Genomic DNA, 71546 nt, shown 5'->3' with positions numbered 1-71546 from the left:
TATAGTGTATAATAAGGAGTTTTTGGTATATCTAACTGTATGTTTATTATTTTTGTAGAAATTTTTTTCGGCTGCATTGACCTTAAGGAATAAATTAAGCCTAGCCACTAAAATTGCGTCGACGCTTACACCTCTACAAAGAAAATTGTTTGAGGATACTTGCTTCGGGCCATGGCTGAAAATGCAACATACGGGTGGAGATGCTATGTTGACACATTTGTTTCTTCGTACCATGATTAACGATATACCCGAGGGGATATAACGTGGTGATGAGGAGATATGGTTTCATTTTCCTCCGGTATATACTTGTTTTGGGTGGGAGGAGTTTTGCTTAATCATTGGTCTACACTTCAGACACGATGATGTAGGTCGGTACACTAGTCATATCGCCCGCCCTTCATGGTTATCTCGGGTTTTTCCTGAGCTGGCAAAGTCGAAGCCGAGTTTACACGTCGACGACTTGAAGAGATTATTTGATAAAGATGGTTTTACTCGGATGGATGACCTTGATGTTGTCCGAGTATGCCATTTATTACTTGGAAGAAGTTGTCGTTTGTCTTTGAGGACCGAAAAAGTTTGCGAGGCGATGGTTCTAAATACACTTTGACAGGCTTTACTTGGGCCTTTAAGGTAAGAATTTCTATATAATGTTTCCAAAATTATAATTAATTATTTAACAATTACTAATGTTTGTGTATTATATTGTTTGTAGATTTGGATATTTGAGGCTTTCCTCAGCATGCGGACATATGCGATAAAAAGATCAAATGATATTCTTAGGGCTATTACCTGGAAGAGGATCCACATGTTGGATTGGGAAGAGTTACTCCCATATACAACGATGAATGATGTAAGTTAACACACAAATAATACCATATATAAACAAGTTATTACTAGTACAAGTTTAACTTTGTTTGAGCTTTTATATTGTTAGGAGGCCAACTATCCATTACAGAGGCTGACACCCACAGAGGCTGAGCTTGCCACTGATTGGTGGCAAGCTAGTAAGCAGTTTTTTGATGGGACGGATGATGAGCACCCCCTACTTCGAGAGCCATCACCTGATCGGGCCGATTCTACAGCTCGACACCCAGAGCCATCACCTGATCGAGCCTCTTCTCCACCTCCACCATCACCTATTCCATCACATCATCGAGCCTCTTCTCCACCATCACCTCATGATAGGCGACCGACAAAGAGGCCACGACATTTATCTCCCTGTTCTCAACCTCCACAGGATGAGTTAGGGGAATTACGTGATGAGGTCGGTGCTTTGCGTCATGAGGTCAGTACTTTACGTGAAGATAATGGTGCATGGCGTGATGAGGTTCAATCTTTACGTGGTGAGGTGGATTTTTTATGCGATGATAATGGTGTGCTATGCGGTGAGGTATCTATTTTACGTGATGAGGTTGCCGCTCTACGCGAGATTATTTTATTGTTGCAGAATGAGGTTCATACTCTACGCAATGAGGTAAATTTGTTTAATTCTATACTAAAAATACAAATAACCTTTTTTTGACATTATTTATTTATTTATTTACTGATTTATGTATTAATTTATTTTCAGCGGCCTGATAAGTTAGATGCTTTACGTCGGGTTTTTCTTGTACGACAGTGTTCACGCATCAGACGTCATGCACGTGCCATTACGTCTCTGTTCACCCCACTAGTGCCAAGACTCCTTAAGAATAAGCCCGATGCACCTATCATCATTCAAGAGGCCCTTCTCATCATCGAAGAAGCCCCTCTCGTCGTTCAAGAGGCCCCTGTCATCGTTCAAGAGGTCCTGCCCGCCGTTCAAGAGCCCGATTCACATGGCGTCATATATCGACATATTGATAAACCCCCTCCCGTACCTGATATGATGGATACGAGTTGGCTTTCGTATGTGTTACCGGCCAGTACCATTCCTCAGCAGGAGAGGGAAACACTACCGGAAACAATTACGGATAATACCCTTTGGGCTAAGACCGTAGTTGATTTTTATCTACATGAGCGGAGCAATGGGTGTTATTCTGACCTATGCCAAATCGACGATGCTATTCATTTGTTTCTTGAACGGTCTTGGTGGGATATTTTATTAGGGGTTGAAGATAAGGGGTGGTAAGTCTTATATTCTTCTTATATTGCATTTTGATTAATTTTTTTTAAATTATTAATAAATTCACTAATATTTTTTTTTTTTATAAAACAGCATATTGATGCATGGGTCTCACGTCTTCTAATAATAAGGAAATTGAGGAAAATAAATACTCAATGGACTATTATGTCGACGTCTTTTCATGTAGCTCACTTGAAGGATCAGAGAGATGCTTCATATACGTTGGGTAATGGAAAAGCTAAACTTTATCCTACGTGGTGGGAGGTCGATAAGGTTAGTATTTATTTTTTTTGAATATTTTAAAGGTTTTCATAATTTTATTTGATGTGTGCAATTATTTATAATTGCAGGTGTTTATCCCTGTTTTGGAACGTCGTCATTGGCTTCTCGTCGAGCTTCAGCTCCCATCCCTGAAGACAATGGTATATGACAACATGTTGAATTACATACCATTATCTATTTGAGAGATATTATTACAAAGGGATGGAGCGATCATTTGGCTAAATACTTGGATGCGATTGATTATTGGATAAATTCTGGAAACAAGAAGCCAAAGAAGTTCAAAATTACAATGATCAGAGATGAGACTGCGCCACAACAAACGCAGGGAGCCAGAGGGGATTGTGGTCCTCTCGTATGCTTGTGCTTGGAACGTTTGACGACAGAAAGTAAACAGTATCTAGCTCCCACAGATAGAGATAGAGGTGCAGTAGGCTTGTGGTTTCGGTATTATATGGTCAGATCGATATATACGAGACGCTGCCTACATGCATCTGCGTGCTGAAAGTGTGCATAAACAATTGGTAAGTTTGAGCAAGTGTTAACATATATACTCTTTAATTGGTTTGAAAATATTTGGTTAAGTACCTAGAATTCAGTAATTTGCTGTTTGTTGGTTTTAGATGTGTACAAAGTGTTGTTCGAGCAAATGTTTGGTTTCTGCAGGTTAATCCTGAAGTGAGCTGCGTGAAATTGATGTATTTGTGCATAAATAATAGTCTGGGGTACACTTTTTTTGCTTTGTTTAATTGAATTTTACATTAAAAGTTGATTTGTTTAATTGATGAGGAAATAAGATTTATTTTTTGATTAATTGATTTGTAAAAGTTGATTTGTTTAATTTGATGTGTAAATAAGAATTATTTTTTTGCTTGTTTAATTGATTTGTAAAAGTTGATTTGTTGTTTCTAAAAAATTCAATCTGCATTATGTTTGAAGGCAAAAAAGACCTGTTAAAGGAACAAATTTGCAACGCGAAATAAGCGTTACGATAGTCAAATTCGCAACGCGATTTTCGGTTTGCGAATTTGACTTTCGCGTTGACCGCAACATACAACACATTCTAAGCTATAAATACAAGCTAAGAACACTTGAAGAAGCAAGAGAACAACTATCCAAGCAATCAAACACAAGAGAAAATCCCAACATTATAACAACTGAACAGATCATAGCAATATTAAAACTCAAGTTGTAGATTTTGATTTCCTTTTGCTTGGTACCATATGAGATTTGGATTTTGATTTCCTTTTGCTTGGCACCATATGGGCTTTGGATTTTGATGAACATCGAAAGCATTTCGGACTTATGATTTGGGTGGTACTCGGAAGCATTTCAAACTTATTATTTTTGTTATTATTACAAGTTGTAGCCCTCAATTATCGGGATATTTAGTTGCCATTTGTTGCTTTTCTCGTATACCACCCATATCATACGCCCGAAATGTTTCTGACGCTTTAAAGTTGACCAAAAATTACGATGGTCGGGATTTCCCTTGCGTTTAAAGTTGAAAAAAACAATGGAAATTAGGAATAATCAATGATAACATGCATATTGGCTTGGGCTAATATTTATAGTGGAGCCGAAATTTATATTGAAATTCAAACTTAAATTGAAATTTAAATTCAAACTCCAATTACATATGAAATGAATTTGAAATGCAGTGTTAAATTGAACATGGAAATTGCATAATTGATTCATATTGTTCAAGTAACATGCTTTATGAACCATCAAGCTAAAAGATAATATTGATTGAGTTTAGAGTTGAGTTGTGAGTTGATGGGGTTGTCACACTTGTCATATGGTTGGAATAAAGTACTCACATGGAAGAGATAGATTGTTTTGTTATACACAACCCATCTCATCTGAATGAAAATATACATACAATATAATCAAACCAAAACATACATACATAACAAATTTATACATAACAATGTTCAAATAATGTACCCACAAAAACGAAATTAATCTGATGAAAAATGGTTATTTCTAACGAAGTCCAGAATATTATTTTCCAAATAATGTACCCATAACAATGTTAAAATAATTCAATGATTATTGGAAATATATGATGAAGGTTATTTAGTAATTATTAAAGGAAATTAAGGGTATTATGGTCTTTTTCCTTTAAAAGATATTTTTTTACCTTTTATAAGAGTGGAAAAAAACGTGGGAAGAGAGTTATCTGGAGGCTTTCTTCTTCTTGCTTTCTCTTCTTCACGTGGGGCTTAGCTACAATAGGTAAGTTTAATTTCAGTTGGTTAATTCTTGAGTTTTAAGCTTAGTTTTGGTTCTTTGGGTATTAAATAAGCTTAAGGAAAGCTTATATGAGATTTAAACAATAAAATAAAGGAATTAAGAAAGAATTTGTAATATGAGTTTTAAGATGAAATTTTGATATGGTATGGTTATTGAAGTTTTATGGATGAATTTGACTTGTCATCAATCTAATTAAGAAGTATGAAGTGTTAGAATTGGAATTATAACACATTGAAAATTTAGTGTGATTCTTGAATGCCATGTAAATGATGGAATTTTGGGTTTAAAGAAGTGATTATGGAATAGAAATGAGTTTAAATATGTGTATGGAAGTTAGGAATATTAAAGGAAGTAAAATATGAAGGTTTAAGCTAAAATGAAGTGAATTTCGAGCTCAAAAATGTGATTTCTGGGCAAGGGGAATCGGTACCCATTCAAGGGGAACCGATACCCCCTCAAGCGAACCAGAATTTACAGAATGTCAAGGGGGAACCGATACCCCCACAGGAGGGAACCGATTCCCCCTAAAGGAAAAATGTGAATATTGGTGTAATAAGTTTGTTTAAGTTGCTAGTATCCAATTAAAAGGTGTAGGTATCTAATGATTGCCTCAAAATGTACATTTATGTAGATTCTGCGCGTAAAGCAATTCCAGAACATTTGACAAGTAAGATCGATCAAGGGAAAGATAAGAGATTGGAATTGACTAGTGAGACCAAGGTGAGTGCATACTAGTGATATGTAGTGTTTAATGGGAATAAGACTTGCGATGAGTCTATTTCCTAGAGTAATATGCATGAAGTCATGGACATGATTATGTGTTGTTATAATTATATGTGATTATCTGTATTATATTGATTGTATGTATGCATGACTAAAGATAATGATATGCTTTGTATATGTTATGTGATTATGAATAGGTAGAAAGGAAACAAATGATGATATAAGAATCTATTATAAGATATATGATATGAAAATATGATAGTGAGCTATGTGAAAGAACTATGAGATATATGAGTTATATAGAAAATATATGCGAACAAGATATGACATCTATGTTTATATGAAACAATGCAAGGTGATATGAGCTATGTGAGATATGAATATAAAATCATATGAGAAGTGAAAAGAATTACATGAAAATAGACTAAGTGATTACATGCAACATATGATATTATATATATATTTACACATACATATGGTATGTGACAGAAGAGAAGGAACATGTGATTATGAGATCAACGATTACACGTACATGTGATACGTGACTGAAAAGAAAAGATATTTGTTTATAAGAGAAAGAATATGAATAAGTAAGGTGAACTGTTATAAATGATAATGCCCATGTTATGTGATATGAGAGTTAGGGGTATAGTTGGCATGCCAAGGGTCGAGGGTTTACCTATGTTCTTCGGGACATATGGACTGTTTACCTATGTTCTTCGGGACATATGGACTGTTTACCTATGTTCTTCGGGACATATGGACTGATTACCTAGGTTCTTCGGAATCTATGGACTGGTCCTTCGGGACATTGATCGAGCTGTGGTGACAGCATATGTGTGCACAACCTCAATGTACTCACATACCTTAAGTTCTCACTAGTGTACATGGGCTAATAAAGTGATTAAACAAGCATATTGAATGTGATATGTATACGATGGGTTTATAAATGGTTATCAAAGATAAGTGGTTTGAAATGTGTTACATGAACCATATGATGTTATGTGTATTTCTTAATGATAATGATGGTATATGTTTATGTTTATGTATGCTTTATGTTATATGAAATATTATATGTTTTATATGCCTCACTAAGTCATCGACTTAGCGTGTGATTGTTTCACACGTAGGGTACAGAAGTAAGAAGAGAAGAGAAGAAGAGTAATACAGGTCAGCATCTCCCTTACAAGATTTCAGATCAGAAAATAGATGAGTTAAATGATTTTTGTTATTTTGAATATAGTTGGCATGTACTAATTGATTGAGTTAAATATGCTCTGATCGATTTTGGTTATTGTGGTCAAATTACGTAACTAAACTGCTTTTACTCTAAGGAAAGTTTTAAATTTTCTTTGAATTTTGTCAAGAGTCAAAGTTTGAAAAGTCAATGTGACACCTCAGACTCGTATCTGGGTCGGGTACGGGTTGAGGGTGTTACATTTAATGGTATCAAAGCTAAGGTTTAGTCGATTCTCGGCATAAACCGAAGTCCAAAGTGTCATAAAATGTGTACATGCCAACATAGAGTGAAAAAAATTTCTGATCTGATAGTGTAAGGAGTATGTTGTCTTGCTAATAGAATAAGAATAGTTTAATACAGTAGAAATCCGATCGTGATAATTTCGAAGTAAGTGAAAGGTGATATTACTGACTGTGATAGCTATTCACATGCCCTGGCCAGGCAGGATGAAGAGCGGACACCTCAGGAAATGCCTAGTAAGATCAAAAGTTGATTTCAGAAAGCTGAAATCATATCTGAATAATGATAGGAAGTTTTCATTGTTTTGAATCGGAAACACTATATAGAGTAGTTTTGTTATTATGTGGATAAGATAGAATATGGTGAACAAGTGTCACTATAAGATTGTTAAAAAGATCTAAGGATATGGTTAGAATTTGTGGAAAGTTCGAGAATAAATGCATCAATGACAAGCATATAAGATATATACAGTCAGAGTTGATGAGTTTGAAATAAAGGAATAGTACTGTGTACTAATAAGAATGTGGATAGAATAAGGGTTTATATTTTGGATGGAAAGAGTTAGCGTTCACTAACCAGATTATGTGATGGAAAATGTATAGAATTTAATATTTTTAGATGTTGTCATGATAAGACAACAAAATATGAAATGGATCTGGATACAATTGTATATTTGGATCATAGTACTGTGGTATAGTAAAGGGAATAAGGATTTGTATATTTGAGTAAAGCTGAGGATTGATAAGAAGAGTTTAGGAATGGGTATATCGATGATCAGTTTATAAGACAAAGTAAGTCAGAATGTTCAGTTGAACAACGGAAATTATAGGATGTATGAGAATGGAGGTGAAATTGACAAGTTAAGTAAACGAATTTTGAGATAATTTCGATTGGAAAGGATGTATGTGATTGGTTGATTAGGGTTGTGTTCTAGATTGGACAGATGTTATTGATTAACTATCAGAGTAAAAGTGATAGAGTTATAAGATTGGAATAAAAGGTAAAGTTGAGTTAATCAATTATGATGTGAATCTAAATATAGTTGGGTATTCTGATCAGATAACTATGATGTAGAAAAGAAGATAAGTATTTGCATGGAATTTTAAGAGATGAAAATACAAGTATAAGAAATAGGTTATCAAAGTTATGAGGATGCAATGAAGATTGGTATATAACGATGAATATAGGTGATAAGACAAGAGTATGTGAACATGAAAGGAAATATATTATTTGTGTATAAGGAATAAATAAAGGAAGAATGGAATAAAGAAATGAAATGGGGTTGAGTTAAAGGATCAGATACGATAAAGGTTATATGGAAGTGTAGGTGATAATTTTGGATATACAAGTGAGCAAAGAGTGATTGGTGAGGTGAAAATATTTTATAGAGTGTATGTTGAATCATATTTAAAGAAGATTTAAGGTCGTGTTCTTGGTTAAATGATGATGGAAAATGAATTTGGTTATTATTATAAGGTAATTAGAGATGGATTTATGATGTTGATTGATGAAAATGAATTGAAGTTGCTGGTTGTTGTTTAAGTGATAAGTGACATGATATGAATGTATAAAGGAAAAAGGTAATTGAAAAGTTAAAGGATTAAAAAGTACGTTTCCTGATGATGACAAGAAAGAGTAAGTAAATGAAGTAACATGAGAACATTAGAAGATATGTTTTATCAAAATGTTCAGTGAAAATTCGAGGGCGAATTTTCTTAAAAAGGAGGGGAGATTTGTAACATCCGCAATACCGGGTTAGTGACTAAATTGAAAAGTTTCAAAATTTGGTGACAAAAGTAGAAGAATGAAATAATTAAATGATTATTGGAAATATATGATGAAGGTTATTTAGTAATTATTAAAGGAAATTAAGGGTATTATGGTCTTTTTCATTTAAAAGATATTTTTTTCCTTTTATAAGAGTGGAAAAAAACGTGGGAAGAGAGCTATCTGGAAGCTTTCTTCTTCTTGCTTTCTCTTCTTCACGTGGGGCTTAGCTACAATAGGTAAATTTAATTTTAGTTGGTTAATTCTTGAGTTTTAAGCTTAGTTTTGATTCTTTGGGTATTAAATAAGCTTAAGGAAAGCTTATATGAGATTTAAACAATAAGATAAAGGAATTTGTAATATGAGTTTTAAGATAAAATTTTGATATGGTATGGTTATTGAAGTTTTATGGGTGAATTTGACTTGTCACCAATCTAATTAAGAAGTATGAAGTGTTAGAATTGGAATTAGAACACATTGAAAATTTAGTGTGATTCTTGAATGCCATGTAAATGATGGAATTTTGGGTTTAAAGAAGTGATTATGGAATAGAAATGAGTTTAAATATGTGTATGAAAGTTAGGAATATTAAAGGAAGTAAAATATGAAGGTTTAAGCTGAAATAAAGTGAATTTCGAGCTCAAAAATGTGATTTCTGGGCAAGGAGAATCGGTACCCATTCAAGGGGAACCGATACCCCCTCAAGCGAACCAGAATTTACATAATGTCAAAGGGGAACCGATACCCCCACAGGAGGGAATCGATTCCCCCCTAAAGGAAAAATGTGAATATTGGTGTAATAAGTTTGTTTAAGTTGCTAGTATCCAATTACAAGGTGTAGGTATCTAATGATTGCCTCAAAATGTACATTTATGTAGATTCTGCGCGTAAAGCAATTCCGGAACATTTGACAAGTTAGATCGATCAAGGGAAAGATAAGAGATTGGAATTGACTAGTGAGACCAAGGTGAGTGCATACTAGTGATATGTAGTGTTTAATGAAAATAAGACTTGCGATGAGTCTATTTCCTAGAGTAATATGCATGAAGTCATGGACATGATTATGTGTTGTTATAATTATATGTGATTATCTGTATTACATTGATTGTATGTATGCATGACTAAAGATAATGATATGCTTTGTATATGTTATGTGATTATGAATAGGTAGAAAGGAAACAAATGATGATATAAGAATCTATTATAAGATATATGATATGAAAATATGATAGTGAGCTATGTGAAAGAACTATGAGATATATGAGTTATATAGAAAATATATGCGTACAAGATATGACATCTATGTTTATATGAAACAATGCAAGGTGATATGAGCTATGTGAGATATGAATATAAAATCATATGAGAAGTGAAAAGAATTACATGAAAATAGACTAGTGATTACATGCAACATATGATATTAGATATATGTTTACACATACATGTTGTATGTGACAGAAGAGAAGGAACATGTGATTATGAGATCAACGATTACAAGTACATGTGATACGTGACTGAAAAGAAAAGATATGTGTTTATAAGAGAAAGAATATGAATAAGTAAGGTGAACTGTTATAAATGATAATGCCCATGTTATGTGATATGAGAGCTAGGGGTATAGTTGGCATGCCAAGGGTCGAGGGTTTACCTATGTTCTTCGGGACATATGGACTGTTTACCTATGTTCTTCGGGACATATGAACTGTTTACCTATGATCTTCGGGACATATGGACTGATTACCTAGGTTCTTCGGAATCTATGGACTGGTCATTCGGGACATTGATCGAGCTGTGGTGACAGCATATGTGTGCACAACCTCAATGTACTCACATATCTTAAGTTCTCACTAGTGTACATGGGCTAATAAAGTGATTAAACAAGCATACTGAATGTGTTTGAAATGTGTTACATGAACCATATGATGTTATGTGTGTTTCTTAATGATAATGATGGTATATGTTTATGTATGCTTTATGTTATATGAAATATTATATGTTTTATATGCCTCACTAAGTCATCGACTTAGCGTGTGATTGTTTCACACGTAGGGTACAGAAGCAAGAAGAGAAGAGAAGAAGAGTAATACAGGTCAGCATCTCCCTTACAAGATTTCAGATCAGAAAATAGATGAGTTAAATGATTTTTGTTATTTTGAATATAGTTGGCATGTACTAATTGATTGAGTTAAATATGCTCTGATCGATTTTGGTTATTGTGGTCAAATTACGTAACTAAACTGCTTTTACTCTAAGGAAAGTTTTAAATTTTCTTTGAATTTTGTCAAGAGTCAAAGTTTGAAAAGTCAATGTGACACCTCGGACTCGTATCCGGGTCGGGTACGGGTTGGGGTGTTACATGTATTTGTGCATAAATAACAGTCTGGGGTACACTTTTTTTGCTTTGTTTAATTGAATTTTACATTGAAAGTTGATTTGTTTAATTGATGAGGAAATAAGATTTATTTTTTGATTAATTGATTTGTAAAAGTTGATTTGTAAAAGTTGATTTGTAAAAGTTGATTTGTTTAATTTGATGTGTAAATAAGAATTATTTTTTTGCTTGTTTAATTGATTTGTAAAAGTTGATTTGTTGTTTCTAAAAAATTCAATCTGCATTATGTTTGAAGGCAAAAAAGACATGTTGAAGGTACAAATTCGCAACGCGAAATAAACGTTGCGATAGTCAAATTCGCAACGCGAAATCCAAATTCGCAACGCGATTTTCGGTTTGCGAATTTGACTTTCGCGTTGACCGCAACATACAACACATTCTAAGCTATAAATACAAGCTAAGAACACTTGAAGAAGCAAGAGAACAACTATCCAAGCAATCAAACACAAGAGAAAATCCCAACATTATAACAACTGAACAGATCATAGCAATGTTTAAACTCAAGTTGTAGATTTTGATTTCCTTTTGCTTAGTACCATATGAGATTTGGAATTTGATTTCCTTTTGCTTGGCACCATATGGGCTTTGGATTTTGATGAACATCGAAAGCATTTCGGACTTATGATTTGGGTGGTACTCGGAAGCATTTCAAACTTATTATTTTTGTTATTAGTACAAGTTGTAGCCCTCAATTATTGGGATATTTAGTTGCCATTTGTTGCTTTTATCGTATACCACCCAGATCATACGCCCGAAATGTTTCTGACGCTTTAAAGTTGACCAAAAATTACGATGGTCGGGATTTCCCTTCTGTTTAAAGTTGAAAAAAAAATAATGGAAATTAGGAATAATCAATGATAACATGCATATTGGCTTGGGCTAATATTTATAGTGGAACAGAAATTTATATTGAAATTCAAACTCAAACTGAAATTTAAATTCAAACTCCAATTACATATGAAATGAATTTGAAATGCAGTGTTAAATTGAACATGGAAATTGCATAATTGATTCATATTGTTCAAGTAACATGCTTTATGAACCATCAAGCTAAAAGACAATATTGATTGAGTTCAGAGTTGAGTTGTGAGTTGATGGGGTTGTCACACTTGTCACATGGTTGGAATAAAGTACTCACATGGAAGAGATAGATTGTTTTGTTATACACAACCCATCTCATCTGAATGAAAATATACATACAATATAATCAAACCAAAACATACATACATAACAAATTTATACATAACAATGTTCAAATAATGTACCCACAAAAACGAAATTAATCTGATGAAAAATTGTTATTTCTAAGGAAGTCCGGAATATTATTTTCCAAATAATGTACCCATAACAATGTTCAAATAATGTACAACATGAAATTTAAATTCGCAACGCGAAATAAGCATTGCGATAGTCAAATTCCCAATGCCAAAGTCAAATTCGCAACGCAAAAGCCAAATTCGCAACGCGATTTTCTGTTTGCGAATTTGACTATCGCAACGCTTATTTCGCGTTGCGAATTTGAATTTCGCGTTGATCGCAACATACAACATCATACAACATCAAACACATTCCAATCTATAAATACAAGCTAAGGACACTTGAAGAAGCAAGAGAACAATTATCCAAGCAATCAAACACAAGAGAAAATCCCAACATGATAACAACTGAATATATCATAGCAATGTTCAAACTCAAGTTACTAATGAATGTCTAACTGAAAATGTATGCATTCACACATAAAATACACATAATACAACGTTTGCATTTAAAAATCACCTAAGTTAATAAGTCCCAAAAGGTGAAGCCGGTTGTGATTGGAATTTTGATTTTGATTGCGATTTTGATTTCCTTTTGCTTAGCACCACATGAGCTTTGGATTTTGATGAGGATCCATTTTTTTGGTAGAGGATAAGATGATTGTGATGGCACTGGTGATCCACAGGTCAACCTTGTATGACCACTTTCCTTACATCGACTACATGTCGATATCCTCTTCTCTTCACCCTTAGACGGTATACGATCGTGATTTTTTGGTCGGCCAGGTAGCCTGCTGTCCATGATTGGTGTCAAAACTGTTTGTAAGTCATCTGATATGTCCCACTCAGAAGGATTTGGACATGGGTAGACAATCTCGGTATAAGTCTGTCGATATACTTCTGTAGTGTAGCAATCCATAGCGTATGCGCTTGATTCATCTTGGTTTAGATGAAGAGCAACTTTTATAACATGACCACGCGGATAACCAGATGTTTGCCATTTCTTACAACTACACGTCTTTGCATTTAGATCGACAAGTTCATTTAAGTTATTATCCAATACTTCAAACAAATTGTTTGAACATGGTTCAACTCTCCATGACGTTGACTTCACAACACGTTTCGTTATCTTTTTTTCAGTCTATGGTGTAACACGACGTTCCAATGTTCCTGTAAATTTAAATAAATAATACTTAGTAAAATATATGATAAGTTACGAATTTAAATAAATAATACCTGCATGGTTTCTTTTCTTGTAGTACCACTGTTGAATAAAGGCTCGACAAAACTCCATTAACATAGTAATGGGTAATTTCTGGGAATGAAGACTTAGAGCGTTGATTGATTCTGCACTATTAGACGTCATGAAACCATATCTTGCTCCAAGTTGATGTACTCTTGACCATCTTTAAACCCGACATCTTCTGGTGTTTGAGCACATTGAGGCAAAACACGTCTTAAACAATTTATATGCTTATTAAAATCTACTTCCCGATAAGCTTTTACAGCATTCCAGTATGTCCATTTGTGATTTTTTATACCAGCAGACCTTGATTTTAGATTTCTGTACAAATGAACACCACAAAGTCCATAAAAAGCATCTGGGAAACACCTTCTAACAGCGTTGTCAATTGAGTTTTCCCAATCGGATATGATTGTCAGATTGCTAATAGGACCTATTCAATCCCTAAGATGCCCCATAAATCATGTTCATGAATCAGAGGTTTCAGATTTGCCAACCCCGTAAGCTATTGGCAGTATCCCATTGTTAGCATCCATGGCTACTGCTAATAAGTTTACTCCAAGGTATCGACCTTTCAAATGTGCTCCGTCAACTATAATAACTGGGCACATGCAAGTATCTACAAAATCATATACACAAGAAATATAATCATTTAAATGTGAAATGCATGCAACTAACAAAAATGAGTCAACAAAATTATAATTATTTACTAACTGCAGTACCAATGGCGATAAACAAAAACTCAAAGCGTCCATCTCTATTTGTTTTGATATGAGTTACCAACTCAGGATTTTTTAGCTTTAAATTGTGACAATAAGCTGACAGTTGGGCAAACGATGCTTTTGGCGACCCCCTCAACAATTCCAAGGCATAACATTTGTCTCTTCAAGTTTGAGAATATGAGATACTAATCTTGAACCGAGCATTCATGTCAGTCATAATTTCATGTCCCCGATATACCCTTCTATTCAAAAAAATTAACTCAGCCAGAAAACCACCCAACACCTTTTTGTTTGCCTGTCTATGGTGAGGAAAAACTTGGGTTCTTGAACATGTATGTTTATCGATAAAAGTCCTAACTTGAAACATTTCACAATCTTTTATCCTCTTTGCAATCATACGCCACGTACAGTTTTTGTCAATCATACACCATGTTTCGAAACGATCTTTGCTTGATTTGTTAACTTTTAGTTGATAGCCATCTTCCACACATTTCGTATAAAAAGCTATCTTCAAGTCTTCCTTTGTATCAAAACAATCATCTTTCTTAATATGAATAACTTTTGTGTAACAATCAACTGCTATCTTTACCAATTCTTTTTCCGGTATCTGAAGTAATTCTGGCATATTCCAGTTATACTCCCGTGTCATTTTCTTCTTTTTCCTTTCTTCGGGAACTTCTTCTTCTTCTTCTTCTTCTTTTTATTCTTCAGGGTTATATGAATTACAGAATGGATGTTCAATATGTTTATTCACAGTCGTAACTTCCTCCTCATTATCATCAACAACATCTTCCTCGGCAGCGGCTGTTTCATCATCAAAATTCGAGTATTGACTAATATTAAAATCATTATATTCAGTGTCTGTTTCTTCTTCCATCACATCATCAAAATCTGAGTATTCCCCAAGATCAAAGTCCGGGTATTGACCAAGATCAAATTTCGAATACTGACTAGTACTCACAATTTTTTCTGTTGGCTCATAATCGTCTAACTGGTCAAAACGAAAACCGAAATTTGGTGCTGAAAGTTTATTGAGATTTGGATTAGGAAAATGATGTGGGTTTTGAGATTGTGTTTGATATTGTGTTTGGTATTGGAAATGTGGTGAAACAAAATTTGTTTGGTGATGAAATTGTGGTGGAACCATTAAATTTTGTGTTGAAGAACTTAGTTGATTACTACCCGCTACTGACCCAACTTCACTACTTCTAGGTTCAACAACATACAATGTAACATCATCTTCTTGCGAAACACTAATGTAAGCAATGAATTGTTCAACATCTTCATTGTCGGTTAACAAATAAACTTTACATTTTCTCTGATAAGATAGCCTAAATCCACTTAGAGGCTCTAAATTCAATTTCTTTACAACACGTAACATTAGAGTTTCATAAGTTAACTTTTTTAATGACAGTTTTAGTTGAAGATTCATGGGTAAAGACACATATTGTAAAACACCATGAACATTCTCCCTTGACCCTCCAAAACACAAATCTATCCAAACATGATCAACATTAGATGATTTCATTGTATAAATTGTAAATTAATTTACTAAACAAACGAGCTATAAACTAGATATCATCACTAACTTAGAGAAAAACATACCTTTATTAAGTTGATAGTTGATAATTTGGGAGAGAAATCATTGAAAAATTATATATAAATAAAATTATGTAAAAAAAAATTAGAGATGGGGAAGGATGTCGTTGGATATAGGAACGGATATCGTCGGAGAGAGTGATAGATGGAGATGAAATGAATTGTAATTTAGGGATTTAGGTTATAAGTTGCTGCTGCTGCGTTGTTATATACCCAAAACATTTGTGTTGCGAAACTAAAACCTGTTGCGAATTTGAAATTCAATTGCGAATTTGAAATTCCGCGTTGCGAATTTGACTTTGTGTTGCTAATTTTGACTATCGCATTGCGAATTTGACTTCTGTATTGCGATTTACATATTATGTGTTGCGATTTACATATTCTCGTTACGAAATTGGAAAATGGGTTGCGAAATTAGAGTTTGCGTTGCGAATTTGTTGGTCATTTTGGCAAATCCAAAAAAAGTTGGTTAAATTCGTATATTATAAGACATTTTTGGTCACTGAGGTTATTTTCTCTTTAAAGTATATTGTTCGTTTTCACAAAATAATATTTTTCACCGTTTAAATTTTTGAACAAACACTTAAAGCCTTTCAAATTTAAGAATGCCCCCAAAAACACCATAATGGTAGATTTTGTGATTGAATTAGTGAGTTTTAAAAAGATTTCAAAAATATATATATAAATCGATAAAGTGATAAAAGACGACGAGACTAATACATCGATATTTAAGATGACCGTAAAAGATGTCAAAAGATATTGATTTGAAATAACTAAAATTAGGTTAAAAAAATCATACACTTGATAACAATTGTCTTAAAAAACAAAATTCTACGTCAATACCAAACTGTCATATCATATGATTATTAATAAGTTACCGACTCAATATTCACATCAAAGTCATAACTAAAATTAAAACATGTTAAAGTTAATGTTGAAACCAATACAAACCTTAAATTTAAATGACATTTGAAGAAGTTCGTGAATGTTCTAATTTAAATTAGAACAAAATAGAGGTGTCAATAATCTAAAAGTTATCAGTTGACACGTTTACTCTCCTTTAAACTGTGGGTTCAATATTTATCAGAAACAAAATTCTATTTCTTCCTTTTGTAAAAAGAAGAAAAAGAAAAAATAGAGGTGGAGCATTGTTAGGTCAAAATGGAATTTATATATTGAGTTGATGATTGTTGGGATGAGAAATCAGATGGGCGGGTCCTTTTGTTTAAAAAAGACAGCCTATAAGAAAACAAGGAAGAACTTGGTTCACGAGATCCCAAACAAGAGTCCCCCAAGACCACTCAGCAAACCAGATCAAAATATGGGGTCCTTTTTTTTAATTGTAATTGATTTTTCGAAAAATATTTTCTTATTTTTTAATGTTTGATAGATAGAAAACAAATAATTAATGTAATTCATTTTTCTAGTCAACAAAATTTATTTTGCATTTTCTAAAAAATGACTTCCGGATTTTTTATAAGTTGTTTTTTGAATTTTACACTTCAAAACAACATAAATACTGAAAATAATATTATTTTATGTATTTAATACTAATATAATGTTTTTAGTTTAATAAATAATTAATATTATTATTTAAATAAATTAGTATTTTAATAAAATAATATTTTCTAAAATTAGTATTTTTGGTTGTCTGTGTGAGTTGTTTTTAGTGTTGGATTGGGGATTGTGGTAGGTCGTGGGTTTGGCCTGAATGTTGTTAGAATTTATGTGTAATATGTTTCTCACCACCCCAAGACATACTCTTTTTCCTCCAAGCAGGGTTGGGAAGGTTTTTTTAATGAGGTCTTTGAGGTGGTATACTTTGTTATTCTTAATACAAAGTAACCTCTTTTTAAAAAAATATTAAATAAGTTGTTTTGATATTTTAAAAATAATTTTATTGATTTTTTAATAATTAAGGAATATTATTTATTGTATTTGATATTTATAATAAATAATTTTTAAATAATTTACCAACAAATGGTAAATAGTTTATACTGTATCAACCAAGCACCGTAAAATAATTTCCAGATATTACTTTTAAGAAAATCTGATTCATTTTATGAAACTTATTTTTTGAAATCTGTTTTCCGTGATATAAACGGATACTAGCAAACAGAAAGATCATCGGCTCTATTAGCCCATCATTCAGCCATCTCATTTCCCTCCAAATAATGCAAATCTTGGACCACTTAATACATAGAACCTTATTAACAAAATAATGTTCCACAACTTCCAAGTTAATGAAACAATAGAATAAGTGATTCTATCACAAAACTACAACCTATAAAATTTCCTTAACTGATATATTGAAGGCTATATCAATTGCTCTTTGCTCCAAGAATAAACGTTTGTTTCTATTGGAGAAAACAAGGAGATGAAAAGGTTTGAAGTTGCTCTAAGCTCTTGAGTTGCTGCTAGATTTATAGTTCAATCACATGTTTCAAAATCAAAGTATAGGTTCAAAGAATACAAACATAAAAATTCTAAGTAAATACTTATAAAAGGCTAAATTCCATTTTTTTTAAATTAACCATGGCTGTTTCTTCATGTAGGATGCTACCAATTCTGTTAACGAAATGCCTCTTATTTTTCCACAAATTAGTTTCCTTTTCTTCCTCAAGGAATTCTTTCTATCTGGTTTAAGGATAGACTATATTTTAAGGGGGTTTCCCAAAGGTGAGGGTTGTCCAATTCCCATTTTGGCTTTTGACTTATCAATGATGCACCTGCCCAACTTTGACCCACCCAAAGTCGGGTTCTATGCTAATTTGGAAAATAAAGAGGGCAGATGGTGCAGACTGAAATTACTTGGTTCTATAGGAACATTTGACGTTAAAATAAGACTGAAGAGAGAAACGATTGAAAGGAGAACGACTTTGAGTAGGACAAATCTGGTGAGTTGAACAGGAAGGCATTTATTAAAAAAATAATTTATCATCAATGTCATGTGGTCTGTCCCACTAGTCTCTAGGACCAGAGATCCTAGCATGAGGTCTCTCCCACTGTTAGTAGCAATAAGCTAGGGTCGCTTGTTTCTTGTGGAATACCGAATCCAAGCTACCTGAGAAACATCCTCATGATGTCAGTGTTGCAACCTCAACAAGGATTGGTAAGAAAAAGTAAGGCTGGCCTATTCTAGACTCGAAGCACTCCATTCTAGAATCATGGAACAACCTAAAGGTCTTGCTTGAAGGATAGAAAACCATCATTTTTAAAAAGAAAATAATTTCAGTGACCGAAAATTCTTTATAATATATGATTTTGACTAAATTTTTTTTGATTTGTCAAAATGACCAACAAAATCACAATGCGATCTCTAAATCGCAACGTGATCTCCAGTATCGCAAATCAGTTTCCAGATTCGCAACGCGATTTTCCAAATTCGCGTTGCGATTTTGTACAATCGCAATGCGAATATGTAAATCGCAACGCGATTCTGACTATCGCAACGCGATTCTGACTGTCGCAATACTGAATTTCAAATTCGCAACAGGTTTTAGTTTCGCAACACAAATGTTTTGGGTATATAACTACGAAACATGTTCCATGCATTTAGGTCCTCTACCAATAATATTAGGTCCTTAGGAATAGGTTGTTTGGCCTCTCTGCCTAAAAAGCTGGCATGCAAAAGTACTAAAAGGCATACTCGGACAACATCGACGTCATCCATCCGAGTAAAATCATCTTTCTTATTCAATAATCTCGTCAAGTCATCGACGTGTAAATTCGGCTTCTCCATTGACAACTCAGGAAAAACCCGGGATAACCATGATGTGCGGGTAATATGACTAGTGTATCGACCTATATCATCGTATCCGAAGCGTAGACCAGTGATTAAGCAAAACTCCTTCCGCCCAAAACAAGTATACGCCGGTGGAAAATGAAACTATATCTCTTCATTACCACGTTTTATACTCTCGGGTAGATCGCTAGTCATGGTCTGAAGCTACAAATGGGTCAACATAGCATCTCCACCCGGATGTTGTACTTTCAGCCATGGCCCGAAGCAAGTATCCTCAAACAATGTTCTTTGTACAGGTGAAAGCTTCGACGCAATTGTAGTGACTAAGCTTATTTTATTCCTTAAGGTCAATTGAGCCGAAAAAAAGTTCTACAAAAACAATAAACATACCAAGTTAGATTAAAAACTACACTGTGAAGATATACCAAAAACAATAAAAGTAGTAGTAGTTTATTCTTCAAACTTAAATTTGCAACACTGTGAATTTCGTATTTGTCTTTGTTTTTTTGTTGAAGTAATGCAATTCATTCAAGTTTCAATTTGCAGAAGAATAATAATTTTTGAAACTTAAAATCGTAACACGAAAATGACTATTGCAACGCGAATTTGACTATCGCAACGAGATAATCACAACGCGAAATGAAAATCGCAACACGAAAATGACTATCGCAATGCGAATTTGACTATCGTTGCGATTTTCATTTCGCGTTACGATCCTCGGTTTCAAATAGTCATTGTCTAAAATTGAAACTTGAATGAATTGCATTACTTCAACCAAAAGATAAAACAAAGACAAATACTAACTTTACAGGGTTAAAGACTAAATAGTTTAGCAGTATTGGAAACAATCGAATGAATTTAATAAGCAATCTAAGTGAAATGATTAATCTATTATTGCAATTACCAGTAAACTTATCATCAATTTCAATATGAAAAACCTAATAATAATAATAATGCAAAATTTTCAAAATAAAAATAATTAAAAAAACTAACCCTCGGTGGTTGATTTTCCATTTCTGATCGTGAATGATTGTGAGGGTGGCTCTGAGAGATGGAGATAGACGGATTTCGCCGGAGATGGGGACGGATGTCGCCGTAGAGAGTGAGAATGGAGATGAGACTGAGTTGTGATTTAGGATTTTAGGTTAAGAGTTGCGATTACGGGATGTATTAATATTCGTGTTTGGAATTTGAAAATAAAATACGCGTTGCAATACTAATGGCGCTTTGAAAATCGCATTGCGATTTTGTATTATCGCGTTGCGATAGTCAGAATCGCGTTGCGATTATGTATTATCGCGTTGCGATAGTCAGAATCGCGTTGCGATTTACATATTCGCAACGCGAATTTAGAAAATCGCAATGCGATAGTCAAAATCGCGTTGCGAATCTGGAAACTGATTTGTGATACTAGAGATTGCGTTGCGATTTAGAGATCGCATTGCGATTTTGTTGGTCATTTTGGCAAATCGAAAAAAAATTGGTCAAAATCGTATATTATAAGGAATTTTCGGTCACTGAGGTTATTTTCTCTTTTTAAAAACCTCATAATCCCCAACCCTCTTGAACTCAAGGCTAGAGTATAGGGATTCCTTTCTCAATGGCTTTTCCATCTTCACTCCATCATTAAGAATATATCACTGTGCATCTTTTTCTTCGTTTTAGCTGCTTTTTGAGCAAAGCATTCAAGAGAATAGTCTTTTCTTGTCAAACATGATCCTCGAATTACATCTTCTATTAGAAAATCTTGTATTTATTAATGGAACTTATGCAAAATGTTACTTAAAGTCCTATTAGATAAAACATGGGGGGGGGGGGTGAAGGTCACAATTGAGCTATCTGAGGGTTCCTGAAACTAAAATGTGACCAATATTTGCCTTTTCAATCTAGTGAAACTTATGTAAAATGACATTAGAAACAAAAGAGATTTACAATGATCTGTGACGACAGAGTACCTTAAGCCAAAATCCCTGAGCGACCGTTTTTAGGAGATCAATAGATTTTCTTGCAGTGGCATGCCACCAGCAATCTTGCAATGAATTTTACAACAAAATTTTCTCAATAACCAATTAATGGATAAAAGAACGTCATTCCTTTCGCCATACCTCCCAACATCATAACATATGCGAACTAGTTTTGAAGAATGAGTACATGGAAGAAAAGTGCCCAATAATTCCATGTTCTATAAGGTCAACTGAATTGTTCTGGTTGAACTAGACAAGCCCACTGTCACAGCTTTGTAGTATTGAAAGAATCTACTACATAGGTCTATAACACCAAGAATTTTCTTTCACCAGACATCATGGCGAAAAGCAAATACATAAACGGCAGAATTCTACAAGAAAGTTAAGTTGCCTACTCCCATTATCATTTAAAGCATAATTCATGTATATCTTCATATATAGTTTCCAAGATAGGATTATCCGATTTCAGAGGAACATAAAAGATGCATCTCCAAAATAGCACTAAATTGTTACAAATTGTGCAACCTTACTGACCTGGCAACTAGTCTCCCATAAGTATCAATCTCTATCAGTATCAGAAGAGTCACTCAAATCAGAATCCAATACTTCTTGGTCCACAGCATCATCTAGAGGCTGTTTCCAGTCACCACAAATCTATCTCATCAATTCATCATCACTCTCATCATGCTTCCCTGTCAACTTCCTCTTTAGAATCCCTTCGAAAATTGAAGGTATAGCCTCGACATCTCCATCGAAGAACTTCTGTATCCGCATCTTTAGCTCTGCAAGAACACCATCTAGAAAATATTACTACTCTAAAATACCTGGTGAATTAAACAGAGACTTAAGTTTGAACATTGGGTTACCTTCCGTACTAACGTCGTCGTCGTCGCCGCCGCCGCCGCCATCAGTGGAGTAGAACCTGGGTTGAGAGCGAATCAAAGCGGCGAGGGAGAAGCACGAGGGCTGCTTGGGAAGTGGGAGGAAAGTATTGGGTTTATCAGAAGATTGAAAAAAATCTGCAACCAAGAAATGACATGTTTCTGAGCAGAGCTAATTTCATTGCTTATTCTTCGAGGGTTTAGCAGAAGATTGAAAAAATCTGCAACCAAGAAATGACATGTTTGAATACTTAAAGGAATTGGACTTTATGTAATGGTTTAGCTGGGAAATTTTCGTACTACATGGTATATATTCATTATTCAATGAAATAATAATCGGACCGGTGATTAAACCGGTTGAGTCACTCATTTTTCGTGTAATGAATTGAACCGGTTAACCACTAATAGGACACATGGTACTATTAGGTGGCGTTTGGTTCGTTAGAATGTTTTTGAGGGAATTGAAATCTGTGAAAGAATTGGAATTTGAAGGATTTGGAATCTGAATCTGAAATATGTTTGGTTAGCAGGAAATTGAATTGGAATCCAATTCCATATTTTGTTTGGTTCGCAGACATGTCAGATGAATTTGATTTCAGTAATATAAAATGACAGAATTACCCTTCTTATTTTTTTTGCTTAATTTTAGTTTGTTTTATAACTTACATGTAGCAATATATTATAAAATATTAAAATTTCATTTTATTGATTGATTATTCATTTTAATAAATTATAAAAATCATATTAATAAACATCATAAGTTAAAATCATCTTAATTAGGGATGGATTTGGGTCGGGTTGGGTCGGATTTTTGGTTTACCCGACCCGAGAACAAGGGAACCTCCACCCGAGACCCGACCCGACCCAACCAATATAAAGTTTCACCCGACCTGACCCGAATATAAGAATTAGAAACCCGACCCGAAATAATAAAAAAATTATTTTTATTCAATAAAAACAATGATTTAATTGAAAAATTATATATAGAGGGGTATTATTGTAATTATTCCTAAATATATAAGGTAAAATTATATTATTTTTTCCGGGTCGGGTCGGGTATTTTTCACCTTAAACCCGAACCCGACCCGAATATCACACTTAAAAAAACCCAACCCGACAAGAATATCAAACTTAAAAAACCCAACCCGATCCCGATTTTTTTAAAAAAAAAACCCTACCCGACCCGAATATAAAACTTTAAAAAATCCGACCCGATCTTGAATTTTTAAAAAAAATCTGACCCGAATACCAAAAGATTGATGAGGGTAGTATGATCAAATTTCACATTCCCTCCTCCAAAGGATTTCAATTCCATCATGTTATGGATGAAATTTACTTTCCATCCCTTGATGGAATTGGATTCCAATTCCCTCTTTGAAAACTTGAACTAAACATGGGAAAGTGGTGGAATTGGATTCTAGTTCCCCCTAATTCCAAGGGATTCCAGCGAACCAAACACCACCTTAGTAGTTTGCTTGTGGAATGCAAGAAATAATTTTTCTATCTAGGATATATATAAAAGCACAAGTTGAAAGAATTTTGTTCAGTTGTCATTCAGTACCAAGGTTTCGTCCTTATTAATCTGGACCGATCTAGATCATACACCTGATTTTGATGATTAAATCTCCTAGCGAAAAAAAAAGAATGTATAGCAAGTTTGGATAGCAAAAAATAATTATAGCATGTTTGAAAAATTAACACCTTTAGAAAAGTAAGATATCATAATTTTTGAAATAAAAGGAATGATATTTTTGAAATAATTTTTTCTTTCAAGAGCATTTTTGTCTAAATTGATAGAGAATGATAAATTCTTAAGTGACGGGTGGGATTGATATTCCCTATAAAACAACTATAAAATTTTACTATTGAGAATGATTTATTACTCATACTCACTAATGGGAATCTTTGCAATTCAAACATGAGTATTAAATTCTATAAAAAAAAAAATTTCCTCCGGTAATCATCTTTTCTACTATCTAAACAACTCTTAGGGTGTGTTTGATTCACGGAATGTAAGTTTATTTCTGGGAATAAAATTAAAATGGAATATAATATTACTCTGAGAATGTTGTATTACCTTGTTTGGTTTGTTTAGCAGTAAGGTAAGATTGTAGTGTTTGATTAAATGAATATAAGATTACTTAGATGCATGTTTTAACAAATTATCCTTGTGATTTATGTTTTTTTTCTTCAAAAAGTTAAACTTTAATACTAAATTAATTTTTTTAATGAAAATATATAAAAATATTTTAATTGTTACACTACCCAAGTTTAAAGAAAAAAAAATACATTAAACATATAATTAATATACCAAACTTAAATTTTTAAATAATTTTCTTAAAAATCATATTTATTTATATAAAACATAATATAATAAAAAAATAATATTATGGTATCAAATGGACAAATATATTATTTTTCAATGTGTAAGTCTACTTATTAATAACTCAAAAATTAAATATTATTTTAAATAATTACATTTTTATAATAACATTTTCACCTCATAAAATAATAAAATGATTAATATACAAATATTAAAATGTGAAATAATTTTAACTACTCAAATTTATTAATATTTTACTAAATTAAACTCTTTGTATATTATTATTATTATTAAGTTTATAATTTTAAGTAAAACATGAATAACAAAAATTGAGAATGATCAATATGAAAAAAATCATTATTTTAGGTGTATTTGTGTCCAAAGTGGTAGAAATTGTTCCTTACCTATGAATTTGAAGGTAATGACATTCCCACTATTTTAACAAAAAAATGCTACTATTGGTAATGGGTTATTACATGGTAATGATATTTTTCGTAAACCAAATGTGGGAATACAATTCTAAAAAATATTATTTCCCCTGGTAATAATATTTTCCGTGAACATTAACATAAAAAGAATGCTTTTAATTTAGTAACCATTGTTAAATAAATTTGGCATTTTGGTCACCCAAATATTAAACCTTCGATAGCTAACGTTTTTGTCACCCAACTATTATGCATTAATGTTTTGATCATTTAAATATTTTTTTGATATTTTTAGCCTCTAAACCATAGATTCAAAATATTGATGTGATCTTTAACCAAATAAGAACCTATTTTAACCCGTCAAAGTAAACCTCTTTTTGATTGTTTTTAACCTCTCATCAGCAACCCTTGTTTGTTGCGTTGTTTCGCTGCTATTCCAATCTTTTGTAGACAATCGTCAATATAAAACCTTGTAAACGCAACCGATTCCATCTTTTCGGAGCATGGTAGAGTGACTAAAATTCTTGGTGATAGGGAGGGGTCAGCATTCGATCGAGTCGAGTTGAGTTAAATTTTCAAGTTTTTATTTTAATTTAATTATAAATATTTACAAGACTATGACATTATTTGATTTCAGTTTAAATGATATTTTATAACCATAAACAATACATATATATATTTTTTTGTATTTTCTTCATATGTGATTTACATACACCATACAAAATTGAGAGACTCAAATCAAACTTCAACTCAAACTTGAAAATCAATCTACTAATTATTAAAAATTTCAAGTTATTCAAGTTGTGATTTACAACTCGAAGTTAATTCGAGTCGAGTTTTTCAAGTCAAAAGAATTAGTTTTTCAAGTTAAATCGAGTTTTACACACCGTGGTGGTAGGTTTAAACTTAGAAACGCAAATTGTGAACACCCTTAGATTGGTACGTCTTTGAGACATGTTAGGAAAAATCAATGAATGTATCACTCATACATCAATTTAAAACTGTTAGATCAATTACCTACGCGTACTCAGTAGCGGTAAAGTACAAACTAACAAGTAAAGACAATATTGAATAAATCTAAGTGTAATTTTTTCTACACAGTTCTGAATTATTATCATATTGTTTCAAGATATACTTCAGTCCAACACTTGGTTTTTAAGCTCTAGTACCTCTTATTATAAATTAGTATCACATTTGCTCAATTTTAATCTTAGCAAGATTCATATTAAGTTAGCTACACAACAACATGTAATGTATATATATTATCTTTTATAGTAATAATATTTAGGGTGAACTATGTCAATAGTTTCATTTATTTTTGATCTGACTGAATTTAATCACCGATTTTTTAGTTAAATACACATTATCTCTTACATTACCCGTTTGGTTTAAATCTTTTGACTGTTAACTTCCGTTAATTTTTAACAAAAATGTTGGCAACTAAAAAACTCAGGTGAATCCAAAAAACACGTGTCGTCTTCTTCTTCAAGTGCTGCAGATTATGTTCGTCCCCATGCGTTGACACTCGACAAATGAAAGTTTGTCTGCTGGTGCTGATGTTGTTGGAACATCCCATCACATTTTTTCTTATTATTACCAATAATAATACTCATTCCATCTTCTCCACTCACTTTTTATGTCGCTTCTCCCACCGTTTTCTATCGGCCGATAGTCGTCCCTACTCGTTCTTTAAGAACAACCCAATCGTCGTTCCATACCAAACTCCTCATCCTCGTTACTGTTTCTCTTGTCTCGCTTCTTTCGTTGCTGTTGGGAATGAGTTCTTGTTGAAATTCCTCAAACGCCGTAAACCCACAGCGACGAACGGAGGGACCGATGAAGAAATGGGAAGAGATTTAAGCGTCGAAGAAGGTAAATTGTTTGTAAAGAGGTTTAAATGGGTCGAGATTAAGGATTCGACTAAAGATTTCTCGCGTTTAATCGGACAAGAAGGGTTCAACAATGTCTACTTGGTTAATTTAATGGGTTCCACCTGGGAGCAGTCAAGATCCATGTCGGAAATGATCGGTTAAATCAAGTCTTCAAACAAGAAATGGATATTCTAACCCTATTCAATCCAGACAACTTCTCCTTCTTGGTACTCTCTCTCCATCTTTTTCTTTTCTTTTTCTTTTCTCACTCTGGGTTTCTTTAAAAACCCTTGCTTGTTTCAGTTTCAGGTACAAGATTGATGTAAAGCTTCGATGGTGCTGAAAGAAACATATCTTTTTTCAGTACGTTTGATGAAGAAGACAACGGAGATGACGATACAGACGAGCATTTACTTCGGTCCAAGAAGAAGATTCAGCTTATCGTCGAGCAAGTTCAGTTTCTCGAGAAAAGCTTCGAGGTCGGAAACAAGCTTGAACCGGAAAGGGAAATACAGCTGGCCAAAGACCTCGGCGGCTCAACTTGCAATCAAGGCAGGTTGCTATATGGTTTCAGAACCCCTATGCTCGATGGAAGACCAAGCACAAGCAAATAAAGAAAGGCTACGGCAGTTTGCAAGCCAACTATAATAACCTCAAGGCTGAATATTGTCTGACATTAAAAATCTGCAACAAAGAAGAAGAAGAAGACAACATGATTTTTTTTTAGTTGTTAATTACCACGTAACACTTGCAGTTAATCCATTAACAGTCGAGAGACTAGAATCAAACAGATAACTTAAGAGACTAAACGCACTAATTAAAAAAACTAATGATCAAAATCGATAACACCAAAAACAAAAAAGACTGTTAACATAGTTTACCCTAATATTTATTCATGTTATAAGTCATCATATGCAGGGATCATCGAGATTATGTCAACATCAAAATACATTATGCATCAACATAAACATTATTGAACCATATTTAACAACATATATTTTTAAATTTTATAAATAGAGAACCCACAGCAAACTTAATTGCTTCTTTAAACTTTGATCTTAATTGTCCGTCGTTGAATAGTGATACTTCCAAACTATGTCGTTTTCTTCATCATGCGTATTAGATTTTCTTCTCTCTTTCGTGTAGAGTCGTATTGTATAGGTATTATTGCTTTTGAGGACCATGCGTTCCTTAACTGCACCGCCCATGCATCTCATCCCATCGTATCTATTTTCTATTTGTTTTTAATATTGTAATAAATAATAATAAATAAATTAAATTTTAAAATTGAGATAAATTACATTTTATTTAAAGATGTTCATTTTTCGGTTTTAACCTATTAATCGATCAAATTAAGTTAGTTTGGTTAGTTCGATCGGCCACCGAATTAACCGATTAATGTTTTTTCAATATTTGATTAACGGTTCGGTTTGAAATCATTAATTAACAGAATTATTCGAATTAGTAGAAATTATTAAATATATTATATATTAAATACATATTTTAAGCCCAAACTCATTAAGAATTAAGACTCAATTAACTTTTAATCACACTATACTCGTTAAATTATTAATACCTTATTAAATTTTAACCCAAATACAAAAATACTTCGATTATACTCAAATTAATCTAATTAAAAATATATAAAAAAATTCGGTTAATTTGATTAACCGTCCGAAATAACATAACTTTATTCGGTTCGGTTAATATTTAAAAAAATTGATTTAGTTAACGCTTAAAGAAAAAAATTGATTAATTTGATTTGTAACACCCATTCCCCGTATACACCCCCTGTACACGAGTCATAGATGTCACGTGACTTTTAGAACATTACTGTACTTGAAAACCAGTAAAATATTTTTTTATAAAATGATTTAATATTATAATATTTAAAATGTCCGTTCATTAACTACTAATATATAAATAGCATTTTGAAACCCATCACATAGTAGCTTAAGTTCGAATATAATATAATGCTACAAACCAAATATTGTATGTCCTAACAGAGCATCATATAATATCTAAGTACATACCAACTAGTAATATCAAAATAAATATCTAGAGATGTCATACTGTTACTGAAGAGGCAATCCTTGACATATGATATCAGTTGCACTCCTCACGATCGTACGCTATTACCTACGCGTGAAAATCATCACACACTAAGTATTCACTTAGTGAGGCATAATATAATAAATGAGACATATTAAAACATAAGTATTTCATAAAAGATCAAAATACGAGTTTAATCGTATAAAATATATTAACGCATAAAACTGACTTGATAGGCCAATTTTTCATCAAATAACCCGCGAAACAGTATTTTGTCTTCCTAGCATACATATCAATCAATATATTCCAATATATTCATTCACAACCCAATGTATGACAAATGAGAATGCAAGGTACACAATAAGCACCTAAGTGTTGCAATAACGTATAGGTATTGTGGTACACAACAACACTTGTAACACCCATCTCCCGTATATCTTTCTGTACACGAGATATAGATATCACATCACTTTTAAAACAATTCCTCCTTTGAAAACCTATAAAATTTTGTTTCTTTTTATAAAACATTTTAATTAAAACTAATATAAAATATGCATTAAATTTAATTACATAACAAAAAGTATCATTCAAATGTTTTTCAGAGCATTTTTACTAAATATATTATATGCCAACTAAATACATAAAAAAGTAGACATGTATGTCATATTGTTACTGACGAGGCGACCCTTGCTTCGATGTCCGATAATCTCATTACTTCGCTTGCAGTAAAACTATGCGTGAAATTAACACATGTTAAGAAATTTCTTAGTGAGGCATAAGTAATCATAAGAAAAATTCTAAACACAATTTATATCATTACAATTCTAATTTCCAGTGATTCTTTTAATTCATTAAACACTCTATAGTTTACATCGATAGTGTTAATACCGTCATTTATCACCCATTACTATAATATATGTGGATTGCATACACATTACCAATACAAAAATTCACTTCCTTATTATGAATTTCTTATGTTTGCACATATAGTTCCCATACGAAAATTCATACACTTAGTATGAATTTCTTAATTTTGCACACATAGTGCCCCATACGGAAATTCATACACTTAGTATGAATTTCTTAATTTTGCACACATAGGGTTGTCCACTGTTTGTGAGTACTATAAATAGGTGTGGATATGTGTGCAAGTATACACAATCGAACAAGTAATACAATGATAAGTGAGTATCGTCTCCTCAGGGATTGGGGGAAATCAAATAAGTTTGTCATGACACTTTACTTTGTCACCTAAGTAAAGTTAGTGATGGTATATACAAATGATAATGTTGTGGCAAAATGAAATGACTGATATGGAAATGGAACGATGGCAATATGGTAGCAAATGGATATGTCGTGGCAGAATGGATTGTGCTAAGTGCAAACAATTAAAAATGTCAAGGCAAAATTAAATGTAAATATACGATTTGATTAATAGGACTTTGTTTTTCTCATACGATAAGCTGCTATGGGAATGAGTGATGGGAGTCACTAAGAAAAATCTAAGCCTACTTCTCAGAGTAGTCTTCCTTCTATGCCTTGTCTGCCCGACAGAGTCTACTAAGGTGCCCTATGCTATCTCTAGTAAGGAACTCGACAGATTTTCTCATAGTAGTCTTCCTTCTATGCCTTGTCTGCCCGACAGAGTCTACTAAGGTGCCCTATGCTATCTCTAGTAAGGAACTCGACAGATTGAAGATGCCCTGGCAAAACCGGTTGGTGTAAACCCCTGCAGTGATCCTATTAGTCCAGATAATAGGATATGTCTCGACAATACCTTTTTGCGGCAGCATTAACATCTAACCTATTGTTCATGCACAACTCCTTTTAGTCGAATGAAATCCTAGCCTTATCTCTAAGGTGGATTAGACCTAGTTACTACCTAAAACCCCTTGTTTATGTAGTTCCTCCCTAGTTTCTCACGAACACTAAGGATATGTTATCTCGGTATTCTCTCGAACCCAAAGAATCTCTAAAGGAATGGCTACTCTCGTAGCTCCTACAACCTTATGGCACTAAGTTTCATAAACAAAACATATTATAGCATAGAAAAATAATTATTCATTGAAATAAAACTTAAACATCCAAAATGAAATTCCACCAAATAGGATTAGTTCATGGTGGGGTTCGAAATAAACAAGCACAAAACAAGTTTTATCCGTTCCTTACAACCCAAGATAAAATATGAAAGCAAAGAACTAAGGGAAGGAGGAAAAGCCTTCGACGTGCACTATCGGAGCTTCCATCAGCCACCACGAATTGCCCCCAACGAACTAGCTCCTCTCGGATGCTTAGGATGCCACTCCCTCAGGCTTGTCAATGAGAAATACCACGACAAGTAGGATTGACGGAGAAAGGTGAGACATTCTCTCTCTAACTTTTAAGCTCAAAATGACGTGAAACCAAAGTCTTCTTCATTGTGGCTTCATCCTCTATTTATAGGGGAAAATTAACCCTAGGACTTGGTGTTGACTTTCCTAGGATACCCTAAACCATGGTTAAATTACGGATTGGGTAAAGCTGGATATGATCCAGCCTGGGTTACTGGTTGAGTACTCGACATGATCCCGCTGTAGAAGCCCAAGGAAAAACATGATCTGCAGAGCAGGCGGCATGGTCAACAGGATTGACTGTAGCAGCGCCGATCCCTCCAGGCGGATCTTCGAGGCAGATTTCTCGAGTAAAGATCTCTGAAAGTAGGGGACAGTTGGCTTCAAAAATATATTCTTTCACTTTGTTCGCTCTCGAAATGCCAGTCTAACTTGGCATTTTCATTTTGCTCAGCAGTCTCCTTATGTCACGACATTTTCTTTCTTCTTTTCCTTGCTCTCAATTCCTCCACATCATCAGACAATCACATTTTCCATAAGGCAGTACTGCTTTAAAAATAAAATGTCGCGGCAAACCAAATTCCACCACATGCAACTACATGCTTCTAAATGTATCTACATGGTCCTAAATGAGCTTTTAGACATTCAATAACTTAAGTGAAAAGGTCCCAAAATGTGACCTTTTTACGGAGTTATCACACCCCTAAACTTAAGCTATTGCTTGTCCTCAAGTAATGGATAATAATAAGAAAAATAAAAATACCATGACAAGTTCAGAAGCATAATAGTTTTGTGGGATAAAATTTCAGCCCTCAGCACATATGGCTTCAACAAGCTAGACTAGGTCGAGAAATCTAGTACTATCCCCTAGAACAAGATTCTTTGTGTGAGTGTATGCGTGTTTGTATCCAGTCAATGCTTAACAAACGTAAAAAAATTTAAGCAAGCTTTGTTAATTTGCCATGACATTTACAAATTTTTACTCCCACATTGCTTTCTTTTCTTTAATTCTGCTACGAGGGGAGTCATCTCATCACTTTACCATCCTACACTCTAGGTGAAAGGGAGCATACCTTCCACCCTCGAGCTAGTCAGGTAGAGTCATCTCGTAACTACTTTTTTTTTCACTCATATGCCATAGCATAGCGGAGTGTCCCTCTACAGATATGCCTAGACATTTATTCATGACTTATCTTCATTCATTCATTTTTTTATGTGGGGTTTTCATCATTCAAAGTTTTATGCCACGACATTTAGGATTTCTCATATAAAAAATTTCTAAGTTTCTCAAGCATGGAAAACATACAATCGTGTATTCAAGGGTTCCAAAGAAGTAAGTCCTAGAGTTGGTTTTATCATTCTCAAACAGTCATGTACATTCTATCCTAGCCATCAAGAATTCATCATCATCGGGCATCCTTAAGTAATTCCAGAAAAATATTCAAACATTTACTAATGTCATGGCATATTTAATTTACTAATACTATCATGCAATGATGCGAGAACCTTATTTCCCCCAAACTTGAGAGAAGCATTGTCCCCAATGCTTACTAAAACTAAAGAAAATAAAACTACATGCTATGAATGCAATGCAAGGTACCTTGACTTTTTGCGGGTGGTGGTGCAGCGGTCGCGCGACGAGTGCACTTTCTCAGTTTGGCGGGACTAGAATGTTCGGAGTCAGAAGCTGGTGTAGCCGGAGGACTACTGGGACCTTCTAGGACGGTTGAGAGTTGGGGCTTCTTGCGCTTAGATGTCTTCTTCAGGTGGCGTCAACTCCTACGCAAAGGAGCTTGTCGTGGCATCTCGGATTGTGTCGCATCCGTTCACTCGGTGGGCTGCGGTACTTCGGGGTGCTCTTCTTCCATTGGTGTGCCAGGTTGCGACCTGTCAAGATGTTCCGCTGCCAGGGGTTCAACAAATTGCGGTGATTCAGGAACATGCGCGAGTTAGAGGTTGGCTTCTCGATCTGCTGCTGGCGATACAACATGGAATGGTTCCGGGTCAGCAGGCTCTGCTTCTATGGCGGGCTGAGTAACTTCTTCACTAACTGATATGTGAGCATCTTCAGTGGTAGGATAAGGGGAATTTGCAGATGCCTCGGTATTCTTATTCGGTGGTACGAGTGTTTCAGGGAAGATAGGAATGGTGAAATTCGTATGCGGGAGAAACTCCAAGAAGGCGTTAGTGAGAAACCCATCTTGGAGCTTGGCGTAGGCGAAGTATATCATTATTTTGTCGGACAGCTGCCCGACTTGCTCTGGAGTACGCTGAATGGCCTGTTCCAAGGCATCTGGTTTTGCCCTGGCATGAGGAGTTGCTACAGCGTGAGATGTGGTCATCTCATTTTCCTTTCATTTGGCTTCATTCAAACCCAATAACATAGGGATTTTTACCTTGGTAATTCCAGCAATACTCGGTAAAATCTCGTCAAACTGTTCTTTAGGCACCTTCTTTTTATGGCATAAAGCCGTGAAGAGATTTGGAAATACCAAGGCACTTGCAGGTCGCTTCAGGCATAAATGAGTTTGCTCCACAATGATTTTCCCTACATCAATGGATCTCTCAAATATGATTGAGTGCAATAGAAGCATCCGCTGGCAGGAAACAGTGGTGTTGTGGGAAGTGGGTAGAAGCTTGTTCTTCATAAAGTGGTTCCACAACTTTACTTGAGGTAGCAACTGCTCTCAGTCCACTGTCCTGCGGCTAAGTTGTTGGCCATTCCATTGGGTGTTGGGAAGACAGATGTTTTCTAGAATGCCTTGGTATGCTTTATTATCTGCTTCTTACGCGAAAGTGGTATGACGATCTTCAACAACCTGCAATTTAAAGTAACAATTAATAGCAGTGGAAGTAAATCGAATAGAAATACCACAAACCATAACGACATCCTGGTTCGACTAGGTGATGTTTGAGTAAAACTCCTTCACTAACGACGAATTAACATTGGCGGGGTGTTTGGAAAATTTCTGCCACTTGTGCTTGTTAACAATATCGAGCATGCCACTCCTTAAATCGGCCTCCTCTTCATCGGAGAAGAAAAACCCCAACTTAAAAAATACCCATCAATTTTTAATGTTTTGGAACCGATCTCAAGTGGCGTCATCCACGAAGCATGGCGGAGATGCAGTAGCAGAGGTGGACGGACGGGATCGCACCATGGTGAAAACGGAAAACAAAGAAAGAGTGAGAAAGCTTGAAGCTTTGGTGGCTATGGAGGTTGTCGGTGTAAAAGGAGGGAGGAAGAAGATGAAAGAAAGAAAAGTCAAAAAGTAAAGTGAAAAGAGAAAGGAAACAAAAACAAAAGAAAGATTTTATGGGGGAAGTAATTAAGTAGGCGTGGGGTATAGGCGGAAAAGGGACAAAAGTAAAGTAAAAAATTAAACCCTAATTCAAAAGTAAAAAGATGAAAAAAGTAAAAAAAAAATCCCTCCTTTTTCTTTCCTAGTTTGCCGCCCAAATTTCATTAGCTTCCAACGTACGCCTCACGTGCTTGCTACGTGTATAACTCTTGCAACAAAACAAAACAATTAATTAAAAAGAAGATATACTAAAATAATGGCAAAGTAAAATTATTTATGCACATGAGTAATTTGAAAATGTCACGGCATCCTTAAGATGCTGGGCCAGTATGGACGTCATGCAAGAGAAGCGCAGACTTGTCACTCAATGGTGGGACTCCTTGGTAAGTCTTCAGGCGCTGGCCATTGACTTTAAAGATGGACCCATCGTTCATGTTCTTGATATCAACAGCGCCATACGGGTGAACATGGTAGACTTCGAATGGTCCCGACCATCGTGACTTTAGTTTTCCAGGGAAGAGTTTGAGCCTAGAGTTAAACAGAAGCACTTTCTGGCCTACATGAAAATGCCATGGAAAAAATATTTTGTCATGCCACTTCTTGGTTTTTTCTTTATAGAGCTTGGCATTTTCATATGCTTGTGCTTGAAACTCTTCCATTTCGTTCAAATCGAGTAACCGTTTCTCCCCAGCTAGTTGCGCGTCGAATTTCAGCTTCTTGATTGCCCATTATGCCTTATGTTCTAGCTCCACGGACAGTGGCAAGCTTTTCCATATACCATCTTGAAGGGTGATATTCCCAGAGGTGTTTTGAATGTCGTCCGATAAGCCCAGAATGCTTCATCCAGTTTTGGGGACCAGTCTTTCCTTCTAGGGTTCACCACCTTCTCAAGGATCTGCTTGATTTCATGATTGGACACTTCAGCTTGCCCATTTGTTTGTGGGTGATATGCCGTGGCAATTTTATGTTACACTTCATATTTTTGTAATGCCTTGAAAATTAGCTTGTTATCAAAGTGGGTGCACTCGTCACTAATAATGGCCCTTGGTATTCCAAATTAAGTAAAGATGTCCTTGTGAAGGAACTTGAGCACCATCTTAGAGTCACTCCTTGATGTGGCAATCGTTTTAACCTACTTAGATACGTAGTCCACCGCAAGCAAGATGTATAAGTCTCCAAAAGAATATGGGAATGGTCGCATGAAAACAATGCCCTAAACATCAAAGAGCTCTATCTCCAAAATATTTTGCAATGGCATTTCGTGTCGTCTGGAAATGTTTCCAGTGCGCTGGCATCTATCGCATGCTTTGTAAAACTCGTGGGCATCTTTAAACAATGATGGCCAATAGAAGCCTAATTGGAGGACCTTTACAGCAGTCCTCACACCTCCAAAATGCCCTCCATAGGGTGCTGTGTGGCAATAGTGTAAGATGTGTCGTTGCTCCTCTTCGGGAACACACCGTCAAATCATTTAATTGGCGCATTGTTTAAACAAGTACGGCTCATCCCAAAAATAGAACTTGGCATCATGATAGAACTTCTTCTTACCCTGGCTGTTCAATTCATAAGGAAAAACACCACTAACAAGAAAATTAACAAGGTCAGCGTACCACGAAATTGCTGTGGCATATAAAATTTTCTCATCAGGGAATTCTTCTTTAATATAAAAAATGTCATGGCATTCTGAAATGTTTTCTAGCCTAGATAAATGATCTACAAACTGGTTCTCAGTACCTTTCCTGTCAATTACCTCTAAGTCAAACTCTTGCAGTAGTAATATCCACCTAATAAGTCTTGGTTTGACATCTTTCTTGTTCACTAAATATTTTATTGCTGAGTGATCGGTGTGAACTATGACTTTGGTGCCTATCAAGTATGGCCTAAACTTGTCAAATACAAATACCACGGTAAGTAATTCTTTCTCAGTAGTAGTACAGTTCAATTGTGCCTCATTTAAGGTACGACTAGCATAATATATAACATGAAACATTTTACCTCTACGTTGCCCAAGCACAGCCCCCACAGTAAAATCACTTGCATCACACATTATTTCGAATGGTGTCGTCCAATATGGGGGAACTACGATCGGTGCAGAGATAAGTCTTTGCTTAAGCTCTTTGAATGTGCCATGGCATTTATGATCAAACATGAACGGCTGGTTCTATTGTAGCAAGGTGCACAATGGCTTGGATATTTTGGAGAAGTCCTTGATGAATCGTCTATAAAATCCAGCATGTCCAAGGAAACTCCGAATATCCTTGAAAGAATTTGGTGGGGGTAGCTTCTCGATCACCTCGATCTTGGATTTGTCTACCTTAATGCCCTTTGCGGAAATTTTATGGCCTAGAACAATGCTTTCGGTCACCATGAAGTGACATTTTTCCTAGTTCAGCATGAGACCGGCCTCCTCGCATCGCTTCAGTACCTTTGCCAAATTGCCGAGGCATTTTTGGAAGTCATCACCGGAAACAGAAAAATCATCCATAAATATTTCCAGAAAATCCTCAACAATGTCCGAAAATATGTCTTGCATGTAGCGCTGAAAAGTTGCTGGGACATTACAGAGTCCAAAAGGCATTCTTTGAAAAGCATAAGTGCCATAGGGGCACATGAATGTTGTCTTCTCTTGGTCCTCTAGTGCGATGGTAATTTGATTATACCCCGAGTATCCATCCAAGAAACAATAAAATACCTTGCCAGTAAGTCGATCCAGCATTTGATCGATGAACGAAAAAGGGAAATGATCATTCTTGGTGGCCTTGTTGAGCTTGCGGTAGTCCATGCAGATTCGCCACCCAGTGACTGTGCGTGTAGGTAATAACTCGTTGTCTTGACTTGTCACCACGGTCGTGCCTCCCTTTTTAGTCACGTATTGGATGGGACTTCCTAAGAACTATCAGAAATAGGGTAAATCACTCCAGCGTCAAGCCATTTGAGAATCTCTTTCATCATGACTTGTTTCATGATTGGGTTTAATCTTTGTTGTGGCTTTATGGATTTTCCATGACATTCCTCTAGTAGGATTTTGTGTATGCAGATTGTTGGACTTATTCCCTTCAGATCTGCCATTGTTATCCTAACACTCTCTTATGCTTTGACAAAACACTTAACAAACTAGATTCTTGGTTAGGAGTAAGGGCAGAGGAAATAATCACAGGCAAAGTTTCATTACTACCCAGATAAGCATATTTAAGATGTTGTGGAAAATTCTTAAGTTCTAAGGTAGGAGCATGTTGTAATGAGGGATTGGGAGGAACAAACTCTTCAAAATTCAAAGGTTAAAATACGTACCTGGGCTAGCTTTGAGGAAGCTAGCCTTCTGCTCCTCGGTAGAAAAATCATTAGGCTCTCTAGCCTTTAAGTCTTCGAATAGCCCCTCATCAGGTCCCAGCTGAATGAAATTGTCCTGGAAAAATTGATCTGCTTCTTTCGTGATTACTGTATCCACTTCTAAAATGCTTTGGCATTCTTCAGAATCATCCATGTACTTGAGAGATCGGAAGACATTCACAGTGACATGTTGATCATCCACTCTCATGGTTAGCTTGCCCCTTTCGCAGTCGATGAGAATACGACCGGTAGCTAGGAAGGGCCTCCCCAAAATGATGGGTGCTGTGGCATCCACCTCACAGTCCAGAATCAGAAAATCGACTGGAAAAATGAATTTTTTAACCCGCACGATGACATCTTCAATTCTCCTTTCAGGACTCACATGTGAACGATCAGCTAATTGCAAGATGACAGATATGGGTCTCGCATTTCCTAACCCAAGCTTCACGAAAATTGACTTAGGCATCAAGTTCACGCTCGAGCCAAGGTCAAATAGTGCCTTCCCATCAAATTTGTCTCCTATCGAACATGGGATGATAAAACTGCCTGGATCATGTCTCTTCAGTGGCAGCTTGCTTAAAGAAGAGCAAAATTCTTTTGTAGTGGCAATTGTCTCGTATTGCTCAACCTTTCTCTTCTTGGTAACAATTTCCTTGAGAAACTTAGCATTTGTTCCACAGCCTCCAAAAAAGGAACATTGATTTGAAGTTGACTCAGAATGTCAACAAATATCTTGAAATAAATATCTTCGTTATGCTTCTTCAGTCTTTGCGGAAAAGGAGGTAAGGGTCTGACTTCCTGTTTTGACGGGGTGTGAACTGAAGTTGCTTTGGCATTTTTGTTTGCCCCTTCAGTTGCTTTACTTGATGAACCCTCAGCTTTGTCCTCTGGTGCTTCTTCCAGTACTTCTTGATCAACTTTCACGGTCACAGGGGGTGAATCATCCTTCAGTCTTTCCCCAAACTTGTCTTCAACATTAATTTGTGTACTACTTCGGAGAGTTAGCACACTGCATTGCTCTTTACCATGAGGTTTGGTGACTTCAGTGTCAATGGGAAGATGTCTTGGTCTTCGTTCTTGTAATGTCGTGACAATTTGACCAAGTTAACTCTCCAACGCCCTTAGCGATGAAATGTCAAGGCAAAATGAAATGTAAATATACGATTTGATTAATAGGACTTTGTTTTTCTCACACGACAAGCTGCTAAGGGAATGAGTGATGGGAGTCACTAAGGAAAATATAAGCCTACTTCTCAGAGTGGTCTTTCTTCTATGCCTTGTCTGCCCGACAGAGTCTACTAAGGTGCCCTATGCTATCTCTAGTAAGGGACTCGACAGATTGAAGATGTCCTGGCAAAACCGGTTGGCGTAAACCCCTGCAATGATCCTATTGGTCTAGATAACATGATATGTCTCGGTAATACCTTTTTGCGGCAGCATTAACATCTAATATATAGTTCATGCACAACCCTTTTTAGTCGAATAAAATCCTAGCCTTATCTCTAAGGTTGATTAGACCTAGTTACTACCTAGAACCCCTTGTTTATATAGTTCTTCCCTAGTTTCTCTCAAATACTAAGGATATGTTATCTCGGTATTCTCTCGAACCCAAAGAATCATGGTTTTAATCATATATAACCTTTCCTTAAGCTTACAAGAACCAACCAGAATCAAAAGAAAACATTAGCTAGATGAAGCTTACCTTAAGCTATGGAGGAACACACTCAACCACGGGAAGAAGAACAAGAGTAAACTAACTTAGAATAGGTTTTCACTTTCCCCTTTTTTCTTAAATCCCAAATTTTAAATGGGTTTTAAATTCATTTCACTTAGAAAGACCAAAATGCCCTTTCATTAATATATCTATTACAATTTGGTCTTCCTTAAGTCATTTCTTTTACTTTACCATTTACTCAATTTAGTCCTCAAAATTTAATTCCTTTCAAATTAGTCACTGACCTACTATTTGGGATATTATAATTCTCCCCCATAAGAAAATTCGTCCTCGAATTTAAAGAAGTACCTGAAACGAAGAGGTGTGGAAATTGCTTCCTCATATCATCCTCTATTTCCCAAGTAGCTTCTCCTACCTTATGATTTTGCCAAAGCCCTTTCGGAATCATTTTGTTACATAATTTCTTGGTTTCCTTAGCCAAGATCTGCACTGGTTCCTCCTCATAAGTTAAATCTGGTCGGATCTCTATTTCTTTAGGAGTGATACTATGGGATGGATCTGATTTGTACCTCCTAAGCATCGATACGTGAAAAACATTGTGGATCTTGTCAATGTCCGGAGGCAAATCTAAGTGATAAGCTACGGGTCCAACCCTTTTTAATATCTCATACGGTCCAATGAATCTCGGACTCATCTTTTCTTTTCGTCCAAAACGTAATACCTTTTTCCAAGGCGATACTTTCAAAAATACTTTGTCTCTCTCTCTTGATATTCTATTTCTTTTCTTTTCAAATCCGTATAGGACTTCTAGCATTCTGAGGCTATGTTTAGATTGCTCTGGATAATTTTCACTTTATCCTCCATATCTTTCATCAAATATGGGCCAACCAGGTCTCGATCTTTTAGCTCAAACCAATTTAATGGTGTTATGCATTTTCTCCCATACAAAGCTTCATACGAGGCCACCTTAATACTTGATTGATAACTATTATTATACGTAAATTACACTAAAGGAAAATACCTTTCCCATGATCCTTTAAATTCAATCACACATGCCCTTAACATATCCTCTAATATATGTATAACTCATTCTAACTGTCTATCTGTCTGTGGATGAAAAGCTATACTGAAATTCAATCAAGTACATAATGCCTCATGCAAAGACTTCCAGAATCTTGAAGTAAACCTTGGGTCTCGATCGGATACTATCGATCTAGGCACTCTATGTAGTCTAATTATCTCTTTTATATACAACTTTGCAAACTTATCCATCGAGTAATCTAGTCGAACCGGGATAAAAAGAGCCATCTGGGTCAATCTACCCACTATTACCCATATCGAGTCATCTATACCCAATGTCAAAGGTAGCCCTGAAACAATATCCATAGCAACTCGCTCCCACTTCCACTCAGGAATGGTTATCGATTGTAGCAATCCGGAAGGTACTTGATGTTCATATTTCACTCGCTGACATGTCAAACATTTTACAACAAACTCCGTTACAACTCTTTTCATACCATACCACCAATAACGACTTTTCAAGTCTTGATACATCTTATTCCCGTCTGGGTGCATCGTCAAATGGCTATAATGTGCCTCATAAAGAATATCTTTCTTCAATTCTTCATCATCGGGAATACAAATTCTTCCATGGTAATATAAACATCCATTCTCTCTCATTTCGAAACCTTTGGCCTCTTCTTTTTTCGAATTGCACCAATCTCCTCAAGCATTTCTCATCTCGACCTTACAGCTCCTTTACCCGATCCAAAAGAATCAACTTTAACTTTAATTCAGCAATCAAAGCACCATCTTCCTTTAAAGACATATGTGCATCTAAAGCCTTTAAAGTTGCAAAAGTCTTTCGAGTGAGCGCATCTGCTACCACATTAGCCTTTCCCATATGATAGTCAATAACCAAATCATTGTCTTTTAAGAGCTCAATCCATCTTCTCTGCCTCAAATTCAGCTCTTTCTGAGTCAACAAATATTTTAGACTTTTATGATCCGTATAAATATGGCAACGCTCACCGTACAAATAATGGCGCCAGATTTTTAAAGCAAATACTAATGCTGCCAATTCTTAATAATGCGTTGGGTAATTTCTCTCATGATTTTTCAGATGTCTTGAGGCATAAGCTACAAATTTCCCTTCTTGCATTAGTACACAGCCCAACCCATTATGGGATGCATCACTGTAAATAACATAATCATTACCTAATTCATGTTGCACAAGCACTGGGGCCTCGGTTACTATTTTCTTTAGCATTTCAAAACTTTCTTGGCATTTATCCGACCAAAGAAAAGGCACATCCTTTCATAACAACTTAGTTAGCGACAGAACTAACATTGAGAAGTTCTTCATGAATCACCTATAATAACCAGCAAGCCCCAAGAAACTCCAAACTTCCGTAATATTCTTTGGGGATTTCCAATCTACTATAGCTTGAATCTTTTTGGGATCCACTCTTACTTCTGGAGAGACTATATGACCAAGGAAAACAATCTTCGTCAACCAAAATTTGCATTTAGACAATTTTACGTACAACTTCTTTTCATGTAATAACTGAAGAACCACTCGAAGATGAACATCGTGTTCCTCTCTTGACTTGGAGTATACTAATATATCATCTATAAATACCACAACAAATTGATCCAAATAAGGTTGAAATACTTTGTTCATTAAGTTCATAAATGTTGCGGGAGCGTTAGTCAATCCAAATGGCATTACCATGAATTCGTAATGTCAATACCGAGTCCGAAAAGCTGTCTTTGAAATATCATCCTTCTCAATCTTTAATTGATGGTACCCTGACGTCAGGTCTATCTTAGATAACACAGTTGCGCCTTTCAATTGATCAAAAAAGTCATCAATCCTCGGAAGAGGATATTTGTTCTTTATCATTACTTTATTAACTGAAGATATTCAATACTTAATCGCATAGACCCGTCATTCTTTTTCACAAATAGCACAGGTGCTCCCCATGGAGAAACATTGGGTCTGATAAACCCTTTATCAAGTAGCTATTGCAACTATTCTTTTAATTCCCTTAACTCTGTTGAATCCATTCGATACGAAGCCATAGAAATAGGTACGGTACCCGGGTAAACCTCAATCCTGAATTCTACTTCCCGATCTGGAGGTAAACCTGGTAATTCTTCTGGAAACCTCTGGAAACTTCTTAACTGTGGGAATATCATTTAATCTCACTCCCGACACTCAAGTGTTTATCAAATTAGCTAGAAAATCTATGCATCTATTTGACATCATTTTCTTTGCAGTCATGGCAGATATCACATTAGAGGGTAATTTTGCTTTATCATCAATCACTATAATTTCATAGCCTTCCGTATCCTTTAAGAATAATCATTTCCGGCGACAATCTACCCATCCATGATGTGGAGACAACTAATCCATGCCCAAAATGATTTCAAACACATCAAAGGGCAAGTCCATCAAGTGTACCAATAACACAACCCCTTGAATCTTAATTGGACATTTTCTACTCACCCTAGCCACCCTTGCACTTTGACTCAAAGGATTTATCGCTATCATTTCACTAGAAATTTGTTCTAAAGGAATTCCTCTAGTTTTAACCAACTTGGTACTAATATACGAATGCATAGAACCCGAGTCAACTAGAATAAAAATAGTCTCATCAAAAAGTTAAAATGTACATGTTATGATCTTCGAATCATCTCGATCCTCATTGGTATTTATATTATAAATTCAGGCCACTCCCCTTGTCTCTTGTCGCTGGCTAGCCTCAGATTGACTGCCTGATCTTCCTATTTCTCTACTTCTACTTGGTGCGGCTACTGATCTTTCAGTTTCTGCTGATTTCTCTCCAGACTTCTTTGGACAATTTTTTGCATAGTGACCATATTCACTACAATAAAAACAAGCGTCGGAGAGCAATCTACATACTCCCCGATATGGCCTGTCGCATGACTGACATAGAGGTCTTTCTCCAACAGCTCTACCCGAGCTAGCAGTAAAAGAATGGGATTGCTTAGTTTTCTGTGACGCTGCAGCAAAATCAGCTCTGTCAGTGTATCGGGAATCTGAGCCCTTGCCTCTCTTAGCATAATGTGTAGATGAAGACATCTCAGTTCTTTTTATAGTCTGCATACTCTGCTCCACTGCTAGAGTCTCCTCTTGAGCTCATTCAATAGCCTTAGCTTTGTTTATAACTTCTTGTAGGCTAGGCAAGTTTAAGGCCAACATCATCTCTTTCAACTTAGGCCTCAAACCCTCAATAAACCAATCCCGACGAGCTTTTTCATTAGGATCTACCTACGTAGCATAACAACTAAGTTTATTGTATTCAGCCTCATACTCGTGCACTGCTCGATCGGCTTGCTTCAAGTTAAGAAATTTTAATAGCATGGATCTCATAAACTGATCCCCGATATACTTGTTCTTGAACTCATCTTTGAAAAATTGCCAGCTCACTTGTTCAGGCGACGCATACATCGTTGTATTCATCTATCACACCCGAGCTGATCCTCGGAGTAATGATAATGCTCCGCCTAATATTTCATGATCAGAGCACTGCAATCTTTCCAACATCGCCTTAACATCATTCAACCATAAATTCACGTCCATCAGACCTTCACTTTCTCCTCCTTGGAACTCAGGAGCTCCCAAACTCCTTAACTCCTTAGGAATTACCATTCGAGCTGCTGGAGGAGCAGGGGGAGGCGGAGGAGGTTGAAACCTTGTCAAAATAGCATCAAGAGCTTGCATGAAAGCTCCAAACTCTGGCATTACATACCCTGATGTGTCGGTGCGCTTGCGTTCTCAGACGGAATCAGATGTTCGCTATTCTCCTCATAACTTTCACTACTCGATCTATCTCTATTCTCTTGTTTAGCCGCTCTTCTCGAATTCATAGAATCCAACATCTAGTATACCATACATAAAGATAATACTTAAGTTAGTAAGAAGAGACATCTGTCATATTCTTTCTATACTCTATCAGTAACCTTGACATCTTAGTGGCATATAAACCATTTTTACATTAAAATTGTACTTTATTCGGCCGAGAATCTGCTAAACCTATAGCTCTGATACCAATAAATGTAATACGCATCTCTCGTATACCTTTCCGTACACAAGAATATATGTCACATCAATTTTAAAACAGTTCCTCCTTTGAAAACCCATAAAATTTTGTTTCTTTTTATAAAATATTTTAATTAAAACTAATATAAAAGATGCATTAAATTTAATTACATAACAAAAAGTATCGTTCAAATGTTTTTCAGAGCGTTTTTACTAAATATATCACATGCCAACTAAATACATCAAAAAGTAGACATGTATGTCATATTGTTTCTGAAGAGGAGACCATTGCTTTGATGTCTGATAATCTCCTTACTTCACTTGTAGTAAAACCTACGCATGAAATTAACACACACTAAGAAATTTCTTAGTGAGACATAAGTAATCATAAGAAAAATTCTAAACACAATTTATATCATCACAATTCTAATTTCCAGTGATTCTTTCAATTCATTAAACACTCTATAGTTTACATCGATAGTGCTAATACCGTCATTTCTCAACCATTACTATAATTTATGTGGATTGCATACCCATTAGCAATACAAAAATTCACTTCCTTATTATGAATTTCTTATGTTTGCACATATAGTTCCCATACGAAAATTCATACACTTAGTATGAATTTCTTAATTTTACACACATAGTGCCCATACGAAAATTCATACACTTAGTATGAATTTCTTAATTTTGCACACATAGCGCCCATATGAAAATTCATACACTTAGTATGAATTTCTTAATTTTGCACACATAGTACCCATACGGAAATTAACCATACATATATCAATCAATTATACATTTATGACTATCGTACACATAAATACATATTAAATGCACTCAACTGGCTTGCCTTGCTTTGGTATCCAAACCACAAAGCTGATTACTCCAAAACTTGGCCTTTGCCTTTTGCTTTGCTTGACTCGGGAGCTTGATTTCGATCTATTCAATATCCATTAAATACATGTACGATATCAATTGTTAGTATATTTCCTAACAATTATACTTAAACATTACTCAAGAGTACCTATTATTAACTTTTCTATAACAATATCAACCTATCTTACAATTTCTGACTCCTTAGTATCGATACCCCTACCATGATATCAATACTACTATACTATGGTACCGATACTCTATTACGATATCGATACCATTTTTGCATTATGTTTTTAATGGTATTTATTCATCTTAAATTTTCCTTTTTACTCAAAATGGGCCCTTGCCATTATTTTCTTTAATTCAAGGCCCAACTAAGCCCAATAAATTTATAGCATTAAATTTCCAGCCCAATATCTCAATAATACCATAATTACCAATTAAGCCACTAACTTTCTCAATATTTACCATTTAGTACTTAAACTTTGCCAAATTTTCAAAATGGCTAACTTTCACATTCTAACTTGAATTTTAGTCCTCAAACAGTAATTTCCAGCAATGTAAATCAATTATTAAGTAATTACACATTCATACCATAACTTTTTAAAATTACAAATAGGTCCCTCAACTTTTGAAAAATTACAAAATGACAAAAAAATTATAAGGCTTGTAGAACCTTCCAAATATCATGTGAATTTTCTACAATTTTCCCCAACTTATTTCCTCAAGGTCGAACCATATATGTGTTAGGGATTCAATTCTTCCACTTGATTCAAGCATGAAACCAACATCTATTCAACATTATAAAATATTTACAATCAAACCTCTAACTTAATTTCATAAAATCACAATCTTTCTCCAAATATAGGGTTTGGCCGAAATCAATATAAGCATGTATAGACATGTATAGGTGATTTTAATGGACAATCAAGCTTGTAAATGATTCTACAACCTCAATAACATCTAAATCTTTCATCAAATCATGAAACCCTAATATGAACATAAACCCTAGAGTTTGAGATCTTTGAACACAAACAAAATTAGCACGCAATAATGGTACCAAATGATAGCGTTTTTTAATAGAATAATTTTTTAGTACATAACTCGATCCAAAATCTAAAGGAAATTGCTCAAAATCGAAAAATAAAATTTTTCTTACCTAGGTATGGGGTAGCACAAAATGGAGCTGAAAATATCTTGGTTTCATGAAATTTCTCTTTAATTTCATGTTAATTTACCTTATATTTAAGCTTAAATGAATATAATATTCATTTAATGAGAAATGTCCAATTTGCCCTTAATGAAACTTAATATTTACCTTAATATCAAGCCGCATAACCCTTATCATCTTTATAAATTCAAATATGAACCAATTAATTCACCCTTTCCAACTTTACCCATGCAATCTTTCCAAAATTTCAATCTTACCATTTTCATCCAACGGTCCAAAATAAACATGACAATAATTTCTCAAATCCAATGATCCATATTATTTTTCATCATTTTTAACATGTGGAAATAACATTTTTAAGCTTGATTTAATAACTTTCATTTTTCCCAAAAAATTTTATTCGATCCGATTTATCGAATTTTTACCAGACTTTAACACTTTATAGCTTTTAACATAAATTATGGATCCAAAATCTATTTCCCACAAAACCCCATATTTAAGGGTGAACTATTTATTTACGGGATCAGATTACCTAACTTTTTGAAAATTACCTTTTTGGTCCTTAAACTTTTCTAACTTTATACTTTGGTCACCAAACTTTAAAAATTTTGGTCACTAACCAAAATTTGGGGTATTACATGGTTAATAGAAATTTGATTCGATCATTGGTCGAATTAACAATATAGTAAAACAGGTATATAGAGACGTTTGTGACGGCGTTTTCAAAGCAAACACCACTAAATGGTAACATTAAAAGCGTTTTTCAAAAAAACGCCGCTAAAACTCGTACTTTAGCGGTGTTTATTTGACAAATGCTGCTAAAAATAAGTACTTTAGTGGCGTTTGTAAACAAACACAATCATAGAATCGTTCTTTAGTGGTGTTTTTAAACAAATGTCGGTAAAACCTAGCACTTCAGTGGTTTTTTTGACAAACACCGCTAAAGCCTAGTACTTTAGTGGTGTTTTAAGCAGAAACGCCGCTAAATACTTGTACTTTAGTGACGTTTTTATATAAACACCGCTAAATACTATACTTTAGTGGCATTTGTATACAAACATCAGTATAGACTCGTATTTTAGTAGCGTTTTTAGACAAACGCCGCTAAAGAATCTTTAGCGGCGTTATTTGAATAAACACCACAATTTATCAGTACATTAGTGGCGTTTGTATTTACAAATGTCGCAAGTTTATAGTTTCTAAGTCCCGCTCCTTTAACCCTTTTTCATTTTTCCCCTTCACCTATTTTATCATTCCCGCCGTTTACCCAAACCCATCTGTTGTTTCTTCACCGATCTAACTTTCTCTTCACCTCTCTCTTCCTCCTCTCATTTCGCCTAACGACTCGGAACATTCCCATTTTGCCTCTCTCGCCCTCCTTTTGGTGGCTCTCTTCTCCTGTCTTCTGGTATATGCAGTCGTTCTACACTATTGAATCCACCGTAAATTCTGATGATGCCAGCTTCGAGTCTAAAGAAGGGAATCTTTAGATTAATCACTATTGAAATCAGGTATTACTTCCTTTTTGATTGATTGGAAAGGTTCATTTCCCCCCTCATTTGGTTCTATTTAGGAGAGAATACCACTCGAAACTTCTCGCTTGTATAGGCAGGCTGGCGTTAATCCTTTGGCAGGTATCCTTTTGATTAATCACTTGAAATTCTTTTTTTTTTCATATTTAATTAAATTTAGTTTCTTTTGAAAGCTTTATTTTTTTCCCTTTGTTGGTATCGTAGCTAATAAAAACTGGTGATAGAGATGGTTGTATGGCAATTGACTTTAACTTAAATGTTAACATTGTTAATTATTTTATAAAAAAGAGTGAATAATGAATTTACGATGCAATGGTTCATAGGAAAATGCTCATCAGTATCTAAAAACTGTCTTTGCAGGTTGCTTCCCTACTTTAGCCACTATTCCAGTCTGAATAGGCCTGTATCAAGCTCTTTCAAATGTTGACGTAACATTCCGATTTCTTAGTGATGTTGGAGATCTCTTTCACATGTTGAATAACTTTCATTACTGATTGCTGAAAATTTTTACTCAAAGGGATTGTTGAAAGAAGGTTTCTTTTGGATCCCTTCTTTGGGTGGGACAACTACAATTGCTGCTCGACAAAGTGGATCTGGAATTTCTTGGCTTATTCCATTTGTGGTAATAAACTTACTCCCAAACTTATAAGGTTAACAATTCTCTTTGTTATTTTCAACGTTTTGGAATTCTTTGCTTATTTGTTTGTATCTTATACTTGTATGTGATAACTTTATTTTATTTTTATCTTTTTTTAATGTTGCAGTTGTGTTAGAGAGACTGATTGTTGTTATTTATTTAATTATTTTAATCTTTTTGGAATCCCTTGATTTTGCCTTTATAATTACCCTAAGAATTTGTAGCATATTTACCTTGGGTTTCCATGAATGAAAAAAAAGTGGGCAAAATTACCGAAATAATCCATTTGGGATTATTTAATTCCCAAAATAATGTTCTTCCCCTATTATTTCCCCATTTAGGGTGAAATTTACAGTACCGAGCCAAAGACTCCAAGCTTACCTGGCGTCTTCAAGTCAACCAGGAAGACACCAGGAGTGCACGACGTCTTCAGGCAAAATAAGAAGACTCCAAGCTTACCTGGCATCTTCAGTCTAGGGTGGTAGGTTGCCTCCGACCGGGAAATCGGTAAGTAATAATGACACTATTAATTATTCATTAATAACCCGAGTATGTTGGTGGTTGAACGGGAAATTATAATAAATATCCCAGGATGTTATAAAATTGGGTGTTTTGGTTGAGTATTGGGGAGTAAAGTAGTGGTGAGGAAATGGGAGAAGAGGCAAAATCTAGAGAAGAAATGAAAGAGTGAGCATCTGAGAAGAATATTAGAGAAAATTTTGAGTGAAATTTTCTTCCAATCTTTAATCTGTAAGTATTATTCGAATAAAATTTTATTCGTATTCAAATAAAATATCTCTATTTTGTCTCGTATTGTTTAATATTAAAATATTAATTTTAATATGTTGTTGCAGGTAAAAAAACAAGTAAGTAAGAAATTCGAAAAGGTTTTTTTATAACATCAACTTGTCGGAAGAAACTCTCAAGTAAGTGCAAAAATATTTTATTTAAAGTGTTTTACGATTTACTGTTAGTTACATATTAACTTAGTAAATATCAATTTACAATTTATTGTTATGTAAATATCATTATATAATTTTAACATTATTGATTTAGTATATGTAGTAGAAATGTTAAGATAATTAGATTAATATATTTGATTTAGTATTTGTAGTAGAAATGTTAAAAAAATATAATTATAATGACGAAAAATAATATTTATTATAATGACAAAAAATAATGGCACCATTAATTATCCATTAATAATTCGGGTAGGTTGGTGGTTGGTGGTTGAACGGGAAAGTATAATGAATATTCCGGGATGTTATAAAATGGGGTATTTTGGTTGAGAATTAGGGAGTAATAAATTCAAAGTAATCATAAGTAGTTATAAAAAAATTCGAAGTAATAAATTTAATCATTATTATAATGTAATCATAATATTTAATCATTATTTTTATAAAAAAAATATTGTTAATATATTTACATTTTTTGCAAGGTTAAATAATAGTGTAGTAATTAATTTAATTTAATTTTAATCATAAATATAATTTTTCATCATTGGTATGATTGTACATTTTTACCTTACTAATCATTAGTATAATTTGAATAAGATTGATTTAGTATTTGTAGTAAAAATGTTAAAATAATTAGATCAACATTTGATTTAGTATTTCTAGTAAAAATGTTAAAAAATATTGTTAATATATTTACATTTTTATAAAAAAATATTGTTAATATATTTACATTTTTTGAAACTTTAATAATATTTATTATAATTAAATTAATAATATTTTAGTAATTAATTTATTTTCATTTTAATCATAAATGTAATTTATTGTCATTACTATAATTTATTTTAATTTATTCTGAATATCAATATTTTTATATGTAGAGAAAATGAGCAACAAATTTTTCATGATTGTCCATTACAATGGATAAATTATGTAAAATGAATTTGGAATTATTTTTCAGTTAGAATGACCTATAAATATGATGTTTAAAAGAGACATCACTTTTGTAGAAATGAAGGAGAGGATAGAAAGGAAAATCCGAGTTACAATTAATGGTTTGAGGTACATGTTTATGGTATGTCTCAATCCAATCAGGTATGCTGCAATACCACTTGAATAAGATGATGATATTACTACTATGATTGAATTACATGACTCAACAAATATTTCAATTATTGAGTTATTTGTTGAGGTGTGTAATATATCTGATGTGCCTGGGTCATCAAGAAGTATGGTTGGAACTTCATCTCATATGGTTTTCGAAAGTCAATTTGATAACTCGACATATAGGTCTATAAACAACTTCGTGGTTTTGTTGGAAAGTGAAAATGAAGTCGGTGGAACATTTGGAGCTGCAGATTATGGGGCAAGAAGAATACATCATCTGCATTCAACATTGATGTTGACGCTGAAAACCGTTGGGGAGAAATACTTGATGATTCCAATGAAGATGAAGAAACAGAGGAACCCGTTTTGGCTAAGGATGACGATATTTTCGATGGTGATGAATTTGATATCAATATTGATGAATATCTGACATCGTATCAACTTACCTCTCACATACACGAGATAGATTATGATGCAATGAGGGCACCTGATTTTCCAGAGATGTCATATTTAACTTTAAGCTACATGACTGAATCATCCGAAAACTCTGGTGAATTATCAGTTGGGAACCAATACAGAGGAAAAAAATAAGCTACACTGGCGATTAAAGAGTATTGTATAAAAGGCCATATAGATTGCAAGGTTGTAGAGTCCAACTAGAAAACTTTGTACGTGAAGTGTGTTAAATATGTGCCCAAGTGTAGGTGGCTAATTAGATTGTCCAAAATACTGAGACAAGATGCTTGGGTCATCACAAGGTACAATACTCTAGTGTTAGTTGAACAAATGTTTGCAAAACTCTATCAAACAAGATCACCAACTGTTGGACTCTGATGTAATATGTCAATATGTGAAGGTGTTTGTTGAACAAAATCCAAGAATCCCTTGCTCAGTGTTAGTTGCATCTATTCGAGACCAGTTCAGATACAATGTAAAATACAAACCCATTTGGCTTGCGAAGGAGAAGGCAAAGAGGTTGATATATGGCGATTGGGATACATCATACAATGAGCTACCTAATTTGTTACAAGCTTTGAAACAATTCATACCTGGAACCATCGTGAAGTCTCAGACCATGCCTTCATACAACCCAAAAGGTCAACTTGTTCAAGGGAAGAGAATATTCCATAGACACTTTTGGGCATTCAAGTCATGCATATAAGGTTTTCCATTTTGCAAATGTATGGTCCAAGTAGATGGTATGTGGTTATAAGGTCAATATAAACATATACTATTGATAGCAGTTGCGAATGGTCAACGAAATATCTTCACGACTGCATTCGCTATTGTTGAAGGAGAGACGAAGAGGCTTGGGATTTCTTTCTGACTAATCTACATAAGTATGTCGTTCGAGAAGATGGAGTTTCCTTGATATTTCTATCAAGGAACATGCCTTTTGGCAGCAATTGAACGACCAAGAAGTCGTTGGACACCTCCGTACACATATCTCGTATATTGTATCTGCCATATTGGTTAGAATTGTATTGAGAAGTTTCATAACAGTCGCATTCGTAGGGAGATAGTCAACATGAGTTAGTTTTATTTTCAACACGTGTACCCATTTATGTGTTTGTTTATAAATTGACGTTAACACAATATATATTATGAAACAGGATATAAATTATGTCAACCAAATTTTGATAAGAGATTGGAGGATTTGAAGGTTAAAGATGAGCGTGTTTGGAAGTGGGCGTTGAAAATTGAGCGGGAAAAGTGGTCGTACGTAGATGATGGTGGTCAGCGATACGGACACATGAAAACAAACCTTGCTGAGACTATTAATTTAGTACTAAAAGGTACACATCATCTCCTAATAGCGAGTGTGGTGAAAGACATACTTTAAGTTGGCTAAAGTTTGGTCTAATAAAGGGAAAAAGATTGAGTGTCTGATAAATAGAGGTAAAATCTGAGCTCTGACAGTAGTGGAAGCAATGGAAGCAAAAAAATGATTGACAACCTCAATGTTTTTCCATGACATCGATGAATTGGACATACTTTTATTGTCATCGCATGAATATGTCACAACAAAGAAGCAGAGCGAGAAACATTTACAGTTAATTTATGACAAAGATGGTGTGATTATGGTCGCTTTCAAGCGTGGAGATATCTCTGTGCTCATGAAGTCGCTGCATGTATGCATACTGGAATAAAATTCATACACTTATATTGATTAGTTCTTTCATCTACAGAGGATATTAAATATATATACAACCATGAGTTCAGACCAATCCCAAATGAATCATATTGGTTAAAAGAACATCATGATGATTGGTTGCCAAATCCACTGCTTCATAGAAGTCTAACTGGTCGACCTGATTCTACTCGTATTCATACCAGTATGGATATCCATATTAGAGAGAAATGTCAACCGAAGAGATGTGGATTATCTAGAGGTGAAAGTCACTCAAAAATAAATTGTCCAAACCTTCCACGGTACATGCCTCACTAGTAATCTTATTTCTATTTGAACGAATAACTGATTTTCTTATCTATTTGTATTTCAATGAATGTTTTGTTTTATCTATTGTTTTAAATTAATATGATGAATATTTGTTGACGCTATATTTTAATGAATGTGATTAATATCAATAGTTGAATTAATGTGATTAATATCAATATTTGAATGAATGTGATGGATATTAATCTTAGTTTCAACTTAAAATTTATTAATTCAAACATATAAAGCGTTTACAACTCATGTTGGTGTTAGGGTATTGTTGAATAATAATGCTGAGGCGCACGTCGATTTCGTTGTGGTCGTTGCAGTTGTTCAGGAGTTTGTTAATCATAATCAACCTGCTCATTCACTGAAGGCATATCATCCGGTGTTGTAAATACATGCCCACCACCACTCTGCTCTTCCACCTGAGGAAAAATACTCATATTTGACATCATAGATGACATTTAATAAAATTCATATGTTCTCCAAACATGGGAGAGAACATGGGTGATTGATGAGGAATAAGCTGAGGAGTGTAGGCCGTAACACCAAAATCACCAAACACTTGATGAAATGATCATGTACCGCCAAAAGATTCTGATGGGATATTATTCATTTCCATTTGTTCTGCTCCATGGTGAGATGAACTCCCACTCCTTCTTGGTTTCTCGGCTTTACCAAATTTTTTCTTATACTATATAAATTGTCTCATTTCTATGTTCGTTGTCTTTTCCATGTTCCCAATAATAATTCAGGTAATCGAAATTCTGGAAGTCAAAGTCATCCGCTTAAATGGGACTGAAAATTTCCAAGTATGAATCCATGTTGTTCCAAAGATTGATATAGTTGGCAAATCTCATAGCCCAATCCTCACAGTGCCTACCCCACCCATCAACACTCTATTGGAAGCCGAACTGCCTCAACACTCTATTGGAAAATTGGAACTCAACAAAAGCGAAATAGATCAATGGTGTAACAACACACACAATCCTCTCAGACATGTTGCAGTACATACATTATAATTTCTCCACCATTGCACGTTCTCCATATAAACTATAAAAGAAAATTATGTAATTATTAATTAATTAAATAATACTATAATTAAACTAAACAAATAAACAATATAAGAAACTCTTTGCATTTAATATCCATCTTAAATCTAAACTATTTCACATTATTGTGCACCAACCCCGTTCCTTCTATTTTATGCCTTCATCTGTATATCAATCAAAATAAAATTTGCTAATTATTTTTCCTATAAAAATCGTTAATTAATTTAAGATCAAATATTTTAACTCAAAATATTACCTTCCGACAAGAGGAAATTCAACTACAGTTCGGCTAATCGGTGTTAACCATGAAAGTTTGTGTCAGGCTCACGATTGTAATAACATCAAACATCCACCGATTTTCATTGTTCACATATTATTTACAAGTAATGACGCCTTGCACATCTCGCGATACAAGAATGCCAATATTGTCGATCCCCAACTATACTGACAGGTATTCAAAAAGTTAGCCAAAAACGGAAGATATTGTATATGAACAAGATTGTCGGATTTATCTGGCATCAAGACTCCCCCGATCAATCGTAATATATATGCTCAAGTTGCATATGTAATGTCTAGCTCGATACTATAACGTCTGGGCTTAAACTCATTCACCAACCATGATAACCTCAAACGTGACCCTTTTATAAATGTTTTTTCTGGCACCTTCCCAAGGTAAGCCCCACATATTTCAAACAAGTCCTGGTCATTTTTTCCCACCACTGCCATTCCATTTGTAGGGACCCCGAGTTGTAAAGCCACATCCTCCAAAGTGATCGTAAATTCACCACATGGAAGATGAAATGTATGAGTTTTTTGTATCTACCATTTAATTAATGCACTGATCAAATCGGGGACCAACTTAAATTCTCTTACAAATGTTACTTCATAAAAGGCCGCCATTTGCAAATTTTGAACAATAAGTCCATCTGACTTATCACAAATGTTCAATCGACTATGAAGGATTCGTTGTTCATCATCCTGTAATTTATTAATCAATGTAATTAGAATTAATTTATCGTTCTCAAATAAAATATATTATTATATCATAATACCAGTGCTCCCAAATGATTAGAAATGTGTTGATCATCTAGTCTCAAAAGAACATTTTGTTCTACCATGCTTCAACAAATCTATAAAAAAATTAAATATTTCAATTTATAATATTAATCATAATTAAAGAAAATTTAAAAAAATATGTTAAATCAAAATAAATAGTCTAATTAATTTATATTAAAAATATAATTTAAACTAAACTTACGAAACTATTCAAATACAAGAAAATTTAAATTAAACTTACCAAACCACTCGAATACAGTTTAATCTGTAAAATCAAAATAAATAGTCTAATTAATTTATATTTACAATAAAAACCCTAAACCCTAAACAATAAATTTTAAACTAAACTTACCAAACCAATCAAATACGATTTAATCTGTAAAATAAAAATAATTAGTCTAATAATTTATATTACTCAATAAAAAAAATTAAACTAAACTTACCAAACTACTCAAATACAACTTAATATCTAAAATCAAAATAAATAGTCTAATAATTATTATTTAAAATAAACATAAAAATTACCCAAAATATTACACGAAAATTTAAATTAAACTTACCAAACCACACAAATACAATTTAATATGTAAAATCAAACTAAATAATCTAATTAATTTATATTTAAAATAAAAAAAATAAAATGTACATTAAACTTACCAGAAAATTCGATTTTTTTCTTCTTTTGTTCGAACTTTCTTCTCTCCTTTTTATTTTTCCTAATCTTTCTCGGCAATAGAAACTTTCTTCTCTTCTTTTCTCAGCTCACCCCTACTCCCTCAATACCCAACTCCCCCTATTTATAAAAAATTGTCGCCCTTACACGCATTATTGGTGCACAATAATGACACCATTATTAGTGCCCAATAATGGCAACATGATTCGGGTGCAGCAGCCGCAACAGCAGTCAGCCTTCCCACTTCCCCATGTTGCAGGCCTGAAGACGTTGCGTTGTCTCGGGACCTTCTACATGCTGAACCGTTAACCTGAAGAAGTCGCGTAGTCCCGGGGCCTTCTGCATGGCTTGAAGACTTTGTGCAATCCACGCGTCTGTCCCCTGTCTGAAGATGTTGTGCACTTCTGGAGTCTTCCTGGTTGGCCTGAATACACCATATAAGCTTGAAGTCTTTGGCTAGGTATTGTAGATTTCACCCTAGATGGGGAAATAATCTGGGAAGAACATTATTTTGGGAATTAAATAATCCCAAATGGATTATTTTGGTAATTTTGCCAAAAAAAATGTGACTATAAATTTATAATAGCTACTAAATTTGTGTGAAGCTAGGCTTAACCACATTTTACAGCTGAGATTAGATTAAGAGTAGAAAATTAAAGTTTTAAGATGTAACTTTTGTGACCAGGCGTAGAAACCACGTTCTTCCTTTGGTTCATACATCTAATTTTGTTCTCTAACATATGAGGAGCAATGATCATGTAGGATAGCCATCCACGATTGGGTTGCATGACACTGCTGCATACCTTGTTTTACTCGTACTTCTTGTTGTCAGTCAATATGTTTCAATGGAGCTGATAAAGCCTCCCCAGGTAAGAAGAACTGGCTTCATTACTTCCATTTCTTTCCTATTTGACATATTAATTTGGTTAGAAGTTTAAACCTCTCAGTTTTTTTGGACAGACGAATCTAACCTAAAAGAACACACTTCTTGTTCTCAAGTTTCTTCCGCTTATGATTGGTTACTTTTTGTTTTCTGTTCCGTCAGGATTATCAATTTACTGGTTGGAATCTTTTAACACTTTTACTGAAACAAATAGACTTATCAATATTCACTTTTCTGATTGTGTCACTAACATATAATGAATGTAGTGGTCTTGTATGCAAAACGAGGGATGCAAGGACTGGTAAAGTCACTACTCATTTACTTAATAATGCTTGTCAAAATAATATCTTAGCATTCTGAAGTTACTTAATAATGCCGCCTGATATTACTTTAACTGCTCTGTCTTATTCGGACATGGTTCATTTCCATATTAACATTCTACTATTAATGTGTAATATCTTCCTTTGGTCTTCATATCACCTAATTCACCATGGAAATGGTAACGATTTTATGATTTACAATTTGATGAAAGTTCATATCTAATGAATCAAATAAGGTTTTAGTTGATTTGACATTTTGTGGAAAAATAGTGGTTGCAATTGAGGATTTAGCTTCTGGTAATGTCAGCCAGTAGTGGAGTGTAGAGAATTTAACGTAAATCACTGCAGTTTGGTGTGCCTTTAGGGGTGTTATCTATTCAACTCTTGAAACTTATATTGCTCAACTTTAATTTTAAATTAGTTTTGACCAGTATAACTCAACATCGAGTTGTACTTCTAGTTACTTTTAGGCATATATGGGTTGGAACTACTATTGGCTGTTTGATAAGTAGATTTTGGTTTAATCAGTCTGATTATCAATGATTCAATGTTGACTTCAAGGGACTTTGCATGAGGTATTTGCCGATTATTTTTCGCTAGAAATTAAAACATATTTGATCTGAAGAGACATGTTTTCAAGTTATGTTAGAATGTTTAAAATTTTCTCAGTTCTTTGCCACTGATTCCATTGTACTGTGTGTGTATATATATTCCCGATTGTACATGAAATTGGATTATCATATATTCCTGACCAAACATAATTATGTTTGTAGGTTTCATCCTTCATGCATGGATATGATCATTGAAAAAGCAAAAAGATTGGATCAATTTTTATGTTCTGATTGTACTTCAAAATGTGATGACTTTCAAAATCAACTTCAAGCTATGATGCAGATGATACGACAAAATCAACCCAGAGTCCACCATCTTAGGTGTTATTATTGTTTATTCTAGTTAACATTGTTGAACTACATTATATTTTATGTTAATGTAACTTTGATTTATTATTATGGATTTCAAGTTTCTTGTTATGGATGTCAAGTTTATTAGATAATGTTATATGTTAAAATTTTAAATTTGGGTAACAAAAGAGTAGAAAACAATATTTGAAAAAATAGTTTTAACTCGTGCCGTTTGTATAAAAAACGCCACTGAATACATAGTCAATACCGGGGTTTTTGAAAAACGCTACTAAAGTTCTAGATCTTTTGCAATGTTTATACAGAAAATGCCACTACATACATAGTCAATAGCGGCGTTTTACATTCACAAACACCACTATATGGCTTAACATTTAGCAGCATTTTTTGGAACAAATGCCACTATATGTCATAAAAAATAGCGGCATTTTTGGGACAAAACGCCACAAAAGAAAAGATAAATAGTGGCGTTTGGAAAAAATGCCGCTAAATATCATAACCTTTAGCGGCATTTGTGAACGAAAAACGTCACTACCTTTTGCGATATTTGTTTTAGTGGCACTTTTTGCGGCGTTTGTTTTTGCGCCACAAAGGTTTTTAGCGACGCTTAAAAACGCTGCTATATGACTGAAAAACGTCGCTAAAAACTTGTTTTGCTTTAGTGTAATCATTTGAACACCCTTAATGTTATTTCATGAATTTACTCTCTTTTTATATTGATATTTATTTTTTTTCCATGTTAGTATATGAATTTATTTATTTTAGACAAAAGGGTACCTGAGGCCCTAGATCTTTTAAAAAAAAAGATAATATAGCCCTCTAAGTCAGGAAAAATGCTCAATATGGTCATTTGACCAACATTTTCTGTCTTTTACTGACGGAACCATTAGTTTTTGACGACATGGAACGTGAAGCCCTCCATCCCCCATCCTTTTAGTGATGATTAGGCTATGACTAGAATTAAAATGCTGACTAGAAAATAAATGATTGATAAAAACTAAATTACTTTTTACATGGTAGCTAAAACCCTTATTTAAAACCTAAATCTTTCACTTTTCCAAACAAATTAAACATTTCACGATGGTATCGCGCTTTTGAAGAACAAATTCTTTTTCTTTATTCAATGATTTTTGAAGACAAATCAAACCTTTGGTCTTGCATCGTTGCTGGGCATCATAAGATTCATGTAAGTTTGTTTGAGAAATAACATCTCATTAGTTTTTGTGGGTCTTTTATCTCCTTAAATTTTTTTTTCCATAAATTTCTCATTAGTATGACAAATTCGGTGAGATCCTCTATTGAAACCAGTCGGAGCAATGTCCATTCTTCATTTTCTTGGGAGTATGATGGTAATATTGTGTATTGTAGATATGGTTTGAAATGTCCTATGTAGACAATTTGAAAAAGAAAAAAATGCATGGAGAAGGTTCTTTAGTTGTCCTAATTTCAAGAATTCATATTGTAAGTTTTTAAATTGGTATGATGAAGATATGTCTGAAAGAGTAAAATTCCTAATTTTCGATCTTCGAAAATCAAATGAAGAGTAAAAGAAAGTGAATCGATGTGATGACTGTTTTCAAGTTGAAGAACTAAAGTTTGAGTTAAATTCGATCCAGAAAGACTTAATTTCAACTGTTGAACATGCTCATAAACTTAAGAAAATAAAAATTTTGTGCCTTAGTGAGATGTTAATTTCTTGGATGATTTGTGTAGTACTCTTTTTGGTGTTTATGGGTTAAGATTATAGGCATTTTAATATTGAAGGACTTATGGTTTATTGTATTTATAGCTTATTCCTTCTGTTTTGTTGTAAATAACTATGTTGAATTAATGGTTATGATTTATGGTTTATTGAGAAAAAAGTGGCTTACTACTTCTGTTTTGTTGAAAATGACTCTTGAATTGTGATATTTTATGTAATAATGCTAGAATAAAATGGTGTGATACTATTTGATTATGTTATATTATTATTAACTGAAAAAACATCCGAATACAGATACTCTCTGACATTCGTAATATTTTCTCACTCAATTAAAGAATAATCAAGTATCCACCAACTTCGCTAAGAAAATTTGCCAAATCTTATAGCAATAATTTTTTAGCCAAAACAACAAAAATGATCTTGGATAAGGGATTTACCTTTATAACAACTACTATCATCTCAAATTCTTCACACACAAAAAAACTCTATCAAGTTGACCAAAACTCAATTTCTTGTATCTTCAACAGGCAATTTCGATACTCTTAACTAACCGTCATACTCTGTTCTAGAGGATTAATCATCACTACATCAGTAGAAATCATCTCCAATAGAATAATTCTTTCTTTCATTACTTAGTACTTATATGTGAATGCACAGAACTAGAGTCAATCAAAACAAATATAAGTTTATCAAAAAGAAAAAAAATTAAAATACTTAATTAAGAAAATTATAGAAATATATAGTAACTATAAAATAAAGAAATTATAAAAGTATTGAAATTAAAACCATTGAAAAAGTAATTTATGAAACTTTTTTGTCAATACTTAGTTAAATATTTAGACAACATTTTCAGTATAATGATTAATATTATTTTAAAATTGTTTATATATCTATTATCTTAATAGTTAATTGAAACTGATATCTTATTCAAGATTCGAAATTGGTACTCTTCTAACTAATAATAATTTTTAAACAAAATAAAATAAATTAAGATATGGATATTAATATTTATATCAATTCTAACTTTATTGTAAATATTATTTAAATCCATAATGTTTAAATATTCACAAAATCATCATATGTAGACATTCTTTCGTGTTAGGCATATAATTCCAAAGCAAAAAAGACTGACGCATTGTATAAAAAAATTAATCGTGGTTAGATTAGGTGCGACTTAGTATATATTATATATATTTAGTCACATACATTACTTTTTTTGGTAAGAATTTAGAAAATGATATATTAAAAGAGATTATTACAAATATTAAATATGAATGATAAAATAGATATTTAAAATATTAAAGGAATAAGCAAAATATATTAGAGTTTTTTAAATTATGATTAAATAATTATCTTAGTCAGTGGCGGAATTTGGTGATAGAGTTTTGAGAGAGTTAACTCAAAACTTTAAAAAAATTAGATGTTTAAAATTTTTGAAGGTTTAGTTTATTTCCCCTAAAAAAAATTAGGGTCTAATTAAAATTTGTGAATTTTTTAGAGGCTTAATGAGAATTTTTAAAATTATGGGAGGTATTTAATTAAAAAAATTAAAAAAATTAAATTTAATCTAAATTTCTAAAAGTTTTAGGGAGGCCAATTTTTTTTTTTTTTGAAAATTTAAGGGTCTAAATTATAATTGTTCAATTTTTGGGGGTCATGCCCCCTCCCTCTAGTCTAGCTTGTGACAAATGGTCATTTTACTATAGAATACTACTTTATTAAGTTCATTGACTACTAAAAGTTATAAAATAGTCCTTTAATTATAGGGAGTTGCTTTATTGAGCTCCTCAACTATTAAAAGTTACAAAATGGTCACTTGACTATTCATTATGTTCCAAACTCGTCATTTTTCGTTAAAAAATTAACTATTGATCGAGATATGATAGTTGTTTGAGATTATGAGATCATATTTTATCACATCTTAGTCAACAAGTTATCGTACATCTCAGACTGTCGTTAATTTTTTAACTGAAAAGGACGAGTTAGGAACATAATGAATTGGCAGGTTACCATTTTGTGACTTTTAATAGTCAAGGGACTCAAAAAATAACTCCATATAGTCAGAGGACTATTTTGTAACTTTTAATAGTTGAAAGACTTAATAAAGTAATATTCTTTAATCAAGGGACCATTTATATACTTTACCCTAAATGTTAAAATGTTATTAAAACAACGTTATATAATTACCATTAAATATTGTTAAACGGTTACAAAATAATTAGTAAATTTATCTAACTTTATTATTATTATACTATAATAATCATTTAATAAGAATTTGATAAACTTAATAATTATTTTATAACTAAAGTGAATATAATATAGCTTAGAAACCTATGATGTACTATACTATACAAATTTAACTCTCCATGGATGGAATCAAAGTTAATTATACAAGAGATCTCCAAACTATGATTCATATTTTAAACTGATCATAACTTTAAAATGTTTTATATCCATTTCTAAACTACAACTCTTATTTTAAATTAATTTATAAATTTTAAAATATTATATATTAATCCTCAAGCTATTAATATCAATCTATTTTGATTATTACATTAACTTATCATTTTTTGGGTATAATCATTAGTATCTGGTTTATTAGTCGACTAATCCAATTAGATACTGTAAAGGCGAGGACAACCCTTCCAACCCAATTTGCTCCCTTCGCAAACATCATGATTCGAACCTTTGACCTTGTTTAATGAATCTAATGTCTTATCTCACTAGACCAACTAATTGTTGATTATGTTAATTAGCATTGACTCTACTATTAAAACCTTAATTTGTTTTTAAAGGTCTTAAAAATTTTAGAAGTTCATATGTTCAATATTCATGATATTCAAAAATAAAATATTTTGTAACTAGTAAAATTAATGATCTAGTAATAAAATGATTAAAATAGAATAACAATGATCATTTAGGAGTTGATAAAATCACTATAAAATTTAGGGTAAATTACACTAATGGTCTCCCGACTATAGAATGTTGTTTTATTAAGTCCCTCGACTATTAAAAGTTACAAAATGATCATTTGATTATAAAATATTGTTTTGTTAAGTCATTCGACTATTAAAAGTTACAAAATGGTCACCTGATTATTCATTATGTTTCAAACTCATCATTTTTCGTTAAAAAAATGGTTGTTGTCTAAGCTGGAAATTAACATGATGATTGAGATATGATAATCATTTAAGATTCTAGGATCAGATTTTATCATATCACATTCAACATATTAACATTCAACTCAGAATACCATCAATTTTTGAATGAAAAAGGATGAGTTTGGAACATAATAAATAGTTTGGTGACCATTTTGTAACTTTAATAGTTGAGGGACTCAACAAAAATATCACTCTATATTTAGATGATCATTTTGTAATTTTTAATAGTAAAAAACTCAATAAATTAATATCATATAGTCGGAGACCATTTGTATAATTTACCCTAAAATTTAAGAGTTAATTTAAAAATGAGATTAATAGTTTGGAGACCTGTACCATTATCTTAAGTTATCTCATAAAATCGAGGTATAAAACTATGAAATATAAAATATTTATTATAATAATAGAAGATCAGATATTGAGATCAGATGCATATACTCTATAATAGTTGCCTAAACCTCCAAAATAAACCAGAAAGCTTCTTCCACACTGCTTTAAGTTTGAGATCCAGAGTGAAACTAGACAAGGAAATTAACTGAGTTAATATGGCGGTCCAAGTCCCGAGTCGACGGTTATTCATCGAGGCGAGTGGAGAGAGTCCGTTCTCAAGAAGCGAATCCCAGTCATCAACCCTTCCGCTGAACAGATCATCGGTCAACTCTTTTATCTTCTATTTGTTTTTATGTTTGTTGGAACGATCTTTTAGGTTTAAAAATTCGTGATGTTTAGCGGAAAAAGGTTTTTAAAATGTTTGAAATTTTCGAGCTTTTGTTTTTCCAGGTGATATTCCGGCAGCTACATCTGAAGATGTGGACCTTGCGGTTGCCATTGCTCGGAGAGCCCTTTCTGGAAACAAAGGCAAGGACTGGGCTTCAGCTTCTGGCTCTGTTCGTGCCGAGTATTTACGTGCCATCGCTGCTTAGGTAAACATGCTATTAACTTAATTACTTGTGTAGGATGGTCCGGGATATCTTCATTCTTTTTGAGGCTTCATCATTTTACTTTGCAATTTATACTTTCTGAGAATATGGTCCCTTGATGGAGGGCTCAGGTGTAGGGGTGAGCAAATATTTGATGGAGTCAAAAAAAAAATTTGACCTAGTGAAGTTAACAATCCTATTTTATAAGGCAAATTTTATTCGAAATTTTTTGAGTCAGAGTTGTCCGGGTTTCTGTTTAAATTTAATTGTAAATATTTATAATGTTATTGTTATGTTACTAATTGATTCCAATTTAAACAGATTTCTATAACCTTACACGTGTATATATTTCTTCATATTTTTTCATTTGCAATAAACATATATCATACATAGTTGAGGGACTTAACTTGAACATGAAAACCAATCTATTAATTACTAAAAATTTCGAGTTATTTGAGTCTTATTTTATTATTCAAACTTTATTTGAAATTTGTTTGAGTCAAGTCGAGTCAAAAAATTAGGTTTTCCGAGTCGAGTTTTGCTCACCCTACTCAGGTGTACAATATTATCAGTAATTCCATATTTTGAACCCGCGAAGTGAGAATACGCTGTAGTTATGCTTAACTTGCAAAATAGCAGCTATAATGAAGTTTGAATCATTTAGACCCAAGCATGAAATGACTCCCTGTTAACATAGTTCCCTGCTATATCTTGATACCTATGAACAGAATCTGATTGTGAATACAATAGAACCGAAAATAACTAAGACTTCCTTTGGTAATAGATGTAAGCTATCCATGCTAAAAATAGAATAACGGAAATGACAGTTTTCCTCCTAGTCTTGTCTGTGCCCACTGCCCATTGCAACTCTCTGCAACAACATTTTACATAGTAAAAGCCGCTTGCAATACTTTCTCCCATAGTAACCTAGAATACAAACATGAAACAAATATGGCTAACTGGTTTCCTCTGCCTAATAGATTGATAATTCACTGATTCCAAGTGTTATATGCTGAGTCTACTTCTAGGTAGCTTGTTGAACAAAGCCATCCATGCCGTTGAGGCATGTCTGGTTATATGAAAATGAAACAAGCGAAAGCTGCCAATCTGATATCTCTTGTTTGTGTCTTATTTCCTCCAATCCATAGGTGGCCTTATAATGATTCCTTGGTGCTCTCTTAAATTCTTTTAATGCTTATCTTTAAATTGGCTGTATTGTTTTAAGGTGTTGAGTTTATTTGAGTGGTCCAGATAACAGAAAGAAAAACTGAGTTGGATAAGCTTGAAGCAATGGATTGTGGGAAACCACTTGATGAAGCAGTTTGGGACATGTTATGCTTGTCACACTGATGAAGGATTATGATTCAGTATTTGGTGTATTTTCTTACCTGCTTATTCATTTTATTCAGGAGAATGTTGCTGGATGTTTTGAGCTATGCAGACCTTGCTGAAGGGTTAGATGCAAAGCAAAAGGCTCCCGTCTCTCTTCCTATGGAGATATTTAAGAGTTATGTGCTTAAGGAACCAATTGGGGTTGTTGGATTGATTACTCCATGGTACTATCTTCTTATTTTGTTGTGCTTTTTGTAATTGAAGTATAACTAATTCTGAATATTATCATACTGCTCTGCTCAGTGACATCAATAAAAGTATAGATCTATAGATCTTATCATTCGCCTTTCCCTATTCTTGTCCAATATATCAAAGCTATTTTGTGTGCATTGCACTATTCTTTTTCTTTGGTGCACTTTACATATGCACGAACACTACATCAAACTAGGCCTCTTTGTTAATTTTACCTTTTGTGGTAATTGCATCATTGCATGACTGTTATCCTAGTTACAACTTAAGTTAGATGCATTCACAGGCTTGATTGCCATATTTGATGCTATAAAGCTTCTTATCAATTCATTGTACTCAGAACCATTTGGCTAACCTTAAACGGATAGTGAAAAACAGTAAAATTCTGTCTAGTTTTCCTTCTTCAAAAATTACCTCATTTCTCATTTTCCAAATTGACCTAAAAACAGCCCCTGGAATAAACTTTCAAATAGCAGAATTAGGCCTCAAAACAGCCCACGAACTGAGCAGACTTGGAGGGTCTTGTGGAATAGCTAACTGAATACCCTAGTACCCTAAAAGCTTAGTCCACAAATCCCAAGAAACATGACAAGAAATAAATAAGTGCTGACAAATTAGCTAAGGATGGGATAGGGTGATGTAATGGTTTCTGTCTGCTTGTATTGAGGAGTAGATAATTTTATTTCCTATGTTTAGCTGTTGTGTTTAAGTTTTATGTAATTTCTGGTGGTGTTTGCAGATGTTTAGGGTCTGCCTTTGTTGTACTTTGTTTCATCTAATAAATTCTAGGCACTCTTTTCCTCCTTTCCTTGTCCTTCATGTTACTTTTATAATATGAAGGTTGAAAAAGGGGTTTTTAATGAGGCCTAATCTTCTATAAAAAAAAACAGTTCCACTCTCACTGCTACTTTTTGGTGAGATAATTGCCAGAGGAAAGTCTCCACTCTAGGGGGAACTAAACCCTGCCAAACACACTTATTCCATTGAAAAGAATCATCAAGAGAAGGAGAAAGAACTCTCCTACAAGCTTTAACTGAAAACAGACCCTCACCCGAACTATCCCACAACAAACAATCCTCCAAATGCTCCAAAAGATTAATGTTTTTCAGCCTATCCAGTAACTCTGCCAACTGCTCAATCTCCCAATCACAAAGACTCCTTCTAGTCTGAATATTCCATCCCCATCCATTCGAATCAAAGCTACCGAAATCCACCACAGTACCCAATTTATTTGTAGAAAGTGCAAATATCCTAGGGAAAAGTAGTTTCAAAGGCAACTCCCCAATCCATGAATCGCTCCAAAAGGAAATTGATTTGCCATTACCAATTTGAAGCTTAGCATGAGATCGAAGACAACCACCAATAGCATCTTCCTTAATAAAATTATTCAAAATTCCCCTCCATATCCAAGAGTCTTTTGGAGAAAGGACCTTAGAAATATCCATGGAATGACAACTCACATTGTGTTTGCTACATAAGAAATTCTTCCACATCGAATTTTTATCATTAGCAAATTTCCATACCCACTTTCCCAGCAGCGCTCGATTTGTTAGATTCAAATCAGCAACACCCATGCCTCCTCCACTCAACGGCCTGCAGATAGTATCCCACCTCACCCAATGCATTCTCTTCTTTTCGGCCCCTCATCCCCATAAAAAATTCGACATCAAGGAATTTAACCGATGACAGACAATAGAGGGCAACTTAAAAATAGATAGGAAAAAAGTAGGGAGAGATGATAAAACAGACTTGATTAGCACCAATCGGCCAGCCATAGATAACGAAGCAGCTTTCCATCCTGCCAACTTCTTCGTAAAGCTGTCAATCACCGGATCCCACAACTTCTCTGTATTCTTTGACGCCCCCAACGGACCTAGCCCATTCTTCAAGGATATCATTCTCCACATTAATACCAAAAAGTTTGCTCTTCGCTAAATTAATATGCAGCCCCAACATCAAGCTAAAAATCCTCAAAACTCTACTAACATTCTTAATCTGGGTAATAGAAGCTTGGCAGAAAATAATTAAATCATCTGCAAACTGAAGATGGGACAACGAAAATGAGTAATGATTCTTGCCAAAAGAGAACCCTTGAAAGAGACCCGAATCCACTGCTTTAGACAACATCAATTGAAGAAGTTCCCCAACCACATTAAACAACAAAGGAGAAAGGCTACACCCTTGCCTTAAACCTTTTGCAATGGGAAACTCTTCTTTAGGAGACCCGTTCACTAAAACCGATATTGAAGCAGTCGAAATACACTGGTTAATCCAAGAGCACCACCTCTCACCAAAGCCATTTCTTTCATTAACCTTAGAAGAATTTTCCATTCAAATGTATCATATGCTCTGCTGAAATCCACTTTAAAAACAACCCCTTGAAGCCCTTGTTTCCTCCAGAAATCGATACCTTCATTAGCTAAACAAACACAGTCCATCAATTGCCTACCGGAATAAAAGCAAACTGTGTAGGGCTGATAATATCCTTGACACAAGATATCAGTCTCTTTGAAAGGACTTTAGAGAGAATTTTATATAGGCTGCCCACAAGACTAATAGGTCTATAATCTTCAATACATTCTGGATTACATTTCTTAGGGATCAAGGTAATAAAGGCATGATTTACTCCATGAGACCAATCCTTCCCATAATAGAAATCTGAAAAAAACTCCATAATCTGCTCCTTGAGATCTTTCCAATATTTCTTGTAAAACCCAAGGTAAAACCATCTGGACCAGGAGCTTTTGAACTATCAGAAGACGAAATTGCATGCCACACTTCTTGCTCTGAAAATTCCTCCTCCAAAAAAGCACATTGGGTTGCTGTTAACTTAAGAAAATCAAAATTTAGGCCCTCTACCTCCAAGGCTGAAATATTAGAAAAAGCAGTCTTGAAGTAATTAAACACACTGCCTCTTAATTTTCTTGGATCCGAGACTAATACCCCTTCTACTTTCAGTGAATGGATAGAATTGACTCTATTCCGTTTCATAGCACTAAGGTGAAAGAACCTCGTGTTTTTGTCACCTTCTTTGAGCCATCTATTTCTTGATTTTTGGCACCAAATACTCTCCTCTATCCTTAGCAACCTCCATAACTCCTTCCTTAATTCAACCACCTGACCCCTCTCCACCGAAGACAACCTACCTCCTTGCGACTTTAAATCCATGTCAAAATTCTTCATTTCAAGAGACAAGATAGATTCTGCCAGCCCTAAATGACTACTGCCTGACCATCTTCTTATCTTCTTTTTTGCAGCTTGTAACAACCTGAAAATACCACCACTATTTACCTTCTTCTTCTCTACTGCCACAAAATCTGTAACCAATTCATCAAAACCTTGGTCCTCTAAAAGATAATTGAATAACCTAAAAGGTTTAGGGCCCCAATTAAGGCAGAAATCTTCCAGCAATACAGGATGATGATCTGAAATTGATTGCGGTAAAAGGCTTTGCGAAATCTGAGGAAAACTGTCAAGAAATCTTCCACAAATAAGGAACCGATCTAATCTAACCCAAGTAGCCAATTCTCTATTACTACACCAAGTGAAAGATCCTCCTGACATGGGCAAGTCAATAAGATTAGCTTGCTGTACGAAAGATCTAAGAATATTTATTGCATGCCAATTTTGTGATCTCCCATGTTTTTCATCCGTTTCTAAGTACGCATTAAAATCTCCCCCTATACACAATGGCAAATTCAACGAAACAACAAAATTCAGCAGTTCCCCATAGAATTCCTCCTTTTCAGACTCAATAGCAGGACCATAAACATTAATAAAAACAAACTCCTTTTGACAGTTCAAAAAATTCCCCACTAATGCCAAAAATCTACTATGAACATGTTGCACAGTGACCTTGAACACATTTTCATTCCACATGCTAATCAACCCACCCTTAGACCCCTGAGCTGGAGATACCAACACACCCTTTAACAAATTACCTCCTATCCTCCTTAAAATCGAAACATGACATTGCTCCAATTTAGATTCTTGAATAAAAATCATAATCGGTTTTAACTTCTTCACTTGTTTTGCTACTGCTACTGACTTTTCCCTCCTACCTAACCCTCTAATGTTCCACGAAAAAATACTTAATTTATTCATGAGAAGACTACACTCCCAAAACACCTTACCCTTACCCACCAAACCTGCATATCAACCTTCCTTTACAGCCTCCGCACCCTTCTGAAGACTTAAGATTTTATCAATGAAAGTCTTCTTCCCCTCCTTGAAAGAAAAACCTAATAACTGACAAACTTCCCAAGTGGCCATTGCTTCCTCCACCAACTTTGAGAATTGGGGTGAAAAGACAGTGGAAATATTGACCAAGTCTACAGCTTCCCTGGTAAGAACTCTTCTTTCCCTTCTATTACTTCTTCCTTTCCCTGAAACAGAAAAAGGAACCACTTCCAGACCCTCAGTAATGGCCAAAAAAGTATTCTGATTATCAACAGAACCATTGAAAAATTCTTCCTGACCATTTCCTCTATTATCCGAAGAAAGATGCTGGAAATTTTCGCCTTCTGAAAATTCTGATCTAGAGTTGGAATAACCTCTGAACTAATGACCTCAGCCATTTTACTGGAACGTGACCTAATTCGTCTAACTCTTTTCCTTCTATAGACTCTAGCATAGCGGCCAAAACCCTTTCTTCCTTCATGATCACATCTAACTGTCAAACCAACTGGAACAGGAATCCCAGTTTCCAACGTTTAGAACCTTCTCATTAATTCCAGACTTCTCCTCCTGCAGCACCTTTCCTTCTTCTATCTCACCCGGAACAGAAACTTCAGCTTCAAGGACTCCCGCCAATTCCTCCTCAACTAACTTGCTTCTATCCTCTCCCTGAATCATTGGAGACGGGAGATTAACAGACTTAACTTGCCCACCCGCTTGAAATTTACTGCCCGCCCAGCAGGAATTAATTTAGTGACTGGGGAATAAGAATCCCAATTAGAATCATATTGGGCTGAAAGAATATGATCCACTTCCCCTCGCAGCCCAAGGCCTGCATAATCCCTTATAGGGTTAGTTTCAAATTCAAATTTATCAGACACCCCATTAGTATTGAGTTCCGTGTATGATTTCTTTTTCAAAGAAAGTTCCCCATCACTTTCAAACCTCCCACTATCTTGTGTTTGCTGAAGCCACGTGCCCTCCTTTGACCGAACTTCCTCTTCTGATTTTTCCCTATTGACTTCTTCCTTCTCTGAACTTCCATCTTCTTCCTCCTTCGAAAGAGCAACACCGTAACCATCATCTGAGAACTTCTGCATCTCTTCCTCTATTGCAACTGAAAAATTTGTACACTTCAATCCCGAATTAATTTGAACTTTAAAGGATCTACCATAAGACCCTACATTTGTAAATTCGGGTATGTCAAAAGGACTAGCTACCCTTAACAATAATCTCGCTGCAGAGAGGACCACTCACTTTCTAGTCTCCTCCATGATACTAACGAACTCCCCCCACGTACCTGCAAGTTTCTCCAAGAAAGGTTCAGACCAGCACAGAAAAGGTAATCCGACCAACTCCACCATGCAATACGCCAAAGGAACACCTTCCTCATTCAACAACGGAGATAACCAATGAAACCAGGAAGACAACTTCTCTCGCAATTCGACCATGCCTTTACGAACTCTTCATTAGAGTTGAACATAACAATACAATCATTCCGAACATAACCCAACTTTCAATTTTAACCTCGAATCCCTTCTGCATAGCCTCTCTCAACGTTTCGGGCTTAAAGGGATACTTGATAACCCCTGTTAA

At 34.3% G+C, this 71546-nt stretch overlaps 1 protein-coding gene across 2 annotated transcripts; it reads left to right on the top strand.

Annotated features, from left to right (window-relative positions):
• The first annotated feature begins 48647 nt into the window (after positions 1-48647).
• Positions 48648-66007, top strand: LOC120167070. Of its 2 annotated transcripts, none has more exons than XR_005520000.1 (6): positions 48648-48658; positions 58512-58517; positions 61791-61793; positions 63752-63926; positions 64054-64196; positions 65445-65524. XR_005520000.1 is itself a non-coding variant. In XM_039176195.1 (6 exons), exons 4-6 carry the CDS (start codon positions 63819-63821, stop codon positions 65781-65783), a joined length of 432 nt encoding a protein of 143 aa, XP_039032126.1. In that variant the 5' UTR covers positions 48648-48658; positions 58512-58517; positions 61791-61793; positions 63752-63818; the 3' UTR covers positions 65784-66007. The 2 variants fall into 2 exon arrangements, 1 of the variants encoding a protein (XP_039032126.1); XM_039176195.1 differs by lacking the exon at positions 65445-65524 and adding an exon at positions 65603-66007.
• Positions 66008-71546: the final 5539 nt, after the last annotated feature.

Source organism: Hibiscus syriacus, unplaced genomic scaffold, assembly GCF_006381635.1.
Source record: "Hibiscus syriacus cultivar Baekdansim isolate YM2019G1 unplaced genomic scaffold, ASM638163v2 tig00111662_pilon, whole genome shotgun sequence".
Taxonomy (NCBI): domain Eukaryota; kingdom Viridiplantae; phylum Streptophyta; class Magnoliopsida; order Malvales; family Malvaceae; genus Hibiscus; species Hibiscus syriacus.
Note: the sequence above shows the minus strand (reverse complement) of the source record. Positions and strands in the feature narration are given on the sequence as shown.

What these genes read in the sequence shown, in the direction of transcription:
- LOC120167070 (XM_039176195.1), top strand. Translation starts at nt 63,819, where the DNA reads ATGGCGGTCCAAGTCCCGAGTCGACGGTTATTCATCGAGGCGAGTGGA. An exon ending in TTCCGCTGAACAGATCATCG is followed by an intron (nt 63,927 to 64,053) that starts GTCAACTCTTTT and finishes TTGTTTTTCCAG; the next exon opens with GTGATATTCCGGCAGCTACA. An exon ending in TACGTGCCATCGCTGCTTAG is followed by an intron (nt 64,197 to 65,602) that starts GTAAACATGCTA and finishes CATTTTATTCAG; the next exon opens with GAGAATGTTGCTGGATGTTT.